This window comes from Molothrus aeneus, chromosome 4 (genome assembly GCF_037042795.1).
Source record: "Molothrus aeneus isolate 106 chromosome 4, BPBGC_Maene_1.0, whole genome shotgun sequence".
Lineage (NCBI taxonomy): Eukaryota > Metazoa > Chordata > Aves > Passeriformes > Icteridae > Molothrus > Molothrus aeneus.
This window is the reverse complement of record NC_089649.1, coordinates 6,199,512-6,255,203: the sequence shown is the minus strand read 5'-3', so window position 1 is coordinate 6,255,203 and position 55,692 is coordinate 6,199,512. Positions and strand designations below refer to the sequence as shown.

The following is a 55,692-nucleotide window of genomic DNA, read 5'->3' as shown; positions in this document are numbered from 1 at the left end:
AGGAAACCTTCATCATTTAGATTACATGACTTTGCATCTCAGCAGCAGGTAACCACTGAGGGCTTAAACCTATCCAGTGCATCTGTCAATTAAGTGACCCCTTGAATGATGCTTCAAAGGCAAAATATCAAGGTAGAGACAGGATCTTCTGTCAAACTGAAATATTCTGGCTGGAAAAATAGACAGACTTTTAGGAGCCTGAACACTTGATTAGTCCTCTAAGACACTAAGGTACCACAAAGGCTGGGTGGGGAGAAGATCCCTGATCAAACAGAGGAAAATGTCACTCTCTCAATAACAGGATTTAGTAGGAGCAAGAGTGCTTTCTTTATTGACTACAAGTCAACAGCTCTGGAGAAGCAAAACAGGCACAGGTTGCCATATAATGAAATACTTTAGGAAAACACCATCAGAGAAGCCATACTAGGGAGGGGGATGGCCTTTAAAGAGACTTTGCTCGACAACCTTTGAGTGCAGACACCTCACTTGAAGTCGTTCAAGGTAGCTAACTGCTTATTATCTTCTGCAGTGTTGATACGTTGTGGTAGCAGACAGATTTTTAGTCTTTCTCTAGGGAGAATCTTGCTTTAGACAAAATTCTCTCCTTTTAACCAAATGATGCAAGTATTTATAGATTTTATGGCAATAAATCTCTTCAGTAAATAGCTGCAACAAATGCTCCATGACACTCTGTTAAATACAAAAATTACAAATCTGTTTGAGCAGAATTTATCACATAATTATTAGTCCTTCAAATGTTAGAAGTTTGTGACAAAATACTTAATTACTGTTAGGGTGTTTTGAGCTTGTATTAGTCTCTCATCATTTTGGTAAAAAGGACAATAATCAAATTTGATCTCTGCTTCTGAACTTATTCATATACTTATTGGAGAAACCAAGCTAAAGAGAATCACCCCTGCATTTGGATGCTCACATATGTGATGGTAATTTGTACTAGATAGAGATGTCTCTGTCACTTTTGACCACATAACTGTACTGTGTATAATATTAGAACAGAACAACCTTGATTAGTGATTACTCAGCTGAAAAAATGACCAGTCAGAACATCAGGATCTGTGTGATTTTGGTGTATGATCAAGCTTTGGGGATATTTTAACCTGGTCCATTTAAAGTGATACAGGACTCTTCACTTGAACTGACAAGAGCTGTGATCCTGATAGGAGAAAAAAAATAGGAGAAATTACTTTTGTCAGCATGTTGAGGGAGTTTTCTAACAACAATTTCAAACAAATTGCTGCTTTCCTCTAAGGGCTAATTTCTTGTTTGCTCTGCAGGTAACCATTTGAAGTCTGTAACTAAACGATTGCCATGATGGGGACACCCAAAGCTTCCTATGTCTTAATCTCTCAAAGAACATTCCATAGGCCTTAACAATTCCCAGGTGCTTTATATGAATTTCTTAAATGCTTTTGCTGAAGCATGTTTTGCTTTTTGATACAACTCATATCCTTTTTTACACTCCTGCATCCTTTGGGATTTCTGAATGCTGGTCAGAAACTGGACATCAAGATTAAAGTGGAGTCCATAAAAGAGTTTATGACTTTTGGTCTCTGATTTCTAGATCTTAAATAAATTGCATCAATTCTGAGATTATTTTCAAAATACACTGGAGAATTTCAAGGTAATGTTAACTACAGCCATTTAACCACTCCCACCATCTTCATTGTTTCACTAAAACCTAAAGATCCAGTTTTAGGCAACAAGTGATAAAACTTTGGGTCACAAATAATCCTATAAACTGGGAAAATGACAAGTGGCAGAACTCACTCAAAATCTGTCTTGTGTCCAAATACAGGGAAAGCCTTGGCTTCAGTCTCATCTTGTATGATGAGATCTGTATTACAACATTTCCAGGTCAGACTTCCCCTTGCTCATCTCCCTTCAAGAACTGCCAGTCGAGAAACCCAGCACAACAGCCTGGATGAACTGTGATAAGGTAGGAACAGCCTCACTTGTAGAATAGCCAAAGTGAGACCATCTATCCTGAAATATTGTCTCTGATAATAGATGGAAAATGGAACATGGAAAGTGGTGCATGTCTTTCCCCAGGGAGCCTCCACTCAAGGATTTCCTCAGCTGGATGTGGCAGCTCTGTACTTTGTAAGAGGAATTTCTCTTCCATGAATTCTGCATGTTGTTTGCTCTTGAGCCAACATAACTTTTAGTATCTTTAGTTTAGCATGGGAAGGTCATCCCTAACTAAATACTGACATAAAGAATCACCTTCTCTGCCTTGAATCTGGATCCTATAGATTCATTTAATGTCCCCTGGTTCATGGATCGAGGAAAACTGACCAAGCAATCCCCAGGCACTTATTTTACAGACCTTTTGTATATCTGCCTTTTTTTTCAAAGAGAGAATAGAATTAGTCATCCTTTACTGTCTTACACCTTTCATTTTCCTCATTTTCTTTCTCTACGTCCTGTTTAGTTCTAAGTCCTTTTTGAAATGAGGGTCTGCAGCACCACATATGCTTCAGGGAGCAGACAAGGTTGGGATTTGTGCAATAACACGATGATATCTATTTTGTTCTCTGGTTGCTAACCCCAACACTCCTAATTTGCTTTTTCAGACACTGTAGAGTTAATGTGTTCCTGGAATTACCTTTCAAAATCTTCAAATCTTGTCTGTTGCTGCTTAGTTCAAAGCACATAGTTTTATATGTGAATTAATGGTTTTTTCCCCAATGTGTATCACCTTATACTTCTAAGCCATGTTATGGTATGGCCGCTTAGTTTTCTTAAAAGCCTTTGGTGAAGGAATTTGTTGAAAGCCTTTTGTAAATCCAAGATCAATCAGATCACCCTTATCCACGTGTTTTTTGATCCCCTCAAAGAGCTGCCTTATGTTTGTGAGGCAGGAGTTCCTTTTATGAAAACTGTTTTAACTCTTCCCAGATAAGTCATATTCATCCAGATGTCCACTGTTCCATAATACAGCTTCCACCTCTTTCTTTTGGATAGATATCAGGCTGACAGACTTCTTGTTTTCTGAGTCTCTCTTGGAAGACTTGAGCTAAAAAATGGCACTCTCTAATCTCAGTAATGGTCAGCTATTTCAGCTTTTAATTCCTTTAAAGCTCTGTGTGGTCTTGGTGACCACTTCTTAGGTTTTTTTGCCTCATCTGCTGCCACTTGTCCATATATTTTCTCCTTGTGCTGTCATAATTTATGATACTGAACAGTTTTATTACAAGTGGATTTATCTAAAATCTAATAATCAAGTATTTCTGCAGCTGAGTTCAGAAGACATTCTTCAAATGTGAGAAGAAATAAGACATATGTTTGTCTTTTCATCCAGCAATAAAAGCAAAGCTTTCATTTCACCTACAGTAGTATCCCAGGTCTGTGGATTCTTTAAAAATGCAAACATTTCCACCCATTCCTTAGTAATGAGGAAGAGACAGAGGGAAAGGGGATATCATGATCTCTAATTTATGGGCAGCATTTTACTGCTGTAAGTACCCAGATGGTCTGGCTTCCTCCTTTATCTGCATTTCATTTTCTTTTCATATCTGATTTTTTTCCACATTAAAATCAACATAAGCTAGTTCTCCAATAATAGTTATTTTAACTGCTTTCTAGATTTAACTGTATCATCTGTAAACAATTTAACAAAATACCCAATTAATTGTAGAATGTGATTTTAGCCAAATGGTAGAATCAGCAGGGGGGGGGGAAGGAAAAAAAAAGTCAGTGCTTATTTGCTTGGTGGGTTCTTGGTGGTTTTTTTGTTTGTTTGTTTGTTACTTTGGATTGGTTTTGGGGGCTTTTTCTGTTTGTTTTTGTTTTGTGTTGTTAATTATGTGGATAAAATCCCTCACTTGTAAATACATAGCTGGTTTAATGAAAAAAATGATAAAATCACAGCCATGCCACTTAAGAAATCATGGCACACAGTCTCTTCCAATGAAGGGAAGACAACCTCTTCCAATATATCCCTTCAAATTATTTTTTTAAGTGACTTCTGCTAACTGGGCAATGTCAGGCACCTCAGCACATGTTCTTTTCCCAAATCATTGCCTAATAACATACCTTCTTTTGTAGTCCTACAGTTCAGTAGTTACATAAGGCAAAAGCAAATATCATTTTCCACAAATGTTACAGAAATAGAAAAATAAACTTCTGCTTAATTGCTACCCTTAAGTCTTTTTTCTCCTGACTTAAGCAACAAGGAATAGAGACACATGGAAAGGATTTAATTTTCAAAAGAGGTATAAAATGACAATGTGAATTAAATATATTGATGGAAGCTTCAAATGCATGGCTCCAGCTAACATCCATTAAAGCTGATTCTCTTCATCTTTTCCCAACAAAACTCTCTTGTCCTACAAGACAAATTAATAAAATCCAGATGTGTTGATTGCATGAGGAACATTGCAGTGCACTGCCAGACGGATTTGCTCACTGGAAGTACAGACATTAAGTGGCAAGGGTACCAAAACCAGTAATACCAAGTTCTTAGTGAAAACAAATCAAATATACAAGTCATAGGTAAATCTTAGCTACCTTTAAGGCTAGACAGGAAAACTCTGCTCACACTCATATTAGGCATGAGTAGTTCCTCACTAGTGAAGGTAAAAGCTTTTAATTTTAATTCCTAAAGTGGATTATATGGCAAGGTACTGTATGATGGGTTGGAATTTTAGAACTAGCCCTGCTTTCCTTTTTTTTTTTTTCCCAGCTTCAAGACTGGCAAATGAAGCACAGTGGAATAAGCACAGAAAAGTACAGGAGCTTATTTCTCAGCATTTAGGTTACTGGGTGTCATCCTAGATCAGGAGTTCTGGATCTGTTGTGAGGAGGAAAATCCAAATAAACAGGCAAAAGAAGCCACTTTCCTCCAAAACACAGAAACAACGTTGTTAGCATTGAGCATTGCTGAATTATACAAGAGTAAATGGAAATTTGTGTAGAGAATGTAACTACAGTCCAATTAAGGAGCAGCTCTCAAATCATGTACACAGGCCCTATGCAGCAAAAGACCTGCACCATTAAATATAAGACACAAGAATGTATAAAAATATATAGATAACTCAAAGAGATAAGAATTTGGGGAAGAGGCCTCTCATGTTTCTTTGGTGTTTGTCCTACCTGTTCCTACCACAGCCAGTCTTGGATAATCAGGAAATACTTTCCTAAACTAGCTAAAGAGAAGTTAACTTTTTTTTCCCGTGGACTTCTTGGAGAAAATTAATATGAGGTTTTCCTTTATGAAAAGACAAGGATTTCAGATTATGTCCAAAAATTAATTCACAAAATAGCTACAAGACTTTGTTGTGAAAGTAAAACACGTTCATTGTGAACATGGGGAAAAAATTGTGATGCTGAAATTACTGTTTCTTATTAATCTAGGAGTAATGTTTTGGGCTAGAATTCATGTTTCCAGGTGCCATTCCACTGCTGGTTTTACTTATCCCCGTGTTTTAGCAAGTAAGAACTAATTTACTCTTGGGACTTGGAAAGACTCTTAGGTGTGTATTTCCTTTTCATTTTGATTCCCAGGAGATGGGATGACTACATTTTTGGCTTCAGTAGTTGGAAAAATTCTGATAAAAGCCTCTAAAGTAAAAAGAAAGCTATTTACATGTCATTTTTGTTCTGGTTTTGGCAGGGAGATGCTGCATCACATTCTTCCTAACAGAGCCTATGAGAATCAAAATTGATCTTCTCTGCCAAAGCTTGGAAGAGCCTTGAATGGAACACGCGTGTAAGTAATGCAAGCAGGTGTTTCACTTTCCTCACCTCTGCCCTAATGCTTCATCCTGCTCTTTGAATTGTCATTTCAAGGGGGGCAGTTAAGTAACACGGCACCTTTTAGCCATCTGTTCATCTAAAACAGTTGGATTTTATGCTCTCCTCTCTTCCTATTGAAAGAACATTTCATGCCAGCGTGTTGGGCTAAAGAAATTCACCATGCCAAATTCTCCTCTGAGGTACAACAGTGAAATTAATCAAGAGTAATCACATCATATGCAGTTAGAAAATAGGTTTTCATCATAGCTGAGATATGAATTAGGTCCAAATAATCTACTAAATATATGGTTTAGTGGGGATTTAGGATTGAATACACATATTTAAAATTAGTCTGATGAATACTCTCCTGCACCAGATTTTATCTTTTAAATTTTGTTTCCTGTTAGCAAGTGTAGAGGTGATTCACTCCCCTTGACTGGTTGCTTGGAAAGGGCTCAATTACATGCATGGCTGCAGTCCAGCATAAAAATCAACTATTTTTGCATTGCAGTTTAAAGCAAGTATTGTTTCTTACTTGGAAGGCTCCTAAGAATGATTTTTTCCATAGTGAAAACAAGAACAGGAGAAGCAGAGAAAAACTGAGTTATAGTACAGCGCTCAGGAAGTTTGGGTTCTGTTACTACACTGGAAAATTCTCATTTTTTGGTCTGGGCATGGAAAATGGGAGAAATAGCTGCTAGAAACCTTGAGGAATATGATAACCTCTGAAATTCTCTGCTTTTAGTTTGGTAGTTTGATAGTTTGAGTCCTCCTGGAGTATCCTTTCCTTCCCTCTTTGCTCTGTATTACAAAATAAGCTGTAAGGTTTGTGAAGCTCACAGCTGCAGGGAAGGGTTTTGCTCAGTGTGTGCCCCAGAGGGTCTGATGTTGGTGGTTCCAACTACAGCATCTGGCAAAAGGGCAGGGCATAAAAAGTCACCTTGGCATCAAGTCCTGCCTGCAAAAGGCAGACAGCATTGCTCACTCTGCCTCTGAATGGTTCTGGTTAGGCTTTACCAGAGAACCAGAGGTGACACAACCAGGACCTCCCTGCATGAAATGTTACCTTCCATCCAAATAACTGCGATAGATTAAAAAGCAATCCAGCTATCTTCATTCCTGGCAATAGGAACAAGAATTCCAACTCTTTGATAAATAATTCCTTTCCAAGTGGAGCAGATTCTATTGGAAAAATCTGCCCTCCAAAAACACCTTGATATTTAACCCCTGCTGATCCTGCAGCCTTGCCTGCTGCACTGCATCTTCTTGCCAGGAACCAGTTTCCAAACTTCTCAGCTCCTTCTGCCTCTGGTACAGGCCTCTGCTTTTGGTGCTCATGTACTCTGTAGCGGGCCTTGACATGGATCTGTTTTCCAGGCAACTGCCTGTGTTTGCAAATGCTGAACAAGTGGTTTATGTGCCTCCACAGGGCAAAGCTACCACACATGCTGTGACACCAAGCATGGCATGGAATTTTGCTCCTGCCCTTAATTTTAACTCCAGGTGCATGTCCTATCCCTCTGTTGCTCCTATGGTGTAAAAATAACATGATGGATTTTTTTAAAAAATAATTCTGATGTTTATTTTTGTTGATCATGGGGAAGGCATCAATTGCTTTATATTAAAGGTATCCATATAGCATGAACCCAGTATTTTTGGGTTAACTTACAGATTACTTTGTGATCAAGACTAATATTTAACATTAATGGTGGAGTAAAGCAGAAGCACAGTCAAAGTAAGAACACACATAGAAGTATTTGCATCTTAAGTAACTCAATCAAATCACCAGTTTGTTATGAAGAACTCAGTCAGCTACTCTTTTTTTTATTGCTAGTAAGTTTGAGTACTGCTCTATAGCAAAACTCCACTACTACATCAGACATTTTAAAGACAAGCAGGAAGCAAAATGAAACCTAGTCTAAATAAAGCTGCTTCAGATGCTTTTGAGTGTTAAAGTGAAATATATCAATGTTTGAGAAATTCCATACATTCAGCAAGTAAACAGAGAAAGGCTGGTTCAACTTTCTGCTGTTCTTTCAGACTGATGGCCTAATGTTTATTCACAGTTCTTTATAAGGGATACATTATTAATCAGATTATACTAAGACCTCATCTTTGTTTTTATGTTAGAGTTCATTAAGTAGCAATTACAGCAGGATAATCAAGTCTTGGGGGTTTTTTTGTTAAGCACAGGTAGTGCAGTCTTCCACTCTCATGCATCTTAGACAGTAGTAAATGAATTTTAAACAGAATCTAAATTCTCCAACTGAAACATCACAGCAGTTTTCTCAGAACACCACATCTATCTCCTGTAAATGCTCCGGATCAAGTTGCCAGAATGTTGATTTCATTAGAAAACCAAAATAGCAACAGTCAGTGAGAGTAAGCAGAGGAGTCTCACAGCTTGCAGATATTGGGAAATCCAGAGTCTTGAACTAGCCAGAGAGTATTTTTTGGGAGAAAACAGCCAGTCATTTTTCTCAAGCACATTTGCTTTTGTAACGTGTGGCTTGCATAGAACTTACCACATGTGGACCATAAAGCATTTTATAAAAATTTCTGTTTAACTTAGTTTCAGGAAAAGAAAGTGGTTTTAGTTAAAAGGGGACCAACTTAACAGGAGATCAGGACCTTGGCTTTAAGGCAAGTGCCCTGTTCTCAAGACCCAGAGTGTCTCCTGAGTAAATAATAGCATTAATAAATAATAGCATTAAGTACTCTTTCACTTGCATGTAGTTTTTCTTGCCTAAATAGAATTTTTTGCTTTGCACAAGTGCCAGCAAACTCTACCAACAGTCTCTGAGGTAGGCAGTGAATGCTCTCTGTGCTGGTTGGTTTTTGTCCTCTGGGGGAGTTAGGGAGCATGGAGACAGCAGGGGCAGTCATTGTGGATTTCCCAGTTGCCAGTGATGTTGAAAAGGGTTGGGGCAGGGAAGAAATGAAGCACTCCCAGTCCTTCCATCCTCTGCAGGATATAACAAAATTCAGCCATTTCTAGGGTGAAGCAGTGCAGCTGCTCTAAAGCTTACCAGCAACCAACAAAACATCCCAGTTCACAGCAGGGAATAGAATGTATAATCAGTCAAAATGAATTTGCAGATGAATTCAGACAAACAGAATACAAGTTTATTAATTGGAATTGGATTCACACTTCTTCTCATCCAAAAATAGTTTGGAAACTTTAATGAGCACAAGGTGCCAGGATGTCTTTATGCTGGAAGCAGCCTGAGGGGTAGCACAGCTTTACCATCACTGTGGAGTGGGAGGTCAGCACTCAGCAGAAGGAAAAAGGGAGATTCCCTGGCATGATCCATGTGCTCAGCAGTCCCTAATGGCCTCCCAGTGACCTCCTCGAATGGCCAGGACTCACCGTGGTCCTGGGTGCTCTGATCCACAGCCTGAGTTACCTTGGTGAACAAAAACCCAACAAACCAGTCAGGAATTATTCTTCCTTTACTGTGGCCTGAGCTGACATTTGTGATAGTGGATAGTCCCTGTAGGAAGTATCTATTAACATGGGGTACATAAAATATACAGCAATAAATGCATGGCCAGGATTTTAACATTCCTGTATTGTTTGTGCTGAATAACAAGGCCTGCAGACATCAGTCTGGTATTCTGAAAACCCTTGGATGTTTTCATTCCCTATAGGGCAGTGTTTAAAGGGTGCACTCCAATAATATTTTCTAATTGCCTTTGAGACTGTTGAATCAAAATATCAGTATTCACTTCTGCTGTACTCTCTTTCAGGTTTCTACTGTGTTTAGCTTTTTATATTAGAAATGCAGCTGAGTCACAGCACTGATGTGTTTCTTCTGACAGTAGTGTTCTGATTTCTGAAATATTACATCTTTTCTTTTTCTTCATATAGCATTTTCTAATCTGACACATGATTTTTTGAGAGGAACAACATACCTTCAAACTTTCATTGGTTTTTTTATACCAAAGTCCTTGCCTTCATTTTAATCAAATAATATTTTTAAATATAATTTCCATTTTTCTTGTAAAGCACTTTACACTGAGCTGTAAGCTGGTTTTTATAGACCTTAAATGTACAGTAAGCAAAGCATTAAAGAAGATTTTAGTGAATATAGGTAAGCAAGATAAGAAAACAAAGTATATTTTTATGTAAATAGCTCTTGGGACCCTTCTGATGTGCAAAAGCAAACCTGTAGCTTGCCTGAAGGACATACAAATGAAATAAAAGAAGAAAACCAGTTTCAACAAAAAGAAGCACCTTTTAAAATGTGTAATCCTTGGAGTTTTATGAACTATTCCTTGGGATGAAATAGTGTTTACTTTAAAGAACATACCAAATATTGCCCACATCTTCCCCTAGGGAAAGGTTTGTTCTGATTCTTCCTGGCACCTTGTAGCAATGCAGTAACTGAACAGGTTAGGATAGGATTTAGGTTTCCTGGAATCACACACACATTGTCTAAATGGGCTGTGCTATGAGATAGAGACAGGAGATCTGCATGGTTTGCTCAACTGGGGCTTTTATAGACCTCCAGTAGTAATTTCCGGGAACGGTCTAATCTCAAATTATTTGAAAAGTAATAATAACTAAAAACCAAATTTTATAATGGTCTCTGAAAGATTTGAGGTAGCCTTTTCTAGAGCCTGTATACTACTCCAAATTAGGTCTGAAATGTATGAAATCACATTCATTATCAGTAGCATTGCATAGGTACCACCACAGGATAAATTTTCCAACTTAATTGATTCTGTTAAGAAAGGTAATTTAACCTACAAGTTCATCATTGCTGACAATGATCAAGACCAAACCAGTCTGATTCTCAGATTTTATGGCACAGTTTAATTAAAATTATTTAATACAATTACTTACAATAGTTTAGCAATCCTGCATTCTCATTTCATTCACATTCTCATGTGAAATTATATTCCTAAAACACACTTTAGTCTTTAATGATGTTTCCACATTTCTGAAATTGAAAATCTTAAATTACTTTAAATGTTATAGGTGAAAACAGAAGATAAATCCTACTAGAAACATGCAGACTGTGACATGCTGCATGTCTTTTGTCTCAGTGTGCCAGGCTAAAGGACAACAGGAGCATCCTTGAAAAAAAGAGGCATCTGGATCCATTTCCAGAGTGGGCCTGAATTAAGGGAGGAACTTCCAGTGCCATGGCTTCTCCTTGGTATCTTTTGCTGATCTCATGTTTCGGTTTCACTGGAGCTGATTTCTGGGAGGAGAAATCTGATAGTAAGGATTCAGTGGCCAAGTAAGTGCAGGGTTCCTCAGTGCTGAGTTATCCACAGCTGCTCTGTGGATAACAGCTGCACTGTTAATAGCTCAGAGAGAGACACAGCAGGACTGCTGGGACAGTGGCTGCCTGTCTCCCTGGCAAAATAGGGAATGTCCAAACTTAAACCGGTTATTTTCCTCAGTGGCGTGGTATTTCAGAAGAGCTTTTGCATAACTTTAATGTGTCTGTTATAACCAGGAAAAGAGATAAGGGTGAGGAGTGGAACTACAGCACAGCAATGATGAAAGGCATTAGTTTGCACCCTGCTTATGAAAGCGTCACTGATACCCTGCAGTATCAAAACCACAAAACCACATCCAGTTTAACCGATGCTTGTCACCTCAGGGATGACATTTTCCATTCTGATTAGACAGTTGGGAGAGATTTGAAAGCTTTTAGACTGCCCCTGACATATCCAATGTATTGGCTCTGATAACACATAGAAAAACAGCTTATATTATTTAGTGGTGAATCTAGCTCTGGTTAGCAAGAATAAGACTGATCAAGCCCTGTTCTTGCCTGCTTTGTGTTGCTTGTTGAGGTTTCTAGTTAATCTTTCATGTAAAGGATGCCACCGTGTATCTTCATTATGACATCTGCTTCAAAGGTCCTGGGGGTTTTTTCAGAATATTTTTGTACAGCAATGAATGCTTTGGACAGTTTGTTTTGAGCTCACAGCCATTACTGAGGTATAGCTCTAGGTAAAACTGTTTAGTACTTTCAGAAGATTTAATAAGGTTGTAGAGCAAGGACAAGAAAGCCTCTGGAGCCTGAATTCCAGATACACGTGAGTTACTTAGCTGTTGTCATGTGGTTCTTGGGGCTGTCCTGTGCAGGGCCAGGAGATGGATTTTGATGATCCTTGTGGGTCCCTTCTAATTCAGGATATTCTATGATTCTGTGATTTTTTGAGTGATTACTTTTTTTCCAGTCTCTTTTTACTTTAACACAATTATGTTTATTTGTGATAGGGAAGAAAAGTAACTTTACAAAGACATCTTCCTCATGTTACTTCCAAATCTCTCTCATGTTACTCCCATGTTTCTACTTTGTTAATTAGAAAAACATTACCTATCCTGTAACCAAGGCAGCATTTTTAAATGCACTTGGACAGTAATTAAAACCAGAGTATGCAAACAGGTAAAGTACCTGCATCATATTTCACTGGAGATATTCAGGTGGCATAATTTTACATACAGATATGCAAGATATATATGTGTAAAATGTAGTTGTAAATATACATATATACACCTTCGACCAGGCAGCTAGCCACAGGATGAGAGGATACAGTCTTAAGCTGCTTTAGGGGGGGTTAGATAGGACATTAGGAAGAATTTCTCCCAGAATCGATAACCAGCCATTGGAATGGGCTGCCCGGGGAGGCGGTGCAGTCACCGTCCCTGGAGGCGTTTCAGGAAAGCCTGGACGTGGCACCGAGGGACATGGTTTAGTTGACGTGGTGGCGTTCGGTCATAGGTCGGACTCGACGACCTCAGAGGTCTTTTCCAACCTAACTGATTCCGTGAATCTGTTTTTCAAGCACATAACGAAGCAAAACAAGTGTCCCTTTAGTAACCGGGCTCTGTGATGGGAGCGGGATGGATCCCCCGGGCCAGAGGAAGCTCCCTGGCAGGCTGACCGCCCCGGGCTGCCCTTCGCCCCCGCCGGGAGGGCACGGCCCGGCCGCGGGCGCGGCCTCGCTGCCCGCACTGCGCAGGCGCGGCCCGCGCCGGGCCGCCTCAGACGTGGCACTCGGGCGCGTGAGGGAGCGGGCGCGCGGCCGCAGGTAACGGTCCCAACCGGCCCCGCCGGCTGAGGGGACAGCGCGGGCGGCGCGGCGGGCGCGGGGCTGCGGCCGCCCTCAGCAGCGCCGAGCCCGGGGGCTGCGGCCGGCGGCGGAGCCCGGCCCCGGGCGGGCACAGGTACCGACTGCCGCGGGGCGGGCGGTGGCTCCGAGCGCGGGGCCGGACCTGTTGCGAGCTTACGGTGGCTGAAAGCTCTTAGGCGATGGGGATAGAAAAGTTACGTGCATGCAAAGATGTAGTAAAGCTTGGCAGCGAACGGGGAAAAAATGAGATTTTGCTTTCATAGCAGTGTGGTACCGGAAAAGAGCCCAGAAATAGGTGTGTGGCTGTGCTGCATGCGGTGTGTGCGTGCAGCGGTGTTCGCTCGGCGGGTGTGATAGGGGCGCGCACCCCGGCATGGGCACCGCACTGACCCCGCAAGGGAAGGGACGGCACCGCTGCCTGCGCGACGTGCTGGGGAGAGCAGTGTCTCCCAACAAATACAAAGTTGATACTTCTCCTTCAGGGAGCCAAGGACTCGAGCCTGTTTTTGTTTCTGTTGTCCTACTTCTGTTTGCACATAGTTAGCTTTTACATATTCCCAACGACAGCAGAGCGTTGCATAGGTGCAGCGATCCTCTGAAAAAGTTGACAGCCTATTCGGTAATAGAGGTTTATTAAATTCTGCAGCTGTTCTTCAGTGTTGGTGTTGTTCCCCAGGTTATGGGATACAAGGTAAACTAGTGTCGAGACAAGGAGAAAAAAAGTTTTCATGACCTTCTCTATGAACTCTTTTCATGGTGTGGTGGTGCATCCACACCCCCACGGTATAATTTCTGAAATGCTCGTAATCCTTCGGGCAACCTTAAAACACTCATTTGTGGTAGTTGGTATATATACCTATCCTGAGAGGAGAATAAGTGTCCTTGGTGCTAAATAGAGTCTGGAACTGTGTTGAAGAACTTGTATTATTTCATCTCTGCTTAGAGCTTCTGCCTCACTTCAGCACAAGCTCTCTGTGTTTATTATACTGTCTGTGGGAAGTTTGACGTGGCAAGATTTTTTTTTTCTTGTGTGTGTGAGTAAGCTGTTGAGGAAGTAATTTCCTCCGAATACTCTTGCAGCTTAAGGTGCAGCTGGCTCTAAGTGAAAATCTCTTCCTTTACGTAGATATAAAGTGTGTGTACGTCTGTGCTGGTGCGTAGGTAGTTTAATGCTAATTTAGTGTCTTTTGGAACAACTAAAGCTCTTACTGCCGCGTCTTCCCTGATGGAGGTGGGGGAGGGAAGAAGGTGCAGCTGGCCTCAGCAAGCTTCTGATTAAACATTTTTCTTTCTTCTCCCTGTGCTTACCTTGTTAACCAATAAATAGGAGAAAACTCCATAGGATTAACTCCTGGGAGCAGTTAACCACTGCATCTGAGAAATCTTGTGCTGCAGTGAGGAATGTGGAGAGGGCCAGGCCCTGTAACCAGCTCTGAGGAATTTCTTGTCTGATGTGGATGATCAATAAAACTGTTGAGGTTTTTTTCTTCAGAAATATCTGTTTAGTTTGGGAAGCCTAGGAATGGGCTTTCTGGTAGGGATAACTTTTCTACTGACATGTGCCAGTGCAGCATAAATTTATCTGTGTGTTCTTGGGGTTGTAATTTCAAGGTGCTTTTGTGTGTGCTTCTGAAACTCAAGTAGTGTTTTATTTTCATCCAGTTTCCATGTTTAAAAATGACTCCATGGCTTGAGTTTAAGAATGTGAAGTACAGGTGGTTGGGAAAGCTATTTCAAAGGAACACCTAACACCTGAAATGCTAATTTATATTGTGTAGTTCTTTAGAATGACTGGCTTATGTGCTTGGGACTCTACAAGAGTAGTAAATGCTTGTTCAGGCTGGATCCTCAGCATTTCTCATAACAGTTTAATTTGGGCCTCAAGAAAGCGAAATTCTGTTATTGTTAAATTCAGTCTGCTATCAAAATGGAAGCTCTGACGTGAAAAAGAGGAATCTTGTTATCAAGGCTGCAGAGTGTGCAACTTTAATAACTTTTCAGATCCCTTGGTGGCAAGGGCTCTGTATCTGAAAACTAATCTGGTGAAATACAATCTATATGGTTTGGCAATGCAGGATTCTTCAGATTTTTTGCTTCTAAAAATGATGGCAATTACCAGGACACTCTTTCCTGAAAGTTTTCTAAAATGTTACTCTGTCCTGTTAAACAAAATCTGACTCCAAGAAAGAAATTACATATCTTGTGAATGCTCTCATCATTAAAAAACTCTTTCTGAATTGCTATCTATCAGACTTTGGGGGTTGCTTGTTTCATTTATTTAACAACAACAAGATGAAGATGTGAAACTTAGGGAGAAGATGTCTGATAAAAGCAAGGGCAGCATACAGTGCTCTTGAGGCCATACTGGCTCAGCTGTCCCTCATGGGATGCCTTGTGCTCAGTTTTGGCACACTGGGGAGTTCTGGAGTGAAAAGGCTGCTCAGGCCTGGGCCAGTAATGCAGAAGACAACCAGAATTAGGAACTCTCTGTATCCTGTACTTTATTCTCTGTTTCACCAGCATCAAAAGCAAGGAGTCTTCCATCACTTGCTTGGGGTGGGGTTGATGCAGAAGGTTTGTAAAAGGTTTGGTGGAAAACTGGTGTTGTATTCCACACCTCCTGTAAAATAAGGCGTGCTAGCACAGGAGAAGTCGTTGCTAGGGGGAGTCTTCTGCTGTGGTCACTCTGCCTTTGCTGATTTCTCAGTGAGTTCTGTGTTCTTTGGCATGGCTGGTATTTGAGGAGCAGGAGTCACAGGGTATTTTCCATGTGTAGTTGAAGTCAAGGCTCTCCCAGTAAAAAGAACAGTATGGGAATTTCCTTTGAGAGTTTTTTCCATCTGCACATCCATTGCTTACAGTTCTCTCTGTGAGCTTGGGATAGGTGAATCCCATTTAAATGCAGCATGTGATAATGCTGAGCAAACTAAGCTATCGAGCAAAACCAATATTTGCCCCTGACTTCAGGTAATTTTTTGCCTTCAAATGTGTCTTTTATCTTTTTTGGGGGGAGAATACTATTCATAGCCTTTTAAAATGCAGAGAGAGTGATGAATATGAGTGAATGTCATTTTTCTTTTTGCAGGTTGCTGTATAGGACACAATACTTGGAATGAGAAAATTGCCATTATGAGTCAACAGGGATATGTTGCAGCTCCTCCATATTCCCAATCCCAGCCAGGAATAGGAGGCTTTGGACCACCCAGTTCTTCAATTCATTATGGACATTATGGGGACCCTAACTCTTCATACTCAGCACCTCAACCAGGTATTATTTTGGCTTAAAATTTGTTTTCAGACTCTACCTTTATCTACCAGTGTTTTGCATCTCTTTCTACTGTGTGTAAATTTTGCACTGATACTGCAACTGGAAACAGAAAACAAGTTTTACCCAGTTTCTCTAAAAAGACAGCAGGAGTTGTGTTCCTCTAATCAAATGCTGAATATAGTCAGAATTCTGATAGAAATGCTTCTGGTAATTGACTTATTGGAATACTTGGGGTAAATACTGGTTTTCATACCAGATGATTTTTTTTGTGTTAGAGTAATGTAAAGGGAAATTAGTTCAAGAAATACAATTTCTTGAAAGGTTGTTCATTCAACACTGCTGTTTACATAAATCACAGTTTCTTCACAGTCACTATACTAGGTCTGAATTAGGAACACTTTTCAGCACAGGAGAGCAGGTTCTACATATGGAAGCTCTTTTTGTTTTTACTTTAACAAGTTGTTTCAAGTTTTCATTCTTACCTTGGCCTCTGAAATCAAAGGGACCTCTTGTTTCTACCTTGAAATATAACTGGGTGACAGAGAATTAGCACTGCCCCAAACTGCTGATTGCTGTGTCTGTTTGTTCATTGTTTTTTTCTTACTATTCCTCTTGGGTTCTTTGCTGGAAAGTTATGAACTGATGTTTGTTTGCTTTTTACTCTCTCTTAGTTTTTTGTATCTGCTTTTATAACTGAGCAGAAATCTGTGCTTTCCAACAGAATCACTGAGATTGGAAGGGACCTTTGGTCCAACCCCTCTGCTTAAGCAGGGTGACCTAAACCTGTTATTCTTAATGCCAGAGCAGAGCTGCACACTTGCATTTCTTGCCCATCTTATTCTTTTTACAGGGTTTTACATAAAAGTGCTTAATCTTTTGCAGGTGTGTCCAAATCAACTGTGCCTTTTGGATCTCCAGCTCCTGTTGGGCCTCCACCACCTGGTGCACAGCAATTGAGCCAGACCAGTTTCCAGAATGGCTCTGGTACACCAGGACAGCAGCCACACAGGTGACTGGAAAGGATCAACACCTGAGCTGTTTGACCTCTGTTACCTCTCTGTGAAGGAGGCAGGAATGGGAAGGGGAGAAAACAGGGACGGGTGAAAGCTGTAGAAAGAAATCTTTGCAAAAAGGTTGCATGAGGGGATAGCCAAGCTTTATTACACAAGCTTTATTTTATTATTTGTGTTGCAGGTAAATATGAGTCAGTATTTGAGTCAATATGCAGCTCTTTTATTTAATTCTGTCAAATATTAGTCATTTTCCACATTTCCCAGGAGTGGCAAAATTAGTTTGTGTACCCATAGCTCCTCTGGTTTTAGTGAACTTAGACACCGTTTAACAACATTGTTCTTGTAGTTGGTTGAAATCTTCATCTCCTTCTGTGCTTTTTGTGTAGCTATTTCATTTTCTCTGTGGGAAGGAGGACCCAAAAAGACTGGTGATTAGTTGTTCAGGATGATGTACTCCTGCATAGGGAGGAGTGGTGGTTGTCCTGAAGATGACAAAACAGGGTGAATAGAGTCAGGTTGACATGACCTAGCTAGCAAAATACTGGTTCTCTTCTGTAGCTTCCCATCATTGCCCTGACAGCTGCACATCTCCTGTTCTTCACCTGGTCTTGTTTTTTTTCAGAATTGCTCAGAGCTGCTGTTCTAGGCCAGGAAGTATCTAGACAAAAATTTCAAGTAAAGCGAGCTCTACTTCTCTTGAAATAGCTGGGCTCATCCTCAGTTTTACAAGGGAAAAATCCATGTTGATTGTCTCTGGGACATAGCCTGGGATCTTATTTCACCAGAGTGAAATAGTCTGGTAGAAAATGCCTTTTTAAGCCATGTGTGTGTTACTGCTTTCTTTTCTTTGATTATTTTTCTTGCATTCACATATTCCATATCTGATAGTCATGAAGTTTTTCTCTACCTGCATCTTCTTTTTTCCCCTACTACAGAGAACTCCTCAAGCATTCCTCACTTCCTTTTCTTCTCTTCACAGATTTTTCTCCTAATCTTCTTCATCCATCCTTGGTAGGGAGTCTTTCTTTATAAGCTTGGACAAGCCATGGAGTGCTGTGATATGTTCAGAAGCTTGTGTTTCTTAATCTTCAGGCTTACAGTTACTACTGCTCTCACTTTGCCATACCATACTCAATCTGCTTTGTTTCTAACAAGTGTGCGACCAAACATAGACTGCCTGTTTTTATTAAACAAGTGTGCAATCTCTGTGTCCTTTGTGTATTTTAATACAAGTGTACATTTTCTGAGCAGAATGTGGGCATACTCCATTAGGGTTTTGTCCTAATTAATTGTTTCAGCACCATCTTGAGGAGGTATGAGATCTTTGAGAGTTGTAATTTTTTTGCATAACTGCACTGATTTTTTTCCTTTAGGTTTCAAGGCCCTTCACCTCCAACTAACACAGGAGCTTCCTATCCTCCCTACAGTCATCAATCCCAAGCAGCCTTTCCAAGTACTGCACCTGCTTCCTCTCCAGCACAACTTGCTGACCAGCTCAACAGCATGCAGATAAATAGCTATGGTAATTGGTTTATCTGATTGACTTCTTCTCAGTTACAGCATTAAGACTATGATAATTAAAACTTACTGAACTTCTGTATAAACAGAAAATGAGACCTTTGACCACCATCATTGGCTTAAGTTCTTAGCATTTTATCTCATCCAGTTCCTTAAATGAGTAGTATTGGCTTAATTCTCAATTGATGTTTGACAAACCTTCCATAAAATTCTGATACCCCAAAAGTTGTTTCTCAAAATACTCAGTGAATGTGTCAGTAACAGCCAAGGCATGAGCAATAATATGCAGACAGGGTTTAATTTTTCTCAACTTTTTACGGGTTCTCTAGTTACAAAACTATTTTCTTTTCTTGACTAAACATTTTTGGGTTTTAATCTAAATTTATCTGCGTTTATTTTGGTGTTATACCATCTCAAACCTAGGCCATAAAGATGTGATCATGTGATGCTTCCATGTAAATGACTTCCAACAACAAATGCTGATATGTATTTTAATTATGCAAAATATATTATATAAACAATTTAAAAACAATTATATAAAATACAGTGTTCTCATGTTATGTACTGGGAGGCTTAAATTTTAATTGTAAAGATTTTTTTCAGTTAACATATGTGACAGAAGACGTATTTCAATGTTTGTATATGAACGCGTTGTTCTTTTGCTTCAAACCTAATATTGGTTATTCTTCTAGCTCTCTTTAAAGTTGTGTTGTCTTTAGGGGAAAATCTGATTAAAAAATGCAGGTTTTGTAAAGTAATAAGTGTTTACAGATTGTAAGTCTCAAAAACCTCTCTTTCTAGAGTCTTCTTAATTCTAATTGAAATCTGCATCTTATAAACAACCAACAATTCCTTGCCAGTGTCTACAAAATAATTCCCACATGTTTCATCTTTTAGTATCAAGTGGGTTTATTTTCCATCAAACCTGTAATGGTGAAATACAAATAGCAGACTAACAAAAACATGCCACATAAGAGAAATGGATTCTTGAGCAAAAAGAACGTTGTTTCACATTCTGAAATGAAGTAGTATTTTGAAAGCTGAGTGACCTATGTGTGTTCTGGTGAAGAACTGTCCAACTCTGGCTTCTCTCACTCTTTCCCTATCTGCCCCAGCTGCAGGGTTTTATTGCAAGTAGAGCCAAAAGAAATAAAATGACCGACTCAGCTGAGGCCTAAAACGTGATTTGTCATGTGGTCTGGCACACAGAGTCGCATAAGGCAGCGCTGTCAGTGTGGGATCCAGTGTTGGTTGTACGCCGTAGAAATGTACTGAGCAGAACTAGAGCACCTTGGACACAGGTTTGGGAGGTTTCCATTCCTGACTCACCTGATGTCATCTCTCGCTCAGGTCCTGGCGCTGCTCCAGGCTCTGGCATGTCTCCCGGGCACCCGGCGGCTTTCCAGGGCCCGCGGCTGCTGCCCCCAAGCCAGCAGCAGATGGGTTTGCCTCCTGCACCACAGCTGCCTCCTCCACCAGCAAACAGTGTCAATGGCCTTGGTGCTCAGCCAGCATTGCCTCCTGTGGCCAGGCAGGGTGGAGTCCCTGGGCCTGTCCCTCCAAATCCTAACTTGCAGCACCTTCCGGGACAGCCTCCAGGGCCTGGATATCATCCTCAGCAAGGTAGGGAAGGATGTTTGTTATGTGTTTGAAAACAAAGGTGCAGGAGCAATCACTGGTGGAACTGTGTCCATTCATGACTGAATCTTCAGCTGACTGGGGAAAATGAAATATGAGTTCCCTTTCTGTAGAAGGGAAGGATGTGCATTGTCAGTCAGTACACCTGAGACAGGCTCTGCTTTTGCTCACAAGTTGAGCACTGTTGAGACTGTAACAAGAAAAAGGAGATTAATTAGGATCAGAATCAGAATTAGTAGTTAGTAATTGGTGAAGGCACACCACACTACAGGAAGGTGTTTTTCTTACACTCTGTAGAGGTATAGGCTGCTTTCTGTCTTGTAGAGTAGTGTCATAAGCAGCTTTCAAAAATGCTTTGCTATAGCAGTAATGGATTGTAACTGAATACAAGAAGCCAACTAATGATATCAGTTTGCACTGACTGATGTTAGTGGAGAGATTGTCACTGAGGTAATGGCCTGGCGTGAGTAGCTGTGGTAATCTCTACTAACTGTCCTACTTGACATAAACCTGAAAACTTTGGAGCCAAAGTTGTCACATCTGGTGTTGGTCTTGCTTTTTAAAAACACAAACTAAAGCCAAACTGAGCCACAGAAATCCAATTCTTTTAGTTGCTGAAAACAGAGGGGAAAGAGGAGTTGCACTTAGCTGAGTAAGAATTAATTGCATGGCAGAAGTTGATGCTAAGCATTGATAATGGAACTTAAATACTTGAAATGAATTATCGTTTGTAACTCTGCAGCAAACTATGGTCCTCAGATGGCAGCATCTCAACTGTCCTATCCTGGTGCTTTTCCTGGTGGTCCAGCACAGCTCTCAGGCCCACCACAGAAGAAGCTTGATCCTGACTCTATTCCAAGCCCAGTAAGTAATGTGGCTCTAGTTTTTTCTAAATGTAACTTGCTGCTGCATTTAAAATAAAGCAATGACAAATGCTAACATTGTGTTCGTTTTAGCTGGTGGGGGTTTTTTTGCCAAACATACTTTGGCACTTAGATGTGACTTAGATGGCTTGGTTCTCAACATACCTTCTAGTTCTTCCAGTTTCTAATTAATGCAATTTTGTACTCTGTGCTGTCAGTTTTGGATCAATTAGTGTATGAAATTAGTTGGAGTACTGAAGAGGCTTTATAACTTTATCTAACATGGGACACTCATACATGAGTATGTCCCAAATAGTTTATAGGAAATACTTCACTAGGAATTCTCAACAGGATTCTTAATGAGACAGTGACCAGTACTGAAGAACTGCTTGTGTTCACTGCAGCTTATCACCTTTCCTTTTCACTCTGAAAAGTTTGAAGGCTTGAACTTAGTACCAGATACCAGAAGTAGGATTTGTACACAATACAGGTACATGAACTCTGGAAGTGCAGTCCTGGCAAGGCTGAGAAGTCATGTGCTCAGAAGCCACTTTGCCTTTTGATTTCAGGAGTTTCTCAGGCAACTGGAGTTATTTGCCTGAGCCATCATTTCAGTTGCTGCAGCCTTGTAAAGATTTCAGTAGCCTGCAATGTTCCTGGTGCTTAAGCTTCCTGCAGGCTGAAGAGGCTCAGCTGTTGAGCACGCACTGGTGGGACAGTGTCTCTTCTTAGGATGGTGCTAGAGAAAAGAAGGTTATGCTTGCATCCATCTTTGTGAAATAGTCTAATTTGTATGCAGAGAAAGGGCTGGTCAGGCACAGGCAGCACTTAACTTCTTTATTGGAAACAGCTGATGCAAATAGAAAGCAATAGTGTGCTAAACTCATGGAGAAAATGTTCTGGTGCCCACGCTTGGAGTGGTTCTAGCAATCACCTGGGCAGGTCAGAAGGTCCTCAGAGACTCAGAATTCTTAAAGCAGCTTCAACCTAGAACTTGCTACTTTAAAAAATGTTTTCACCACTGCACAGCAGGCTAGTCTGGGTGAAGGAATTTTAAACTTCTCGCTGAGGCAAGTTTGCTGTACAGGAGAAACATTTTTGCAGAAGCCTCACACTGTTTGGTATGAAACTGTCTTGCTTCTTTAAATTTGGGTATTCTTTTGTCCTTCTAGAAAAGATTTTTTTTTTCTTTACCCAGTGATGAATTTGATGCAAACCCCCCGTAACTTTGGAAAAACACTTGTTGATAATCCCTTAGGGGTTAATGTAACATCTGCAATTGCCTTGTTAAAGGCAATTTTTAACCGAAAAGCACTGTGTAAAAAAATCCCCTGAATCAAGTGTCTGTATAAATAACAAATGCCCTTAAGTCAATCATTCCTAGTGTTTCAGTGCAATGCTTTTTACAGTAGAGGGATAAAATGATCTTGTCTAATTAAAAAACAAAGGGCAGGGAGGGAAGGAGGTCTGGCATGAAAACATGGGCTGATGTCTTGTTTCAGTTATGCACACAGTATAAACAGCCGTGACTGCAACAGCCATGTTAAAATAGGTTAAAAGGTTTGTTTAAGCCTTCCAGAGAGGATCAGAAGGTATGTTTAAAAGAAACATGATCTGGGTCAACGTCTGTAAAGGACAAAAAGCTAATTCAGAATGAGGAATAAGTATGACCATGTGTATTTCTGTTGTTATATTTACGTTATATAATTATAGTAGTGTTGCCAGATAAATTTACTTCTTATCTGTAGCCATTGTTGATTTATATTTCTCTTATATATGTTAGAGGCTGATTTGTACCCTGACAACATCTATGAAAACTTGCATCTGGACTTTGTCAACAATTATTTCCAAGAACAATGATATATTTAGGTCAGTTAGCTGCAGAATACCGTGGCACATTGATCCTTTGCAGAGCTAAGTCTCAGAGTGGTTTGCTTTCTTGAGCCAGTGGACCTTTTTAGAGCAAAACCTTTTTCCTTCTAATGCAAGAGTTAGCTATAAGTATACAAGCCAGGGAGGCAGGGAAAAGTAATCAAGCAGAAGATCTAACAAGCTCTCTGAGGAATGTCTTGTATATTTAAATTGCAGTACAGAAAACTTTATTGATGAAAAAAAAAAATTATAGGCCCAGACTATTTTCAGTGTGTTAGGAAATAGCTCTTGGACATTGATCAGTAGACTTCATGCAACTAATTTAGTTTTTCTTCTCTGCTTCTGAAGTTGCCTAGCTATTATTAGAAGTTCATGTGCAGTGTAAAGGCACAATTCCATGAGGTACCAGCAGCAGTGGCAAAGCCAGTTTGAGAAATTCCCTGTCTTGTTCCTCTTGCCTCCCACAGCTGTTTGGCTGCACTCTAAACCAGGTTGCTGAGGAGAGAGGAGGAATGATGGTATCAGTGATTGGATTTCTGGTGTGGAACAAAACACAGCTTTACATAACTTTGATTATATCCTGAAAAGCGTCAGCATTAAACCTGAGTGAGGGATCATGCAGAAGTAACAGGGAGCAGCCTATGGGAAAGGAATTTGGGCAGCAAAGTCCAGCTGCATAAATATTTCCTGACATTATATTGTAAATGGTTATAAATGAGGCTTCAGCCAGAGTCTTTCTTTGTGTAGATCTTAGCCTGTTCATGAGTGTAGCCGAATGCATGACTTACCTTCCTCATGCTGTTCTTGCTTCTTCCTCATCAGATCCAAGTGATTGAGAATGATAAGGCTGCCAGGGGAGGGCAGGTCTATGCCACAAACACGAGAGGACAGGTTCCTCCCCTCGTCACCACCAACTGCGTGATCCAGGACCAAGGTAACTGTCCTTGTTGCTGTGTTGGGAGTCTTCCAGGGGAAATCTAATATCATTTAATAAAAAAAGGTTAAATTTCCAAATTTCTCATCTGAAAATGATGGTATTTGCTCTAAATTGTACATGAAATTGCAAACTTCATTTGAACAGGAAAAAAGGGGGGGAGGAGGGAAGTGGGAGCTGAGTTCTTACACCTTGACTTAACACCTCCTCTACCCTTCCGGGCCTTTCAAAGAATATGAATAATTGAGACAACTTTCCTTTTTAACTTAAAATTTTTGAAGGTGTTACATTTCAAGTTAAAAATCCTTTCGGGATTATTCTGAAAATTTGAAAGGTGGACATTGGAAGAAGCAGTACTGTTACCTTTTAGGATATTCATTTCTATTCAAGTGATAGAGGCAGTGTGCAAGCTGTCTAGTTGATGTACACTGGCCAAAGGAAAAATTTATCTGCCTTTGCTTCTGCCTGGAGCCTGGGGTTGCAGTCTTCCACATGCCACTCTTGACAGCAGGCTCAATATTTTAATACAGGTTAAACTGGTGGTCTTACTCAGCCCAACAGTAATTTATCAATGCTGAGATAACTTGAATAAAATGTACAAACACACTAAGATTTTTTGGCATTATCTGAGAATGGGATAAACCCATTCTGATGATCCAAGAAATTCCTTTCAACAAACTGAGCAGAGCTGCAGTTTGTTGGTTACAAAGGGAGCATCAGGAAGCTGATTCCTGAACTCCTGTCTATGCTCTTGCCTGCATCTCACAGCAGTTTCTCTTTGAGGGGCCTGTGCTGAGTGTCCTCTTGGAACTGTGGTGGTGGCTTTGCACCCTGTATTTTGCAATGTAGGTGAGCATGGTGATGTTAAGACAGACACAGTGTTTTCTGAATCAGAGGTAGCTCATGAGAGCAGTCTTAACAGTAGAGATCAGTCTGCCTCGTCCCTTTATGTACAGTGTTGACATGTCCACTGGGATAGCATCCACATTTTCTTCTAAGATCCTACATATGGGATGTTTCCAAGTAATCTCTACTGAGATTCTTCTTGCAAGTAGTTGTTGCCTTATTCTTGTCGTGTTTAAATCTCTAAATCTCTGCTTTAAACTCAGGAAGAAAAGATTGAACCAGAGGGAGGGGCAGTGGGCTGGGATATAAGGAGGAAAGATGGGTAAAGCCTGCATGGGAGGAAAAGAAGGAATGTGTTGAATGTGGCACATGCACTTGTTGCTTTGTGTTGTGATTTTCCTGCTGGGTGCTGGGCTGGGCAGGTTCCTCCTAGCAGCCTCTCATGCTCTGTGGTGTTTGCAGGCCACGCCAGCCCCCGGTACCTGCGCTGCAGCACCTACTGCTTCCCGCTGACGGCAGACATGGCCAGGCAGGCCCGCATCCCCCTGGCGGCCGTCATCCAGCCCTTCGCGGCTGTGCCCCCGAACGAGGTACAGAGCGCTGGGCTCGCTCCTCGGGCCGCGGGGTTGGTGGGGACGGTGTTTTAGCCACACTGGGAATTGCTACGACCAATTCGTAAAGAGGTGGCAGAAGACTGAGGTGTGCTTGGGTCATGGTGTAACTTCAAAGGACAGAAGTTGTCATTTGGAAAAGGTACAGTAGTGATGACTCCCCTGGATTCCTGGTGTTTCCCCAACTGCCTCTTGTTCATGCCACCTTTGTCAGTTCCATTACTCTGCTGGAACTACGTAGTTTTAGGAAAAGGTATTATAAGAGGATGACCACAAACTGCATTAAGTTAATTTTAAGGTGTGGAGAGCTAGATTTGAAGAAACAACATTTTTCCGTTGACATCTTCACAAAATAATTTCACAAGAAGATAATTGGGTTTTCTACTTGGATGAGCTGAGTCATAGAAAGAGGACAAACGTAACCAGCCATTTTTAGCACTCATTTGAAGGCACTAACCTTTTCTCACATAACCATCTCTAATGACCCTCCATATTCAAAACATATCCCTAGTTCTTCTGCAGATCTCTTCTGCAGTATTCTCTGGTCTTAAAACAATTACCCAGGTTTCCTGGCACCCCAGAGGATTCTATCAGTGGCAGGGATAAATGCATTTTTCTACTGCAGCATTTAGCTACATCATCTGTGGGATTATCTTGCTTGGTCTTCATCTGCTGTGTCCTCCATTGCTTCTAAATTCTTCAGCTTCCAAATTCTGCAAGGTCTGCAAAACGCATTTCCTTTTCGTGTCTTACATTGATTTACTCCAGAGTGCTGTGTCATGGGGGAAAAAGCAGGGATTTCATCAAAGTTGTAGTATGTGATTGTGTCTTCAAAAACTCCTCATAAACTCCCTGCAGAGGAAAGCCTTATTAAAATTGCTAAGACATTCAGTGCTTGGTTTTGCAGTCTGATTTTTCTTTAACTATAAATTCTTGGTAGTTTTTTTTCAATATATGTTGGAAAAAAGCAGATGTTGCTCTTTATCAGGATGGATAACTTCCAATCCAGCAGACCTCTGCAGTTTGAGTTGAGAGTATTATTTCAGCAGGGTAGATTGCAGTTATCTTCTCTGTGGTCCACAGGGAAATAGGATGTATTACTGATGGCTCTGCAGATACCAAGTCTCACCATTTGTCTGCTAGACAGCAACTTCGGGTTTCATTCCAGTTCTTGAGGGAAACGTGCACCCTTGGCTTGTTGCCACCCCCCTGTATTTTCTCCTAGATGAAACTCCTGCTGCTGCTTCTCCACGCCTTCACTTTATCAGGCACACTTTGCTCTTTACCACCCTTGATCCCAGTTTCTGTGCCCAAGTGGCACTTACAAAGTCCATTTTCACATTGGCTCTTCATTTGTGCATCTTGCACTCAGAGTCTGCCTCTAGTCCTTTACATTTCCCGCACATGGCTTCCTTGTCTCCTGCATTGTGTTTAGACAGGGTGATCAATGAGTTGCTAAAATCTAAATCTCTTCTGCATACATCAATTTGCAGTATGTCCAAACATTTGTCCTTGGCCAAGTTCAGGGGGGTTTTCCTGGGGTTGCCAAGAAGATGTGCTCAGTGACCCACCCGTTGTGAAGTGTGAGTGCTCTTGAGCTGTTGCAAAGGTCACTGGGGCTCATTAATCTGGAAGGAGCAGTGTGTTTTTCCCTAGCCTCTCCTTTGGAGGAGCCTGAAAAATGGCTCTCAAAATTGGCAAAAGCCCAGTGTGGAAAATTCTAGTCAGAACAATTCTAGCTTGGTAAAATTGTAAGAGCTAAGGAGATAGTGTTGGAGTGGGAAGAGCTGGGCAGTCTTAGCTGAGGCAGTTTTTCCACGGCTTGCGTGTGCCCTTTGTCTTCACTGCTGCTGCCAAAATAAGATCTTACTCTTAAGATATCCTAATAAAAATGGTCTTCCATATGGGATTTATAACTACTTTAATTTTGAAAAACCACTTAATTTGAAAGAACTGGGCTTTTTATAGAGGTAAAATAGATTCAGGGGCTTATTTGTGTTTCTGAACTTCCTAGTATGGTGTGTTCTGCCTGAAACTGGTGACTGCAAGGCACAGCAAGTTCTTTGTTTCAGAATATCCACCCTATTTTAGAGATAGTGCCTCTTAACAGTGTCTACAGGTGATGCTCATCATGTGCTGTTGGGTTACAAGGTGAAAATATGTCTTATTTTCTTTATTTCTTGATAAAAAAGCATGTTTTACACAATAACTGCAGCAAAATTTAGTTAAGAACGAAGAGAAATAGCTAAGTCTTCTGGCAGTAGCAGAATTATGAATGTATATGAAAGGGAGAGCCCAGTTGTACAGATCTTAACTCTCTTTCTTAATTGAACACTGTCACCGTTCGGGTGGATGACTTGTAAATGTAATGGATTTTGTTTTTAGAAAATAAGCTGTCAGTTGCCTTCATGGAGACAGTAACTCAGCTGGAAATTGAGTTCTGGGGATTTGCTTCCTTTCACTAAGCATACAAGGAGATAGAGATAAAAGATCCTGGGAGCTTTCAACTAAAAAGTTGCGATCTGGGGACTCAACAGTATTCTCACACTTTGATTTGGAAGGTTTTCCAAAGGGGAAAAGGTAATTTGGGATTTCAAAAAGTCTGAAAGGCAGATTTAAGTTCATTATTCACTGTGGGTTCTTTTTGGCCAAGTGGAATGTCTACACAGAGGGACTGGTGTCCTGCCTCCAAAAGTGAAGTGGGAATATTAACATGAAAGTGCATTATTTTTTTAAAATTTATTTTAGCTAAGATCTGATAAGAAATTGTCAGGAACAGAAAATTGTCCAAAAAATGAACAGGGATGTCTTTTTAATAGGTGTACACCAGTTATCTCCATTTCTAGTAAGGAATAGGATACAAGGAATAGGATTACAAGTTATCTCTGTAGGAGAAAATAAGAGCAGAAAATGAAATCATAATGTTGGTAGATAAGGACGTTAAGTGAAAGGATGTCATGCATGTCTTTGAATAAATGTAATCCCCCAAACAAACAAATCTCCCCTGCAGTGAGAAAGAAAAAAATGAAAAATGTAACCTGGTAAAGCTGCACAATGAAAGCGTTGTGGAGAAGCCATAATTAAAATTGAGACAGTAACAGGACACACTGAGGAAAAGGTCACAAATGAAGCTTTACTTCAGAAATGTGAAATTACACGAGAGTGAATTTAAGGCATTAGTGGAGACCACTGGGTAAAGAAGGTTGTAGGGTTGTGTTTGATACCCCAAGAACAGGTGAGGCAGCAGCACTTGGCATGCAGGCACTGAGCCTCAGAAGGGCAAGTGAAAGGGATTTATTCAGAAAAACCCTCAAGCTGAAAGTTAGTGGAGGAAAATCCATGGAGGGCACAGAGTCTGTTAGAGGTTGCTACAAAAAGCCTGCAGCCAATCTAGAAAATCATGAACTAGAGAACATTGCATGTGCACTATTTATCACTGGAAATAAAGGCTGTTGAAACATTCATGCCTTCCCTCCTCTGCCAGGGTCTTAGAAGCAGTACAAATTTCACAGTCCTATCTTTCCAAGTCCATATTTATTATTTCTCAGAAGTAACAGTTCATTTTCACTCTCCTGATTTGGATGATCTATGGAAAGTATTTGTTTGTTATAGATTGAGAGTACAGTATCATTGTTTGACAGAACTTATTTTTAGTCCACCAGTGCTTTAGCAACAGTCCATAAAAATAAACTAACTCTCACAGTTATCATCCTAGACCAAGCCCTGCATGAATTTGTTTTGGAGATGGATGAATATTTCCACAGCCTGAATAAATCATGTGATCTTGATTTAGCATTAATACTACTTGATATCAAAAGTTAGTTAAAAGAGTATTTCATGTTGTAAAATCCAAAATAAACAATTCAAAATACTTACCTCTAGCTTTAGTTATTTGCCTTCTTTGCTTCCTAGTAATTTTGTGTCATTGTTCTCTGCCATGTTCTTTCTTATTTATTTAAATTGATTAGCTTTTAGAAATATTTATTGGTGGGAATCTAATATATCACTTCCATTTTCTCCTCAGTTAATGAATTAGTTAAGAGAAGGGAATTGCTTCTCAGAAATGCTGGTTCATGAGCTAAAAGCAATTTTACCTTTTCAGAACTTGTCAGAATAGTGAAATTTGATGAGGCTCAGTGCAGCTAAGCTGTTTGGAAAGCTGTGATTTTTACAGAGATGATAGGATGGGCTCCTAGATGGAGCTGTAAGGTCGGCAGCAGCTAAAAATTGAGGTGGATAACTCAAAATGTGATTGGACTCTGTGGGACCCAGGTCCTGTTGTCCCTGATTTCACAGCTAGTGAGCAGGGCAGGCAGGCTGTGGCTGCAGTTTGAAGCACAGATTTGCACAGACACACACATTCATTAGCAGCTCTGTGCTTGTGCAGAACTTGGATTTGAGGAGAGTGAGGAATGCTTAGTCTGCAAGATGAAATTATTCCACCTAAACATCCTGCTGAGGGCTCCTTTCTATTAGGAATGTGTTTATAAGCTGGCTCTGAGGAGCAGAGGTGCTTGCTGCTAACACCTATGCACTGTAAAAAGCCATCATTTGGGTTTTACCCTTTGATTTGTGTCTTCTATTTGGTTACTGATTCACAGGAGGCTGTTACTGCTTAGAGCATGGGAGCTCGGCTAATTTAAGAGCTTTTAAGGAGGGATTCTGTTGAAAGGTTCTTCCTTCAAAAGGGTTACATTATATCAACCAGGTCATGCTTATCTGCATGGTGGCTGGCTTGACACAAATGAGGACATCTCTGTCATGACACCCCTCCACAAGAGCAGAGTTAGACAGTAAAATTGTCCATAATGCTAGTAAGATGATAGTTCTAAGGAAATTGAAGAAAAGAGCTGCTGTTGACACTTCTGCCCTGTTGTCACTATGGATTATTTTGCATGTTCTGGTGTCTGGATTGTCCACGATCCAGCAGGGAATGATTTTGTCAGTGTCTTTGGGTTGTTGTGTTTGTTCTAAAACATGATGGGAGTAGAAGCCCTGCATATGGGAGGTACTTAATACATGTTGCTGCATACCATGCTGTGTGAGCCTATACACACATTTTCCAGGTATTAAAGTAAAACCATTTCCAATGAATCCTTTTTGGTGGTCTTGTTTGGGAGAGGACTGAGACTTTGAGCTCATAGTTTTGAGTCTGCTTGGGGCAGGACCATCTTTGTTGCTGTGTCAAAGCTGTTTTATTTTATTTTTTTTTTCTGGCTGACTAGTGGCAGGTTAATGTTTGGGGTTTTGCTGAGCTCCTCTGAGGTGCCAGACTCTGCCATTCATGGTGTGGAGGGCCCAGAACCTGCAAGCACTTGCAGGTGCTTCACCCAGGAAGTGTTACACAAGTGTTACCCCCCTCTGGAGATCAGTGCCTGTAAGCTTGGTTTCACAATGCCTAATTTAGAGGTGCATAAATCCTGTATTAGATGAGGCTTTCTTTATGGAGTATGCCATGTGCTAGTGTGCACTTGGTAGGAAATCATTTGGAATTGGATTGCTTCCCAAGACTTCCTCATCAAGGGGCAAGTTTTTTGTTAGCCTGTAACTAGAATGAGAATTCAGAGGCAGGTTTAGCAATGGCTTTTGCATTAGCTTTTGCAATGGCTTTTGCAGCAGAGCTTCTTCTAACTGAAGCAAATTTTCTCATTTACTTTCTTCTGTCTTTTGGTTTTTAGTGTACATTGAAAAATAGTCCTAAAATGTACCCTTGAAAATACTTCTGTGCTATGTTGGTCCCTGCATCACTGGTGTTAGGGTAAGGATGTAATTCTGATAGAGATGAGAGCAGTGACCTGAAAATGTGACATTTATATAAATTTTATTTGTGTTCTAATCAGAGTTCCTGACTGATTTTATACAAATCTGAAATTTAAACCAAGAAGAAGCCTTTATAAGGATGATGTAATACAGTTTCTGGTAAGTCAGAGACTCTGACTGTCCTTCAGAATTGTAATGACAGAAGAAAAGCGTAACTTTACAGCAGTACATATAAAAGGGAAATAAAAAGTAATAGTTATATCCATTTAATTAACTGGCCAATAACACTGATAATTTGTTTTGCCAACAAAAATGACGCTCAAGTTAAAAATCACTTGGGCTATTGATCTATTCCTTGAAAACTTCAGAGAGTCAGAACACACTGGTATTGAGTAAGTTCCAGAGGAAAGGTTTGTATTTTGCTTTTTAAACTGGAGTTCTTCTTGCATATTTTATCTGTCTATGCATATTATGCAATGTTGAATTTTGGATGTCACCATGTGAGGTGTGTTATTACATGGAAGTTGTGTGCTTGCTAAATAGAGGCACAGATCATCTCCTCAGGAGGGCAGCTCTGTGTCCTTCACAGGATTGCTTTCCTCCTCTCATGGTTGAACCCCAGGCAGTTCACTCCCCCACCAGTGGGGCCAGGGAGAGAATGGGAAGGGTAAAAGCTGGAAAACTCATGCCTTGAAACAAAGATTAATAGGGAAAGCAAAAGCCACAAGTGCCAGCAAATCAAATCAAGGAATTTGTTCACACTTCCCATGGGCAGCCAGGTGTTCAGCCATCCCCAGGAGAGCAGGGCCCCCTCACAGTAATGGTGCCTTGGGAAGACAAACTCCATCATTCCAAGTGTCCCTTTTCCTCCTTGTTCCCCCCAATGCTCCTTGTTCCCCACTTTTACTTACTGACCATGAGGTCTGGAATATCCCTCTGGTCAGCAGGGTCAGCTCTCTTGGCTGTCTCCCCTCTCACTCTGCTCCCAGTGTGGCACTGTGGAAAGCAGGAAAGGCCTTGGCCCTGGGTGAGCCCTGCTCAGCAGGAACAGCACCATCTCTGTATTATCTCCTGTGTTCAGCACATATCCAAAACACAGCTCCATTCCAGGCACTGTGAGGAAAAGGAACTGTAACTGAAACTGAACTGTAACTGAAAAGTAACTGTACCCAGCCCAAAGCAGCACGCTGCCATAACTCAGTTCCACCCAGTTGTGACACTCAGCTGCGCTAATGAAAGAGAGAAGGGTGGTTGCAAGTCACAAACAAATATTATTAATGTTTCAAGGGTCTGGAGTCTGCTTGAAGCATCCCAGCTATTGTAGTAGCAAATATATTCATGAAGGAGAGACAGAATGGGAACATTGTGACCTGATGTGGTATTTGTGAAGTAACAGTTAGTTTTACTATTGACCTTCAAAACCACCATCCTAGAAAGGACTTGACTTTGTTATAAAGGGCATTAAACTCATCCCAAATGTCCTTGCTACAGAGGTGAAATTTAGTGCTGGTTTTTTTTTTCACATAGCAAAAATTCTCCTTGTACTTTCTAAGTTCTCCTGTGGCAATTGGCTAGCTCTAGTTGGCTTGGGAATGCAGCATGATGCTTCAACTATGCTCAGTTCTTACTGATCTCTGTGGAAATAAATTAATTAGCCTTGGAAATATGTTCACTAATAAATATTGTCCAGGAAAGGCTGCACATAAGCAGAGCTGTTCTTTCCATCTCTAATTAAAATACTCCTAAACATTTCTATGCTTTTTTCCTAATTAAAGTTTCTTTCTTTAATATATTCGGCTGTGCAGAAATGGGAACCATACAGTTCCTATTGTGAAAGTTCTCAGGAATGCAAACATGAATAGTCAGTTTAAAAAGTCACAGTAATGTCTTCTAACAAAAGAGAAACAGCCTTGGTTTTGAGAAGGAGGAAAACCTTCCACTTATTAGATTCTCATGCATGGTCTCAGCTCAGCAATTGCTTTTCTCTCATATGCTGATAAAATCCATTATGTCTATGGATACACATCTGCCTCTCCACCTGTGTGTGTATAAAAAGGAAAAATTCCCAACACCTGATTGGTCCCTAAAGTTGCTGATAGCCCAGCAGGCCAAAATGGATCTGAAATCCAATGTGGAGTTTTAGTTTTGTTGTTGCTGTGAAGACATGAACAACATTGATAATGTTCTGGCACAGGATTTCTTCTAGGAGAGTGCTGCATCAGAGGTCACTATAGCACACTTAGATTAATGTATAAACTGAAATAGCTGTTCTGTAAACCTAGAGCTGCATGTTCCATGAGCACTGTTTGGAGTGTTGCTTTATTGCCTGTCCTAAGGATGTAGAAATGGTCACAGCTTTGTCTGCATTAAATGGTCTTGGACTTTTTAAAACAGAATTGATGTGCCAAGTAAGCAATTATCTTTGTATTTTACAAGCTGTGCCTGTGTTTTAAACTATGGTGTTGAGCTGATAATTTATTTAGCTAGCTTAAAAAAAAATTATGAGAGGATAAACTTACCTTGATAAATCATACAGCACCAAACAGTAAGAGACTGGTTCTGTCCAGAAATTAATATTTCATGCCCAAATTCAGTCTGACATTTGGAAGATTCTCTAGAACTCTGCAACAGTGATTTGCAGAAAAACAGAAATCATACCTGAATGAGGTGTCTTTAAGAGTTCTGTTTGGTTTTGTAAAATAAGCCAGACAGATATGTCACTGAAAATCCTACTTCAATTTTAATGTGAAAATCTTATGACCAGTAAAGCTAATCCCTTGTAATTACTACTTAGCATTTCTGTAGAGAAGCTCTTTGAACATTGCCTGTCTTGCTTGTCAGTGGTTTTACAGCTAGTGTAACAATCCTGCCTTAGAGTCTGGGAGCAGGGGTGCAGTGCTGCACCACCTGTGATACTGATAAGAGGGGAAGTGGAACTGTGGATTGGTACAGCCCTGGCATGTGATGGAACCTGTGCTTATCACCCTCAGGGCTGCCAACAGCAGTGACAGCGCTGTCCTGGGGCAGTTTGGTCTGGCTCTTGTTCTTGCCGTGGGTTTGTGCCTCTGCAGCAGCTCCCTCCTGCTGGGTTGAGGTGCCCTGGGCTGAGGCAGGTCTGGCTGAACTGATGGGTTCCAAGTGCTACCATTGTGGAAGTGTGTTGTGCAGCACCATCTCTTGATGACCAATTTCACACTCTTGCTTCTGTCATCAGTGAATCCTGGCTGCTGGCCGTGCCTCCAGATACAGCCTGTGCCTGCATCCAAAGAGCGCTGAGCACTGCAAAGCTGAGAGGGGCTGCAGAGCCCTGCCCTCTTAATGCCTGGGGCTCCCAGCCTGGGATCATGACCAGCAGAACTTGGGGCGCCTCTCTCAGGCATGGATAATGAACTTCTGTCCTTTTTTTTCCTCTCCTTCTGTCCCCTGTATGATACATGTATCATTATTACATGTGTTTTCCCCCATCCCCAAACTCGCACAAATCCTTCTCATGTTGAATAGAGTGTAGTCTGTATTTAGACTCTTCACACTGCCAGCTCTGTTCAGTTAATTGCTATATTCCCCTTAAAAAGGGAATGCTGAGGAAGGATTTCAGGGCTTGGCTGAGGTATGATACACAGAAAGTGATAAATGGTTTTCTGGGTTTTTTCTTACATACTGAATCATATCCCATGTGCAGGGTCCACTTGAAATTCAGCTCCCATGCCATGGTGTGTTTTGCAGTGCTGTGTATGCAGAGGAATGTGCAGCCTGGGCCTGGAGGGGCTTTGAGCAAGGAGGTTTGAACATGCTTTTGGCATTTTTATGTGGTCTGAGAAAACCAGGCTAGAGGCAGGAGAGTCTGCATCACGTGGGGGATGCTTTAGCCTTGCTGCAGTCTTGCAAGCAAACAAGGAAATCAATGGAAAAGCGTGGTACAATAAATAGTTGAACCTGCTGTGAACCTTGCAGATGAGATAGTCCAAACTGGCCTGAGTCATCAGCTGTTCAACATCTGAAAACCAAGAATAGGCAGAATAACTCCTGCCTTCAGAGGGAATGGCTTCTGATAAAACACAGTGGGAACATCACCAAGGGAAATGCTTTCTTGACGTTTTAATGTGAATCAGTAAGGCAACTCAAAACCAAGGGATTATTTGTAGACTGGTTAATCTTTCTCAAAAGCAATCTATGATGATAGAAAAAAAGAAAACAAACCCCTTCAACAGTGCTAGGAAACAGAGACACTTTGGTTCATGACCTAGTTTTTTTCCAAAAACATCAGTGTTATATTTCAGAATTCCCTTTGATTATCCAGTGGAGGTTTTTGTCATCTTTTTACTGTGCTAATTAAACACAACATTTTCCTGGGGCAGCAGTGCCATGCTTGGACAAAGCCTTCTCCTTTGTTCATTAGAAGGTTATGTTGTATAGCATATATTGACATTTTCCTAGGAATATTTTAGTGACCAGATTTTCATCAATGTAACTGTCACTAACTCTAGAAGCACTGCTTACACTGTAAGGGTGTGATAGAGACACTGATCTGTTGATTTTGTCGTCTGAGAAATGGGTCATTTTCTTCAGTATCTGTATGTGCCTCTCTTGTTCTCCAGAGGATCTCTCCCTTAGGATTTTTTCTCTTTACAATGCTTTCCCAGAGGTGTGCCATGATGATCTGGAGCTTTAGCACAGTCCTTACTCCTACACTTCAAATTTGCAGCTGTGGTCCACATCCTGCAATAGGAATATGGTGATAGTTTGCAGGCATCACCCTCAGGAGCATGTCAGGACTTCATTTTTATAGCAAGCAATAGAAATTCAGCTTTCTCAGACTTTAAAGTGCAGGTTCAAGTCCCTTTGGAAATTTTTATGGATGTGTTTTATCTTGGAGCTGTGCCACCAATGTCTGTCTGTTGCTTTGTGATATTTTTCTGACTCCTGAGAGATGGTCTTGCTGAAATATTTCCAAAATAAAACTCCTCTTATTGCAGCTATATTTGGGGTTAAGTTATGGTTTATCAGATCAGCACTCAGGGCTTGCACTTCAGTGGGGCCTCAAGGTTCCTGAGAAATTTAAGTTTGTGCAGGTCCCTTGCAGCATTTTCCATCTTCTGCCCAATCCTCCTTTGCTTTAACATAAAATTACAATGTTGTGCCTCCCAGCAAAACTGGGAGATTCTTTCTGAGACAAGAGAAAATGCTGATACTTGGTTGGTGCAAAGGCAAAAGAAACAGGAGTATTGCATTTACTAAAAAAAAAAAAACAACAAAAAAAAAAAAAAACCAAAAACAAAAGAAAAACACCCCCCCCCCCCCAATATAAAAAACTCTTACTAAATTTTACCCCATTCCCCTGCTGCTATGAGAGTTTGCCACTGATTTTGATGGGAGCATAAAGAGATCTCTGCTTTTTCTTCTGGTGTACAGTGACATCTACAGAGAGTGGAGCACACCAAACAAAACTTTCCCATTCTGTATCACTTTTTTTTTTATTATTATTACTCTTTTTCTTTTATGTATCCCTAATTTAAACTCAGGACTTTTTACATGCACAGTATTACTTACGTTCCCACAGAAATTACTTTTTTTAAAAAGTTGTTTTACTATGACAGAAAGGACTTTGATGTTTGGAAGTGCAATAGCAGTTTGCACACAGAAATAGGAATTCCTTTCTCTTGATTGGGTGGTGGGATGCTGGGCTCTACAGTGCAATGCACTGAAAGGCAGCTTTTTGGAGATGAAGATTCTTTCACAACTTCATTGTTCTCATCAAGAAGTGGATTTTGAATGCTTTTGGTCTGAGTTCTTCTGCAGTTATCATGCAGATAGCTTTTTCATTAAATATTTTAATTATTGATGTAATGTTCTGAAGTGTTAAAGAAAACACTTCAGATTTAAAGCTGTAAATTTCATTTATTTTCTAAAAATTCCAATTAATAAATTAGTTTAGGAGGCAAATAGGGCTGCTTTAAAAAATTTATTTTTTAGACAAACTCCTTAATTCTGTCATGTACATTTTTAGTTGTCATTTCTTGGTTTATTTTTTTTTTTGCTCTTAATTTTTTGTCTTCAAGAAGGTAATTTATTACATGTGTGTAAGAATGTAGATACTTGGGCTCTGAACCTCATGGCATTTATTTTTTAATTGTTATTGTTTATGCCTTTTATGTAGAAGTCTTAATTTTGATATATCAAAATGTGAACATTTTTGGGGAGTAATTTTTTCTTGGATATTAAATATTAAATGCATCAAACCAAGGTTGAAAGTTACTGCATCAATTTGTATAAATACATCAGGAGTTGGTTTAGTCTTGGCTTTTTCCCATACCAGGTCAGATGTTATGATAGTACTAACTGCAAACCAGATCCAGGTCTCATTAAACTAATACAGCAGAATGATAATCAGAAAATTGCCAAGTAATGAACAAAACCCAGAACTTTTAAACCTTATTAAGCCATTGTGGCTGATGAGCAGGTTTCATGGCCAAGGCTTTCATGTCTGAAAAATGACCCTGATGTTTGCCAGCTGGCATTATTGGTTAATTTGGGTTAAACTCAATTTGCAAAGAGGAAAGAACACAAAGTAAAAGAATATTTCAGTGGAGCAGGAGGGAGCACTTAAAACCCATGTAGTAAAAATCTACTTGTATGTAGAAAATCCTTGGCAAAATGCATCCTTATGCAGCAGTAAAAAATAAATTGTATAATAGATGAAATACACCCATTCCTTAAGAAGAGACAGAATAATTATTTTAAAGAAAAATAGAAGGTGCTACTGTGATGTGTTAGCATTGAAAGGCATTGTCAGCATTTTTCTTCCTGTAGGGATCTGCTGTATCCAAACTCTGGACATTTCTTATTCCTGCCTTTTGAGATTTTTAGCTGGGGATGACAGGAGTAAGGAAAAAAAGATTAAAAAGTATTGTTTCACCAATAATTGAGGGAACTTCCATTTCTGCAATGGTTTCAAGTATGAATTTTCTAACTCTTAAGAATAATCACAGGAGGCTTTCAGTTGCTGCAGTTTTTATGGAAGGAGGCATCTGGAAAATGTCTTCCCTTAGCCGTGGGTTTTGGCAGGGGCTGCAAGCGAGCGTGGTCAGTGGAATTAAACTGACAACTGCTTGAGGTACTGTACTTGTTTGCTGTATGTGCTTTCTTTCAAGAAATATTAGTATTTATCCTAAATCTCCCCTCTAGCTGGTGACCCTGACATCGTTTCAGCTGGAGTGTAACATGTAACAAGGCAGCACAGGGGGCAGCATTTAGGACAAAATATTAAGAATATTAAGGGCTTTCTCAGCAAATACCCCTTTGCAACTGACAAGCAGCAGTAGATTTCTTTAGGAAAAGTTCCACCTGATAGAGAAACCAAAAGACCTGACTCCAACAGATTTTTCTTAGTGAGCTGTAAAAATTACCCTTTGCTGGAGAAAATCAGCCTGGAGCTCTAAACTTCCAATGCTTGCAAAACCTTGTGGGGTTTTGGTCTGAATCTATTCTTTTTCTGATAAACATCAGAATACAGCCCATGAACTTGTGAATTTAGCCCTGCCACAGACATGTTTTATGAAAAATCCTTTCCTTAGGATTTTTTCTCCTGAGAAGCTGAGAGGCCTCAGAAACAAAATGTAAACAATGATTATCTGCTGCTGTGGAATGCAGCAGGTGGATCTGGGATTGGTCTCATGTGGTTGTTTCTAATTAATGGCCAATCACATCTAGCTGTTCGGACTGTCGTGGTCAGTCACAAGCCTTTGTTATCATTCCTTTCTATTCTTAGCCAGCCTTCTGATGAAATCCTTTCTTCTATTCTTTTAGTGTAGTTTTAATATAATATATATCATAAAATAATAAATCAAGCCTTCTGAAACATTCTGGTTTCAGTCAACATTCTTGTCTCTCCCCTCATCCTGGGACCCCTGTGAACACCACCACAGAGCCCCTGAGGGGATCTCTGGGGCTCAACAGCTTTTGTGTGAGTGCTGAACAATAAATGATCTATCAATCAGGTGGTCTCTAAGGAGTTAAATCTGAATTAACTCTTTGGAGCTCTCCTTGGTGTCATGTTGACATTGCTCTCTCTGTACCTCTTCCTCCACAGACCCCTCTTTATCTCGTAAACCATGGGGAGACGGGCCCCATCCGGTGCAACCGCTGCAAAGCTTACATGTGTCCCTTCATGCAGTTCATTGAAGGGGGCAGGAGGTACCAGTGTGGCTTCTGTAACTGTATAAATGATGGTAAGTCATGTTTCTCTCATCTGGCATTCTTGTCAATTCCATAAGTCTAAAAAGAAACTGCATCCCTGAAATTATTTTCTTGACTTGCTGATTTAACAAAAAATAGTTCAGGGAGATGCAGTAATTAGGCTTATTTCAAAATTTAAAAAAAAAAATTCCCAAGAATAGTAGAGGGAAATACTTGTTCAGTATAGTTTAAAAAATATATGAAAAATAATGCTGACTCATGAAATCCAGCCTGGTATGATCAAAACTTTATTTTAAAAGTGTTGTGACAGCACAGGATACAGAACTACTTGTGTTGTTAATTGAAAGCAATTTTTGTGCTGAAAGAAAACATTAATTTCTTTAAGAAATGCAAATTTACAGCAAGAAGCAAATATTTAGACCCATGTTAGCTTCTTCCTGTGTATAACTGTGGGTGCAATGGTTAAATAATCTATTCATCTTGCTGTGACAAGTGTTGGTTTTCACAGAAGATACCATGCCATATTTGTTCAAGTGTGCTGCATGTGACTCATAACTGTTCTTGTGCTCCTGGCAAAATCCCAAATCTTGGCCAGAATGAGCCTTTCTAGACATTTGTATCAAGCTGCATTTCCTCAGCTGGATCACAGGGCTATGGTGCTTTCCCTAATACAGTCATCTTTTCAACTCTGAAACATGAACCTTGTCAGACTCCCTCCAACTGCTTTGCTGCCTGGAGCTCTAATGTTTGTGCAGGCATAGCAGATAATAAATTTCATCGTTTGTTAACAATTTAAACTCTCATAAAGGGAAATTTAGATGCACTGGGAGCACTTTAAGAAAGACATTTAAGTTGCAGTATCATTTTAAATCATGCTGGTATTACTACAGTGACTTAGTCAGAAAGCACTTAGCAAAAAGAAAATCATTGATAAGGACTAAAAATGGCTAAGAAAGTAGGTTGATATTCCCCTCACTCACATACACATGCACTTTTACAGGCAAAAACGTGAAAAATAAGCATTCTGAATATGTATTCATTGAGGAACCATAAGACTGGCTCTGTGTAAATTGTTGGTGCAAACCCATTTGATTTCTTACTGCTTTGGAGTATATCACATCTGCTGAGAGGATTTGTTGTGTTGTTGCTCTCTTTGCCTAGTTTGAAATGTTTGTTCCTGTTCTTGTGTTGGCTTGTAGTCCCCCCATTCTTCTTTCAACACCTGGACCACATGGGCAGAAGGATAGACCACTATGAGAGGCCTGAGCTGTCCCTGGGATCCTATGAGTACGTGGCTACTTTGGATTATTGCAGAGTGAGTACTGCCAGTGTGCAAACCAGTGTGCAAACACATGGCAAAACAAACAAGCTCCTCAGAGTAAATGCACTTGTAAGCTGCATATCAGCTTCCAGGAGCATTCTAGGAAATATGGATAGGTGTAGAGGATACAGTGGTTTGTTCTTTGGTGCTGCAGAACATGATACAAGCAGTGCAGCAAAATCATGGATGACCAGTCTTTAAGTGAGACATGTGCACATGTTTACCAGCATGTTGCACTGTTCAGGGGATAGCTTTGAAATTCTGGTGCATTGTTGCATTTTAGATGTATGTCTTCTACTGATTTTTTAAGACCAACACATGCCTAAATTGCCTTCCTAATATCCAAAATCTTAGCAAAGGAATTTGACTTTGGAATTTGTTCCTGGCAAGAGTCTTCTTAGTATTCTGACCAATAAGTTACAGTAGAATTGGTTCTCTCTTTTTAATATCAACTCACTGAGGAACTCAATCCAGAGCCCGCTCATGTTACTCTAAATATTTGAAGTTGGTTTTATTACAGAACTCTATTTGATACTTCTGAAAGCATAAATTACTTAATCTTTTCGAACTTCAGCTCATTTTACAAAACTGCAAGTGTGACTTCATCTGACTGCAGCACGGACACATTTTTCTGTTCTTGCTGGAATCAGGCAGAATTTTTTTCCTCTGAGTGGAGCTGAGGCCATCATAAGGTTGGAAAAGACAGCTGGGTCATACAAAATCTTGGAGTAGCTACCAGTACCCTCTTCAGACCATCAAATTATTGCTGGGATGAAGAACATGAAAAGGTTTGGTTCTGCTTGCTCACTAGAGTACTACTCCAAAATCCAGTGAGATCTCTGAGCTAACCTGTAAGATTTGATTGAAACCTGGGTTAAATCCCAAAGCAGGAGAGAATTTTGGTGAGATGCTGCAGAAATACAGTGTGGGACACTAAGTATACATCTAGTGAAGCTCCATCAAATCTGAAGCCTCAACTTCTGCCACCTGTCTTAAACCAGGGAGTTTCCTCTACAGGTTATCCAGTCTGGTCTGCCTGCTTGCTACAAAGATGCATCCTCAGACTTACTGCGATGTTACAAAAAAGAAATCTCTTAGAAAATAACACTCTGCTCTGGAAATGCTAAGTCATTAAATGTAGCATTATTTTGTAATGGACTTTTCAATTGGCTCCAAGTTGCAGTGGTTCCCTTCTTTTATAAATCCAGTACAAGACCAGAACTGAGAAGTCATTTCCTTTTGTGCTTATCAAATGACAAGGATGAAGAGCTACAAAGAATGTTAACAAATCCCAGCTGGTTTGCATTACTGCACTCCTGCTAAGCGGATGTGGTGAGAGTACAAGTCCGTGTTTCTGCCATATATTTGTCAGACCTTAGAGATTCTTTCTAAATGCTGATCTGATACAAGAGTTTAGAAGCAGTTTTTGGTGCAGTTTCTGAATCCAAGTACAGTAAACAGAACAGGTTTTGGTTCGCTGGAATTAGTCCTGATTTGCAGAGCCAAATGAGTGAGATGCAGGGAATAATGTTCAGTTCAGTTTAAAGTTTGCCAGGGACTAGGGATAAGTCATAATTCAAGGGTTAGATTAATTTTTCTTAACTGGAATTTTTCTAGGGTTTAGTTTAACAAGTATGATTTGTTTAAGGGCTCAGAACTCTATATGAAGGAAGTGAAACTGTAATGAAAAAGCTGTCCTGAATTTGACTCCAAATAATGACCACTACTCATCTAATGGGAATTAAGAAAACCCATTTCAGGGAGTGTGATGTTCACTCTTGCTCTGTTCATTTTGTAGTAACTTCCAAGGTACATCTCCTGGCATTACTTTTTTTTTAAAACAAACCTTCCTCTTACTTTTTTCTTACTTACAGAGGCTTGTGTCAGTAGCGTAGGCCCAATTTGTGTGCCACTTACACTGTGGATAAGAGGAACTCCCTAAGGAAAACAGGAGTACAGAAAAAAGCCAAAATACAAATTTTTTTAAACACTTGAGTTCCAGCAGAAAAGTTGATGCTTAATCTTATCTAATGAACTGTTATCCTTTAGAGATTTTATTCCATTAGGATGCTGTTTTCTAGTGCTAGTGTTCTATTCCAGGGCTGGGCTTTACCCAATATGTGTCAACTCTCTGCAGTAGTTACTATTTACGATTCACAGCATTTTTCAAACAACTGAACACTGTATTTGCATTGTGTTATGGTATCACCTCTAAATTTTTTCCTCATAACAGGACACTGTCTAATTTTCCCTGTGAATAATCTTTTTTTTTTTTCCCCTGTGTAGGACAAGAAGCCTCCTAAACCACCAGCTTTTATCTTCATGATTGATGTATCATACAGAAACATAAAGAGTGGCCTAGTGAAACTCATATGTGATGAACTGAAGACTCTGCTAGATAAACTTCCAAGGTAAAGAGGCATTAGTGTGCTTGGCTTAAACTCACTATACTGCACTTCTCATACAGCTTTGCATGATGAAAGGCAAAACTAAGCTATGGGTAATGTCAGAATTTCCAGAACAGGAATTTTTTGAGTGATAGTGACCAAATGTTAATTTTAATGCTGCTGGCAATTGTTACACTTGGATGTCTGGCCTTACTGTATGAACAGAAAGAATCTGCCATGCTTCTGTATGTGGAGCTTGTATTCTTTTCCTTGCTTGCAGTGAACTCTAGTGGTGTTATCAGCTCGTGGCTTCCACTTCACTGGCAGCACTTGTGTTTGCTGGGGCCCTGCTTTTCTCATTGAATCCAACAGGGAAACACCCAAACCAGAATCCTCAGGAGTAGCCAGTCTCTCTAAAGCCATAGTGCTGGTGGCTTGTATCTTAGCTCTTACTGTTAATTAGCACAACTTTTAAAGCTTCTTGCTGCTCTGTGAGACTTTTCTGTCCTGCTTTGTATCTGAGAGAACAAATCTTGTAAGCAGCAACAATTTTATGAAATAGAGCACATGTGCTTTGTGAGCATGAAACACAGCAGCAGTGTTCATGCTCATCAATATTATTGATAGTGTATGATTTTAGTGTATTTTGGTGTAAATTTTAGTGTATCAATGTAGTTTTCAATAGAGTTTAAATAGCACAGACACGTAGGGAAATGAGAGCAGTGAAAGACTGAAAAATGAAGTAGACAAGATGTTTCTTGTCTACATATAAAGGCATATAAAAAAATTAAAATGCTTTCTAAATAACAAAATGCAGAGAGAAAACAGACTTAAGAAGTGGAGAGAGCAGTGTGAGGAAGGGTGGGAGATGACTTCCTTGGGACAATCTGGGATATGTTAAAAATCTTTTTTCTTATGGCCTTCTGGGATCCCAGTGCCGGAAAGAAATTCCAGTCCGGGGTGGGGGTTTATTTTATCAGATGCCCATGTAAGGCCATCTCTCAAGTAGTTTTTCACTGAAGATTACACTGGAGACACAAGTGGTTGATATTATCCTGGGCATATCTCAGAGTTTTCCATCAGGATTGGTCATGATTCTGAAGAGAATAAGAGGCATGAGTGGAGTAACAAAAAACATTTGGCAGTTTGGAAATTTGAATGGGGCAAGCAGAAGAGGAATGAAAGCAAGTGTATCCATATCACAAAAGAGACATACTCATCCTTCTCACCAGCACTCTGAGAGATCTGTTGTGAAATAATTTGGGCCAAAGTTTTTATGTCTACTGAAAAAGCAATTGAAAAAAGAAAGCCAGGCCCTTCGTTTTCCACAGATTTTTCTGTTGGCTTAAGCAATATTAATTTAAAAGAAGACAAACATAAGGCATTCCACCAAAATCTATGGTGAAAATTCTACTATGTTGCTTAGACACAGAGGTCACTGTGTGGTCATTTTCTGTTGCTAGGCAAAGACACCAGCAGAAATATTCTACTGTTCCCACACAAGGGAAAAGCCCTCTGCAGGGAATTCACCTTGAGCTTGTATCTTTGAGAGGAAGGACTTTGGGTACCAAAGAAATGTGTGCAGAAAAAGAATTGCTGAAGTTTTACAGCAGATGTTTTCAAACCTGTGTTCCAAACAAGAACCCCCTCCCTGACTGTATCTTGAGAAATACTGAGAAATGTGTTTGTAGAAATGTGCTTATGAGTTCAGAAAACCAGAGTAATGAGTTATGCAATTATGATTTTTAGCTATATAATTAAAAATAAAAAACAAAAAGTATTTTAATGCATTTCTGTGCATATGGGTCAGGTTTCTCCTTGTGAGTCTTCCAAAATAACTAGAGTGTGAGCTACAGAGACAATTGGCTGCTTAAAGCTAACCCTTAAAACAATGATGGGACTTGATGGAAGTGGGTCAGTGCAGACTGACACTGGTAAGAGCAATATCTGGAATAAAGGTCCCAAACACCTGGTCTGTAGCACCTTTGGGACTGGGGTGATGTGGATGCTTCTCTTTGAAGTAGCAAAGAGGTGTATGTATTGAAATTGAATAGCACTTTGTGCTCATCAAGCTCCATAAGTAATTGTGCTTCTCTTTCTTTGCCATGTTATGATGTCAACCTGGTTTATTCTTTATCTTTGGGATTTTTGACTGTTTGAATGGGATGCACCATTGATAGGGTTGATGTAACTTTATTACCTTTTTTTAAAGAGTAAACAATAGAGAAGTTGATTTTATTGAGGTGTTGGAATTTGACCTAAGGCCAAGCTTGAGTCCATTATATCTGCTTGGCTGTTGTTTGCTTTGTTGTCCCCAGTACAGATAATGATCAGAGAGCAGTGTTGCATGTCAAAGGGATGCTTTTATTGCAAGGTCAGGATTTCAGAATTACAACCAGTTGGGTTTTGTTTTTCTTACAGAGAAGAGCAAGAAGAATCCTCAGCAATTCGAGTTGGTTTTGTCACTTATAACAAGGTTCTCCACTTCTTCAATGTAAAAAGCAGCTTAGCTCAGCCTCAGATGATGGTGGTCACAGATGTGGCAGAAGTTTTTGTTCCTTTGCTGGATGGCTTCCTGGTTGACTTTGAGGAATCCCGATCAGTTGTTACCAAGTAAAGTACAATTATACTTCACGAGAGTAAGATGTCAATGCTTATGATGTGCATTATGCCTTTTAGTCAGTTGGGTTTGGGGACATACAGGTATCTATTGAAGTACTTCAGAAGCCTGCAGATGCTTCAAAGCCCTGTGTTTGCTCCTCTGAGGCAAAGAAAAAGCAGTAGCCATGGCATTCCAGTGCCAAACTGGAAAAGTTAGTAGGCCAGGTGTAAGGCACCTTTCAGCTGTGCTGCTTCAGAGCTGGGAGGGGGGTGAGGCTCTGAGCCACGTGGTGTTTTCCCTCTTGCAGTGCACATGATGTGGAGTCCTTACAGGACAGCAGAACTACTTAATGGTTAGCTATTTATTTATTGCATGTTCCTTTAGGTTACAAGCTTTGAAACAATGCATCTCATGGAAATAAAAAAATGCATATTTTCTTTTATTCTGGCTTAGATCCTAAGAAATTGAACAAGGAAAATTTGTATTATTTTTTGCACTATAAATTTTCATGATCAACATCTTCCTGTGTGAAGACAAGGTGTGTTTGGGGATTACCTTACACTGACCAGCTGAGACACTGATCCTCTCTCTTTCATAGCTTGTTGGACCAGATTCCAGAGCTGTTTGCAGACACTAACGAGAGTGAGACCATCTTCGCTCCAGTTATCCAGGCTGGCATGGAGGCACTAAAGGTTAGAACATTCCTCTCTGTCAGAGAAGCAGCTTGAAATCAGGTTTGCTAAAAGCCAGTCCCATCACAACTGGAAATTAGGGGAAAAAAGGTGTTGAGTGTTTCCAGCACTAATGTTCCATTCTTCTAACAGTACCTTCCAACCGCTGTAGTCAGAATGAGAGCTGACAAGCATAACATCTGTTCCCAGATGTTCTTATTGAGGGAAACCAGCCCCCAGAGTCTATTCTGTGTAGGAGAGATGTTTAGGAGAAGATGAGGAGCAGGAGTCAGGTTCTTGTTCAGCATTTAAGAGAAATAAAGACACATTTAGTTACCGCAGCAGAACAAATCAATACTCTTGTGTCTGCACAGATACCCAGTCCTTGCACGTGTGAAGGGCAGGAAAGTCAGTATAATAATAATAACATCAGACTTTGCTCTGGTTATTCTCTTGCTTCTGCAAAACTTGTTGTGCAAAACAGAATATTTATATCTGTCTGTGACCAAATCAGGCCGTGGCTGGAGGGTTTCCTTTAACTGACAAGTTTTCCCAGCTTGGATACAGCTGGCAGGGGATCCACAGCCCGAGGTTCTCCCCAGCTGCTTTCTGTTTGTCTGGGACATCCCCTGAAGTGCTGACATTGCCATGGAGCATTGCCAGTTAAATGCACACCACCCTGCTTCACCACAAGATTTGTAGGGGCAGAGAACAGCGAGTGGTGCTTTAAAATGGTTGATTTGGGAGCTTTGTATGAATAATGCATGAACTGTGAGTACATAAATTTGTCAGAACAAAAATTTCTCAAATATGTTTTTTTTATATTTTGATTTAATACCTGCTTTCTTGTTATTTATTCATATTACCAGCAGGTATGTGTGCAAAGCACAGCTGAATGCTTTTTCCTAATATTTGACTTCTACAAAACAAATGTAAGGGCCATAATTGTAAATTGCCTTTGATGGTGGCTATAAAAGAAAGCAGCTCTTAATTAAACATTTTATTTAGCTCAGGATTTTTAAGTTATAATTTCTAAGGATTTTCTCTCTGAATTATTAATCTGCAAATACCTTTGCTCAAGAAAACAGTCCTTGTCTAAAAAGAATAAATGGCTTCAGTTAAAAATACATACATTTTAGAAGTTTTGTCAAACCGGTATCACTAATTCATGATGCATATCAGGACAAACAGGTATTTGGGAAGTCTTTCAGCCTTCAGCAGAAGTCTTCTTCAAAGAAATTGAAGAAATTGTCATTGGTGATCAAAAGTAACTGTTCTTGAAATATCAGGGGTGAAATTTAAGCCATTTGAAAAGTCAGGTGCTGCCTTCAGTTGTGTTTCTGCCATAGCAGAGAGACTTCTGGTTTTGCCAGAATGCCACAGCTGATTTTGAAAGGTGGAATACTTTGTGAACGTGGTGATTTCTGATTTGTGCCTGCATCTTGGCAGTGTAGATTTCAATGTGGAACCTGCTACAGGGATGGAATCGTCACCCATTTATAAAAATGTATGGAGCACTAGTGTGCCTGAACTGAATTTTTCTGTTCAGCTGCATTTCCTTTTAATTTAATCCCATCTGAGTATTTGTATTTTGTGCCCATTGCATAATGCTTGTGTCCAATTGGAAAGTCTCCAAGAGAGGAGCTCCTCCTTTTGCCTCTGGAGAAAGTGCTGCTGGAATGGCTCAGGCAGCAAACCTGTGTGCTGGAGTGCTGCTTCCTGAGAGAAAAGGCCCCGTTTCCCTGGGGGCTTATTCCATCAGGCTGTGAGCCTGGAGATGAATTCCTGAGCTGAGAGGAGCTTGCAGGAAGCACCCACTGTTCCCTGAGCCCCCAGGGTGTGAGTGTGGGCCCCTTAACCCTGCAGCAATAAACGTGCCAATGTGGTGTCTTTGGAACAGGCTGCAGAATGTGCTGGGAAATTGTTCATCTTCCACTCTTCTCTGCCAACTGCGGAAGCACCAGGGAAGCTGAAAAACAGAGATGACAAAAAGCTGCTCAATACAGATAAGGAAAAGGTATTTTCTGCTCTGAGCAAAGCGGGGATTGCTGTTACACTGTACTTCTTTAATAGGGCATTGATCCTTTCTTATCTTTTTTCTTTCACACAAAAGGTTTGGTTATATGATACCTCTGTAGTGATGGGTTCTCCAAGAACATACTGAGGTGTTCCCTGTATCCATGAGCAGGGAAGCATGTTTTTGATGATAGCCATGCCTCACTTCAAACTTCCACTTCATCCTTTTGTCTTCATCTGGCCCTTTGAGTTGTGATTAATATCTAATATGATGGCACTTGCATTTTTATTCCTGTGCAGACCCTCTTCCAGCCACAGGGAAATTATGAAGCCTTAGCCAAGGATTGTGTGGCCAATGGCTGCTGTGTGAATTTGTTCCTCTTCCCAAATCAGTACATGGATGTAGCCTCCATGGGCCTTGTCACAATGTACACTGGTGGAACACTGTACAAGTACAACAATTTCCAGGTCAGTGGTGTGGGTTTCCTGCCTTTCACATAGTAACTGCTGCGGGGTTGCTGTTGTTTTTCATCTCATTTCAGTGTGTCCTTGGACATTTAACATAAAAGCAGAGTGAGTCTGGAAAACCTGGTTATTAATTACAGGGGATAAAATCCAAATTTAACAGTGGCAGGTCAAGCTCAACTTTGGATCTTGAAGCAGCAATAAGCTGGTTGGCATCCTAAAATTTTGTGAAAGATTAAGTGCAGGAATGTCCAGTTAATGTTCAGGCCTGGTGATGAGTGGTGGACACTTGCATATCCTGATTCTATTAACAATCACATTTAAAATCCTTTTTAAAGGACTCAAGAGCTGTGAGCAGATTTGCTGTGGGGAGATGGGGATCATGGCAGGGGATGTTGGGTCACTGCTGTGCTGCTGCCCTTCGGTGTTGAACCTCTGAACCTTGTGCTTTGTGTTTGCAGCTCGAAACTGACAGCCCCCAGTTCTTAAGTGACCTCAGGAAGGACATCCAAAAAAAGATGGGATTTGATGCAACAATGAGGGTTCGGACAAGTACAGGTAATAGGACCCATGGGAATGAACTTTAAATAATGTAGTGCCATGCAAATCGCTGGTTTAATTTCATTATGTACCTCAGGCTGGTTTAATTTCATTATGTACCTCTTAAAAATGAATTTAATAGACTGGCAAAATCCACGGCTCTGTGTGTATATATTGATACTTATATACATATATAAGTACCAACACACATGCACTTGCTGTATGTGCCTCCTTAATAACTGATTCTCAAGTCTGAAGGCTTCTGCTCACTCTGCACACAGCATTGGCTGCAAGGAAGTTGTATAAAAAGGTGTTGCTGCTGGATACTGACCTGTGCCTTCATTTTTGTACTCAAATGACATTCCTGTGTCTATCCAGCTTCTTTCATTCATTCTTAGCTCAAACGCAAGTATTAGAGAAAGGGACACACGCAGAGGCCAAGCCAGCTGGCCAGAAGCTCTGGGTGTCCAAGTCACAGCTTTTCCCTTTCTCCAGCTCTCACAAATGCCATCAGCAAGGACAGTTGTTGGGACTCCTGAGGCCATAAAGCCCTGAGGGGAAGTGGCTCCTGCTTCAGTAAGTGATGTCAATTTGCCATTTTTAAATTAAATGCTCTGTTTTAATCTGGCTGCAGGCTTCAGGGCTACAGACTTCTTTGGGGCCATTTACATGAACAACACCACAGATGTGGAGATGGCAGCAGTTGACTGTGACAAAGCAGTGACAGTGGAGTTCAAACATGATGACAAACTGAATGAAGACACTGGGGCCTTAATTCAGGTAAAAAAACCTTAATTCATGTCTACCATAAAATGGTAAGCAAGACATTCTGCAGCCAGAGGGATGGTGTAGGAGTGATGGGAACAAGGCACAACTTGCACAGACTCTTGTGCCATAACACCACTAGTAAAAAGTGTGTTCCCCTACACCTGTGCTGCATGTTCTATTCAGGGGTACCCAAATCCTTTCTAAACACTCACTGACACCTCATCAGCTGTTCATTTTTTCCATTTCACTGTAATTAAGTTTATGTGGAGACAGAGATTCATTGCTACTTATATGGCAGTTGTTATTGCTGTGGCATTCCTTGTGACCTCTCTATTCAAGGGCAGCTCTATTGCTTAACCTCACTTCCCCCTCTAGGGACTGTAGGATTTTTAATAATTTTAATATGAGTAACTGATTCTGTAATGTCTGATGGATGTCCCTAAGAACCACCAGTGCTGCCAGCAGCACTGCCTGGCTGCCCTGGCTGCAGAAGTTGTCATCTGCCTTGTGTGCCCAGAGAAGGTGGCCCATGGTGACACTTTGTGCCTGTGTTGCAGTGTGCTGTGCTGTACACTTCGATGAGCGGGCAGAGGCGAATCCGCATACACAACCTTGGTTTGAATTGCAGCTCCCAGTTAGCTGATGTCTACAGGACTTGTGAGACTGATGCACTTATCAACTTCTTTGCTAAGTCAGGTACAGCAACAGAGCAATTTTTTCCTTTTTTACTTTGGCATGAATGAAGGGGAAGCAAAGGGGGCTGAAGTGATTACCTAGTGGGAAATAATTTTTTATAATTTGCTGCTCCATGCCTGAGCAATTCCTGAAGTATTATGAAATTGAAAAGACAAATAATTACCTATTTTAGGCAAAGTGCCATGAAAGTAGTACTTGTGTATAGGTAATGCACAGAACTGGGCAGGTACAGTAAGTGGCAGTGGGCATCCTACTGCAGGTTGGGGGTTTGGTGGGGTTTTTGGATGTCTGTAGAAGAGACTGAAAAGCAGCCTCAGCCCTCAGGTCTGTAAAATGAGAAACTAGCAGCAGACAAAGCTACTTTGAGAGAGTGTCTTTTTTAACACACACTTTTGTTCTGTGCTTGCAGCTTTTAAAGCCATTCTGAGCCAGCCACTGAAGACAGTCAGGGACATCCTGATGAATCAGACTGCTCACATGCTGGCCTGCTACAAGAAGAACTGTGCCAGCCCAGCAGCTGTCAGCCAGGTAAAACCTGCACCCAGTCCTACCCACCTAGGCTTTGCCACAAGTGCACAACCACCCCACAACATCAGCAGAGCCAGAAAGCAAAATTTCAGGACAGACTTGTCCTTTTGTTTCAAACAGAATTAATGACAGGTGGGATTCAGTGGTGGCACTTAGAGCACACAGAAACTGTTGTTCTGGAACAAAAGGCAATGCCACTGATGAAACTGATGCCTGTACTCACACAAAGGAGCTCAGCCAGCCTTTTTCTTCCTGCTGGGATTACGCACTGACTCACAAAGCTTTCATTTTTAATTCTTAGGTTGTTATGGATGGTTGTAGTATTCTAATTTTTGACTAAGCAGAGTGACTGATTTGTTTCCATTTAATTTATTCAGTCACATTTTAGTGATTCAACTCAAAGAAAGATTCAGGCTTTTCCATCCCAGAGGTGCTGCCAGTAACCACAAGCCTGGGCAGTGAACTGTTCATTGTTGGTGAGGACCAAATATGTCAAAAACCAGAGTCATTTATTGTGGACCACTATTTCTCTTCCTAATTCTCCAGAGAATGCCCCAAAAACTAACAGTGTTCCAGGGAGATGACAGCAGCCAAGACAGCAACTGCAGCTTACACAGCAAATAATTTCTGTTGGATTCTTTTTAAATGTCTTGTTTTCTCAGCTGATCCTGCCAGACACAATGAAGGTGCTGCCTGTGTACATGAACTGCCTGCTGAAGAGCTGTGTGCTGGCTGGCAGGCCCGAGATCCCCACTGATGAGAGGGCTTTCCACCGCCAGCTGGTCATGGCCATGGGGGTGGCTGACACACAGCTCTACTTCTACCCCTTGCTGCTGCCAATTGTGAGTCACTGGTCATTTTTTCACTTTAATTTCTACCCCCTCTTACCTGGAAAGGAGCCACTAAGATGTACCAAACCTTTCAGTAGTTACTTTTCAAGTGAATCCCACAGAGAGCTCTTGTGTCTCTTGCCCCACAGCACAGCCTGGATCTGAAGAGTGACGCGGTGCCAGCCGCCGTGCGCTGCTCCGAGGAGCGGCTCTCCGAGGGAGGGGCCTTCCTGCTGGCCAACGGGCTGAGCATGTTCCTGTGGCTGGGAGCCAGCGTGTCCCCAGAGCTCATCCAGGGCCTTTTCAACGTGCCCTCCTTCGCACACATCAGCACCGAGGCCGTGAGTAGATGCACGCTAAGAATTGAGGATTTAGCAAGACCAGATCAGAGAAACAAGTGAGGGCTTTTCTCATCCATCAGCCTTAAAACAAGAGCAGGTGGCCAGCAGAAGGTCTTGAGACACCAGAATTGCTTTAAGTTACATAAAACTTGACACTTGGACACTCCCAACACTAAGAGGACAGAAGTTTTCACAACTTCTTTAATCTTCTTCAAGTCCTTTCAACTGTGTCTTACTAAAATTAGAACAAAACACTTTGCAATGGTTAAGTTTTCCTGGTGATGCATTTTCATGTAGTAATTATTTTAAATTGCAAAATGAGTCCTCAAGATAACACCTTCTAGTGAAAGACATGGATTTTCCTGGTTTGGTATGAAATCCACAGTACCTTAGCATGTAACTATCAGCAGCTATTCTTGGTTAAAGATGTGACTGGACTATAACAACTTGCTTTCCTTCTGACAGACATCCCTGCCTAACCTGGACAATCCATTTTCTAAGAAACTGAAGCATATCCTGGAGCAAATCCAGAGCCAAAAGCCCTACACTATGAAGGTAACTGCTTTTTGCCTCAACTCCTTCTTGATACTTGTTCAAAGGAACGTTCCAGGCTTTGCCAAAACTTACCAGTGGCTGTAAAAGGTTTTTTAGGTATGAGGATTCTTCCTGCACGTAGATGAGTTCGAGCATGATTTGTAGGCACAGGCATCTCAAATGTGCTTTATTCCAAATCAAGGCTGATTTTCAAAGGTATCCTTTAAACTCAGGTTTAAAGGATAACCATTTTATTCTGCACTCTTATTCCCTTAGTCTCTCCAGCTTCTGCAATGTGGAGATTTATTAGTTTTGGGGGTTCTCCCCACCTCAAGAGCATCCACTATGTCTCTTACTATGTCACAGTTTTCCTTACATAGGAAAACTGTGCTGCCATCTAGTCTGACTACATCCTAAAATTATCTGTCTGTATCCTTTATCTCTCCAGCTGATGATAGTGAAGCAGCGGGAGCAGCCAGAGATGCTTTTCCGCCAGTTCCTAGTAGAAGACAAGAATATTTATGGAGGAGCCTCATATGTGGATTTCCTCGTGTGCATTCACAAAGAGATCAGCCAGCTGCTCAGCTAAGGCAACTCAAGTAAAACGTTCAGTTCCTTTTTGCCTTTGCAGGAGGGACAGTTTTTGGTGCCTGAAGGCTGGCCCACAGCTCCACCAGACCCAGGCCTTCTGCTGTGCTTTACTGACCCTTTTCTGTGCTCTTCTTGTACAGTTTCATTTGATCCCACCTCTCCCTGAGTATTCTGCTTACTTCTTAAGCTGTAGAATAGGAAGTTCTGCACTCAGGTATTAATCTTCTGGAAGTAGTGACTCTCTACATGAATTGCCAGATTTCAGACTACCAGTGCTTAAGAGCATATATGGTATACCTTTCTTAAAAGACAATGTAGAAACTCTCAGTTATTCCTTTTGCTAGTCATAAGTTGTACCAGAGCTGGGAAAGATGATCAGAATCTGTACAGAAGATAAAAAAAGACAAAACACTTCTTTTTCTAAGTGAGGACATGGAGTTTAATCAGATTTGAAATAAACATGTAGTTCAGTTTGAAGGATTTCAAAGTCCTTCCTGTGAATTAAATCTCTGTAAAGTAAATCCCTTTTTCCTTGGAAGGGACAAGTGTTACTGTATACAGAAGTAGAGCTCCAGGGACCCTTCCACAGCCGGGGTTATCCAGGAGACATAAATGCCTCAGTTTTGTAACTGGACTTGAGTAAGTGTAACAACAACAGGGATCACAGGAAGAACAGTAATCAAACAATCCTTTTGCCACCTTTGGCAGATGATGTCACACTATTACGGTACAATTCTGTCCACTTGGGGGCAGCAATTAGCATACAACTTAATTACATTTTCAAAATTGCACAGGTTAGGCTTTATTTAGTACATTTGCTAACTGGAATATTCCCAACACAACTCAGAAAAACCTGTCCCTCAAAATTTCTGTGGCAGATCAGCTGTGAGACAGTTGACACATTAACCAAAGGTTATCTGTGGTGCTATAAAACCTCTTATTTAATACCAATTCTATTACAGCGACCTCCTCTCCTATGACTGATTTAATCAATGGTCACTGCTTTGAAAAACTAGCCTTTGCTAATACCAATATTGAAGGTAGTATTTGGAAAGCCAGAGCCTTTGGAATGGCTGTTTACCTCAGATACTTCATCAGTCTCTCTGTCTCTTTAGGACCAATGCCTCTGAATGTGAGGTTTGAACTTTGCCAAGCTTGAAAAGCTATTATTAAATAAATTAGTGTTTCAAAGATAGCCAAAAAACACTCAAAAGTAAGGCTAAGCCTCAGTAAAGAAAAAAGTGCCTTTAAACATGTTAGTGTTGCTACTTATATTAATCATTTAATATCCACAATAAGCAGTGAAAATGCATAGTTTTTTGGTTCAACAGCTTATCTATACAGTCATTCTTGTGATTGACCAAGAGCTCTTGAAATAAGTGGCTGTATTACAAAAGGGTCCTCAGCCCGGATTCAGCTGCCAAGACAAGCACTTTTTAGCTGTAGACATTACCCTGTAAAAAGTATTCGTTGCCATTTCATTTGTAAAATGACACCAGCAACATTTGTGTAAAGAAATAAGCAATTATTAAATATTATCTGTGTGTGTGTTTATTCTTTCATACATCCCAAGTTCTCCAAGGTTTTATGGCCATGGCATCCAGCAGTGAGTTCACTGTAGGTCACCTTCTCCTACTGTGACTCTCAAGACAGGCAGCTTATATGGCCTCAAGCATTTTCAGTGTGTTTCTGCTGCTGTCACCACCCATGGCTATGGTGAGAAGACACAATCCAAGTGAAGCCAAGTGTCTCCAAGAGGGGCTGTTCAGAGGCAAGCTCAGGTAAGCCAAAGCTGGAGCTACTGCAGCAGAGCTCTGGCCTGCCCGGGTAGTGTTAGCCACACTGAGGCATCACGGTGGAGAAAACTACACATGATGACAGCTGTCATGGCAGTGACAAGCATCACAGAGACATACTACAAGTGCACTGCCTGGCTTCACCATAAACTGCAGGGCTGGAGTATTTAACTCAGTTTTACACAAATTAGGGCTTTTTTTTTCTCCTTTTTCATTGCTGCAGTAATTATAC

General features: G+C 40.7%; 1 protein-coding gene across 1 annotated transcript; it reads left to right on the top strand.

The window, feature by feature from the left end:
* Window positions 1-5,702: 5,702 nt before the first annotated feature.
* Window positions 5,703-55,202, top strand: SEC24D (SEC24 homolog D, COPII coat complex component). Its single transcript, XM_066548915.1, has 23 exons — window positions 5,703-5,731; window positions 15,944-16,126; window positions 17,009-17,135; window positions 18,513-18,661; window positions 20,008-20,280; window positions 21,038-21,159; window positions 23,853-23,964; window positions 25,273-25,400; window positions 39,268-39,406; window positions 40,574-40,689; window positions 42,982-43,106; window positions 45,504-45,695; window positions 46,283-46,376; window positions 48,256-48,372; window positions 48,672-48,839; window positions 49,298-49,394; window positions 50,011-50,156; window positions 50,702-50,840; window positions 51,250-51,368; window positions 52,031-52,210; window positions 52,348-52,539; window positions 53,005-53,094; window positions 53,522-55,202. Exons 1-23 carry the CDS (start codon window positions 5,719-5,721, stop codon window positions 53,660-53,662), a joined length of 3,162 nt encoding a protein of 1,053 aa, XP_066405012.1. The 5' UTR covers window positions 5,703-5,718; the 3' UTR covers window positions 53,663-55,202.
* Window positions 55,203-55,692: the final 490 nt, after the last annotated feature.

Coding starts and splice junctions, on each gene's coding strand:
- SEC24D (XM_066548915.1), top strand. Junction 50,157..50,701: donor ACACTGGGGCCTTAATTCAG/GTAAAAAAACCT, acceptor CCTGTGTTGCAG/TGTGCTGTGCTGTACACTTC. Junction 53,095..53,521: donor AAAAGCCCTACACTATGAAG/GTAACTGCTTTT, acceptor TTATCTCTCCAG/CTGATGATAGTGAAGCAGCG.